Below are 72,089 nucleotides of genomic sequence, written 5' to 3'. Positions count from 1 at the left end.
TTCGTTTCCCTTATATTTTCTCCTCTCTCTCTCTCTCTCTCTCTCTCTCTCTCTCTCTCTCTCTCTCTCTCTCTCTCTCTCTCTCTCTCTCTCTTCCATGGATGCTTCGGCGCTTGCCTGCCCGTTTTTGTGTCGCTTTGCCTGGAAGGTTATTCAGGAGACGAGACGGGGGGACGGCGGCGGGGTGGGGCGGGGGACGGGAGACGAGGACACCCTGAAGTGATGCGATCTAATTGAACGTCGAGCTTTTCCAGATGGGACCTTCTCGTTTTCAAAAGAGTCGCTCTCTCCCTTTCAAATTCAAATCATCATCGGAATTATACGGATGCCTGTGTGTGTATGTGTGTGTGTGAGAGAGAGAGATAATTTCACTCGCATTTATTTTTTTTAATGTTGAAAGCATGCAAACGATCCTCTTAAAAAAAATACCCCAAAGTTATTCTTGTAAAGAGAAAAAAATGGCCATGATCCGAACAAAGTCTAAGCTCTTTAGTTACAGAGTAAATAATCCTTTACGTGTCTACTCGGAAGCAAGTCTTACTGAGTTCAGTGAGGTTTACTCCCAAGTATGAGGCTGTAGGATAGCAAATGCTGTTAAGCAATTGCCCTACCTCATCCACTGAAATCAATGGGCTTTTAAAAAAGTACTTTAGCATTGAACCGAGTGAGCATTAGCCCTTAAAAAAATGCTTTTCAGAGACCTATGTTTTGGACAGGCACCTAACTCAACAAACGAGCCTGTGTGCCAATCCACACGGCATTTGTGAACATCGTTGTTGTTCAGTCGTTCAGTCGCGTCCGACTCTTCGTGACCCCATGGACCAGAGCACGCCAGGCACGCCTATCCTTCACTGCCTCTCGCAGTTTGGCCAAACTCATGTTAGTAGCTTCGAGAACACTGTCCAACCATCTCATCCTCTGTCGTCCCCTTCTCCTTGTGCCCTCCATCTTTCCCAACATCAGGGTCTTTTCCAGGGAGTCTTCTCTTCTCATGAGGTGGCCAAAGTACTGGAGCCTCAACTTCAGGATCTGTCCTTCTAGTGAGCACTCAGGGCTGATTTCTTTGAGAATGGATAGGTTTGATCTTCTTGCAGTTCATGGGACTCTCAAGAGTCTCCTCCAGCACCATTTGTGAACATACTACATGTAAATGTTGACACATAAATCCCTCTTCTTTCATTTGTTTGGGTGGTACTTCCATTTTTTAAGGATGGAATAATCCCTTGAATTAAAATCGGTGGATCACAGTTACAATGGATGTGGGCTGCAGTAAACTGATCCTCAAAGACCTCTTCAGTTATGAATGTCATTTAGTTGTCTTTGGGCAAGTCCCCCCCCCTCTGAACCTAACCTACCCCACAAGGTTGTTGTGAGGTTGAAACACCTCTAAGACTTTTTTTGGGGGGGGTAAAAGGATAAGGAGTTGAGGCGATTTACAACCGATCTCCCACCAAAGCTAAGGGGGCAATGCTAGGCCCATGCACTTGAGAGTAATCCCTATTGACTCTACTTGGGGCTTGTTCCCAAATAATACAGATAGGACGGGGCTGCAAGCAGGAATATTTCAACTGGAGTTTAATCAGGTCATAGTTAATGCTCATTTGATTTGTATCAGGAGCCTGTTCATGTTTCTTCATAAGCACTGGAGTATCCTGTTGCAATTCTATGCCCTGAGAAGCAATCTCAACTTCTCTGGTCACAGATTTGTGCCAAATTGATAAGAGTCCACTTTCAACCAAATATCATAGGATCAGATGCCATATAACCACTGGAGTCATCTAGTCCAACTCTTAGTGCTCAGTGCAATGTCTGAGTTGCAGGATACAGCTACAGCAGAGGTCGCCAAGCTGGTGCCCACCAGATGTTCTTGGATTACAATTCCCATCATCCCATACCATTGGCCTTGCTGGCTGGGACTGACGGGAGCTGTGGTCCAACTGCATCTGTAGGGTGCTGTCTTGAGCTACAACATCCCAGACAGGAGGTCATCCAGCCTCCTTAACTACCTGCGGTGAAGGAGATCGCACCACCTCCCAAGGCAGACTGCCCAACAGCTCTAGCCATGGGGTTGGTTCTCCTCAAGCAGGCGTGGGGAACCTTCAGCCCTCTACATGCAGCTGGACCACAGCTCCCATCAGCCCTAGCAAGCTAGACCAAAGGCCAGGAATGATGGGACTTGTAGTTCAGCAACATCTGCAAGGCCAAAGATTCTCCACATTTGTCCTACTGCTTAGCTGAAATCTGCTTCTCTGCTGTTTCCATTGATTTGCCAGTGGTGGTTGTAGCAGATGGATTGAGTGTTCAATCTGTAGATTAAAATATAAAGGTGTTTTAACTTGAGAATTAGCTGTTTTAACTTGCATTTGTGTTTTTAGTTCACCTTTGTATATTTGTTCAGTTATAACAGAATGGCTGGGGCAGGTTCGACTAGGGGGGATGCATTGGGACACCAGATCTGAGTGATCATGGGTAGGAGGAGGAGGATCAGATCATGTCATTACTGAGGAGGTGGGTTTAGTCATTGTTTGAAGATCACCCCTGCCACCGAGTCTGGTCCTGACCAGAAGGATATTGGTATCAACAAGCATGACCCACATGACCTTAGGAGTGCTGCTGTGCAATGCCAGGTCAACGATTCACAAGACCACTGCCATCCATGACTTGATTGTGGATGGAGGAATTGACCTGTCATTTTGTACCTGATAGGTTTTCTTATCTTCATTATATTTGCTGCCTGCATTGAAGGCTGAATGTGAGAATCTGCCCCTTCCAAGGGAAAAAAAAACTGCTGTGTAGGACAAAAGGCAAGTGATTTAAATGTTCTGTGCAAAGAGCTTGATCAGAGACAGCTCATTCGCTCCTGTAAGGCCCTGCCTGCAGTCTCATGCCATGTTAAAAAGTCATGGTTTCTGCCAAAGTATCCTGGGAGCTGTAGTTTGCAGAGGGTGCTTAGAGTTGTTAGGAGACCCATATTCTTAGCTGTCAACCTTTCCCTTTTTTGTGGGAAATTCCCTTCTTGGGAAACAGCAGGGAGGGTTGACAGCTATGTATATAGCAGTGGGGAACAGCAGGGAGGGTTGACAGCTATGCCCATATTCCCTTCACAGAGCTACAGTTCTCATTGTGGTTATATATAAAAGAAATCCACTCTTCCCAGGGAACTCTGAGATTTGGAGCGCCAATGACCTTGGGCCAGGTACTGTTGTTCAGTCTAACCTACCTCACAGGGCTTTAGTGATGATAAAATGGGGGTAAGGGAGCCATGAATGTGAACTTGTGGTCCTTGGAGGGGGGAGGGGGGATATAAATGTAATAATAAATAAGAGGGCAAATGTGGGCATCGACTTTGTAGGCAGTATGTTTCAGGTCACACAGATTTCTTCATCCATCTTCTGTAATTTAGAACAAAAACATAAAACGAGGTGTTAGATGGAGGCTTCCTTGTAACATGGTTTAAAACTTGGTAGGGATGTCATTCTAGATGAATTACTGCAGTAAAACAAAGGGATTTTGTGCACACAGCAGAGATGACATTCTGTCAAGTTACTGCCAGCTCCCAAAAGGTTGCATTTCAGCATCAATAAGAGCTTTAGGGAAACCTTTGGTGGGATTAGAGGTGAGTTAAACTAGAGGGGGGGGGAGAGAGAGAATCCCATAGAAATAAGAAGATTTCTATAGAAAGATTTGGAAGTGGCTGTTTCTGATTATTTAAAATGCATCTTTCCATTTGGGGTGTTTTGGAGATCCTTGATTACGTGAGGCATATTGGTCTTCAAAACATAGCACCAGGTTGACATGAGAATATCTATCACTTGATCCCTCATCACAATTGCTTAATATTTGATGATTAGCCCTTAAATTAGCCCTGGTATGTCCCGTGTAGGACCTTAAGGTCCTCAAATAATAATCTTTTGGAGGTCCCAAGCAACAAAGATGCTAGGTTGGCCTCAACTAGGGCCAGGGCTTTCTCGGTATTGGCCCCAACTTGGTGGAACAGTGTATCACAAGAGACCAGGGCCCTGCGGGATTTGGCATCTTTCCGCAGGGCCTGCAAGACAGAGCTGTTCCACCTGGCCTTTGGGTTGGTTTCTGTTTGATACTTATGCTTCATTCTTTTATTGGTGGGCTATTTGAAAATGAGACTGCAGTTTTAATTTTGAATTTTGAATTTGTATTTTAATCTGTATTTTAAATTGATTGTTTTAATGTTTTTGCTGTGATTTTAATTAGTATTAGCCGCCCTGAGCCCGGTTTTTGGCTGGGAAGGGCGGGGTATAAATAAAAATTGTTGTTGTTGTTGTTGTTATTAAATTGGGGTTCGGAACTCATAGCCCTCCAGATGTTGTTGGATTCCAATTTCCACTTATTGGATGAATTTTTAAAAAGTAGAAGAGGATATAGTAAACATACTCTTTCTCCCCAGTCTCAACTGAGTGAGGTTTAGATCTTATTCTGAGTTAAAATATCCCTTTGCAGAATAAAAAGAAACTTGAGACTATGCTGCTTAGCCTTAAAGACACTTATCACAATTTCTCTCCTAGAAAAATAATCAGGCTGCAGATACATATGTATTACTACATATATTAGAAAATATGTTTACTTACATTTAAGTCTTGCCAGGATTCAGCATAGTACAGTGAAGAATATGAGGCAGGCAGTGATACCTATTAGTTACTTCCTACATATTAAAATGTGTTAAGATAGTGTTGGCTCTCCAACAGAGCAGACAACATATCCATCTCCATCAGCAGGCTAATGAAAAACAGGACGATCTGAGGCAAGGAGCAAGTGCTAAGGATTTAAATCCTTCATTTAAGTTTCCCGCTACAGAAGTTCAAGGGAAATGACATCACAGAGGTTTTCTGTCTAGGAATTTGGCTCAGTGTGAGTCTTGACCCCTTTAAACACTTGTGCAGTAAACACAAATTATCATTTTGGCTGCAGATTTTCCCCACACCATCAACCCCAGCCAGCCTGGCCAATGGCCAGGGATGAGGTGGACCATCGTCACACAGTATCTGCAGGGCCACAAATTACCATCCATACCTGTATGAAATTTATGAAATGTATGAATGGATTCATTGAAAAGGCCTTTTTGTTGTAGGTGACATGAAGCACTATGGAAGTTTCATCTGTGATGTTCAATCTGTGGTGTCCCATCCACGGAAGATGCATGAACTAGGCCTTCATGGCTGGTGACAGCTCAATGTGTGAATAAGCACTATTGAATAGCACTGGGTTTGAGACAATGTGAGGTGATATCCAAGCTCCATCTGCAGTGTCGTTCCTGCGATAACCCATTTATGTTTGCACAGCTTCAGCTGATGTTAAATGATTATCAAGTGGTTATCATATACATCCCAGGGACGCGGGTGGAGCTGTGGTCTAAACCACAGAGCCTAGGGCTTGCCAATCGGAAGGTCGGTGGTTCGAATCCCTGTGACGGGGTGAGCTCTCATTCCTCGGTCCCAGCTCCTGCCAACCTAGCAGTTTGAAAGCACACCAGTGAAAGTAGATAAATAGGCATTGCTCCGGTAGGAAGGCAAAGGGTGTTTTCGTGTGCTGCTCTGGTTCGCCAGAAGTGGCTTAGTCATGCTGGCCACATGACCCGGAAGCTGTCTGCGGACAAAGACCGGCTCCCTCGGCCAGTAAGATGAGCGCTGCAACCCCAGAGTCATCCGCAACCGGACCTAATATGTCATATGTTCTTTTTTATCATATACATCTCTGAACCAGCCATAGGGAACTTTTCATACACTTGGTCAAAGATTGTGTTCGTGTGGTTGGTGGAGGAGATAATACTTCACAGCCCCAGGACCAGCATGTGTGACTGCACTCAAGTCCATAAACAGAATATATCAATACTTTTTTGTCTGAACGTAGTACACACTCCTGCACAAAACAGAATGCTTATGTCCAATTTGTGCAACACACGCCCCTCTGTTTCTGAGAGCAGAAGAAATGTACAGATTTGGCCTAACCACATATATTCCCACGTGTGGAATAAGGTTTGCTGTCAACAAGGAGAAAACTATTCCAGCCATTACTGGTATTTTTTGTGTTCAGACCAGGAAAGCAAGGATGAGAATACCTCCCAAATCAGGGCTAGTTGAGGCCTTTGGATAATAATAATAATAATAATAATAATAATAATAATAATAATAATAATAATAATTTATTTATACCCCGCCTATCTGGCTGGGTTTCCCCAGCCACTCTGGGCGGGTCCCAACAGAATATTAAAAACACGATAAAACATCAAACATTTAAAAACTTCCCTAAACAGAGCTGCCTTCAGATGCCTTCTAAAAGTCAGATAGTTGCTTGAGGCAAAGGAGAATATGGGAGAAGTATTTCATTAGATGTCAGAATCCTATTGGATTGACCATTGAATCTTACATGAACACTGACAATGGAACATCTTCCACTGTATTTGAGGGCATCAGGCTAGCTATGGGGACTGGGGGTGGGGACTAGGAGCTGCTGCTACCCTTCGTATCTGCAGCCTGAGGCAGCCAACTCACTTTCCCCAAAAGTAAGGCCAGCCCTGTTAAAGAGATAGTGAGAGTCCTGAAACAATTTGATTGCATTCTGGACTTGCCAGAAATGTTTGGGTTCCACTTCTAATTCCACCCTAAGAACTGTTCAGGGCATTGTTCCAAAGCTTCCTGTTTTCTCACCATCTACTGTAGTTTTTCAGCTACATGTTTGCTTGAATGTGTCCTTGGTGTCCCCTTTCCAAATGTCTGAATTGCCTCTGTAGAAAAATATTGTGTTTTGAGTGACAGGAAAGTTCTACCCAGGTTAGTTCATACATGCAAGTTATCACTTGATGTTGCAGCGAACAAGTGGTGAACATGCATGTGCGAACCAAATCAGATGTGGGAAAATGAACCCCTTTCTCCATTATCTGTGGAAGAAACTCTCTTGGTGGTCCCTGTGTTAAATGAGGTATGTAGTGTGGGGATCCATAGCAGAGCCCTTTGGGTGATGGCTCCGTGTCTGTGGAATAAGCTTCCGATTGAAGTGCATCTTGTCCCAACCTCTTTTTGATGCCAGGCAAAAGCTCATATTTTTTGCCAGGTTTTTAGGGGCTGGTGGGTTGTGTCATTTTTATGATGCTGCTGCTGCTATGCAATATAGGAGAATGATTTTAATGTTTTCATTTATTGTGGATTTTGTTTTATATTTTCTTATTGTTAATAAAATCCCTAGTGACCATTTCAGTGAAGGGAGTCTTTAAAAACTATAAAATTAACTAGAAAGAACAAAGATTCTTCATAGATGGATGCCTTTTTCCTTTGGGTTTGTTACCCACCAGATATTGAAATGGAGGTTTGTGGCCAAAATGCAAGACTGGATCAGCCTCAGAACTTGGTAAAATGCATGGTGGGGTCTGCAATATGATCCATAGGTTAGTTGAACCCATACGTTAACAACTAAATTAGCTCTGGTCTTAAACATCTTCATGTGGGAATGTTCAGGGTGGCAGGAGAGGATATATTGTTTATGAATATCCTTCCTAACTTGCACTAGCAAGTTCCTTTACTTAGCAGAGTTTACATTCACCTTCTCATGCACAGTATGTTCTAATATTTTCCTGGTGAGACCCCTTGAATCCCTCCTAAAAGAATAAAGACACCACAGTCTTATTCATAAGTAACAAAAAGTAGTTTTAATCACGATCAGGCAGTGCACAGTATGATCCCTGAAGGCAGGATTTAGGCTTAAAGTTTCAAACAGGTAACGAGATGAAAGATATTATATTATATATACATATATACATATATATACTCTCTTAAGGGAGTTCTTTTTGGTATATATATATATATATATATATATATATATATATATATATATATTCCAAAAAGAACTCCCTTAAGAGAATCAAGTCTTTTTGTCTTAAGACAGCCTTTAAAAGAATATATATATATATATATATATATATATATATATATATATATATATATTTCCAGTTTGTGGGTTTTGCTGCCAAATCACAAATGCATGTTTTGCTAGACAAGCACAGGGTTAGAACACAGAGAGTTATTAAAGTTCCTAGAGAGGACCCTCTGGGTGTGGCCACTTCCTTTGTCAACTGAAATTTTATCCCAACCTTCTGTCTGGGCAACTCCTTCCTTCCTTCACCACCTCTCATCCTCACAACAACCCTGTGAGGTCGGTTAACCTAAAACAAGAGCCCCCAATCTTTTGGCACCTGGAGGCACATTGGGTATTATCTCCCCACCAGTCCCACTTGAATGAGGTTTAGATCTTTCCTAAGTTAAAATCCTTTCAAGTTTCCCATCACAGAATTCAAGAGAATGACATCACAGGGGTGTTCCCTTTAGGAATTCAGCTCTCTGTGAATCTTAACCCCCTTCTTGCTCTTCTACAGTGAACGTAAATTAGCATTTTGGCTGCAGATTTTCCCCACATTTGGGAAAGCTAAGAAACTGTTGTGGGCATCACAAAATATTCATGTCATGGTGGCAGGAGTAGGAGAGGCAATAATCAGGCAAACACACATACTCCTCCAAACTAATTAAACAGGCAAAATGGCAGGGAATACTGCCCCCATTAAAAAAAAAAATAGCAAGTATACCCATCCATACAAACCACCCTCCCAAACCCTCAAGTGCTCTTATTTTTTTTTAACAAAAATTAAAATTTGGTGGGATGCCAATGGAGTCTATAGTTTGGTGGTCAAGAGCATGAATCATGGAGAGAGGGATGTGGAATCTTTGGCCCACCAGATGTTGCTGAACTACAACTCCCATCATGCACAGCAAGCATGGTCAATGGCAAGGGATGATGGGAGTTGTAGTTCAGCACCACCTGGCGGGCCACAGGTGCCCCACGGCCGATCTAATACCGAAGAGAGAGGAGGGGATATTTGCAACTCTGCGTTCTAACTTCCTGCGTTTGTTTTTCTTGAATACTGCCAACCCACTCTTACACGTGTTTGCGCAGCATTAAATACCGTCGTTTTTCAAAGGTTTTGCTCCCGCGTACACAGGATTCCAGCCTGCTTTGATCCTGTCAGCGCCTGCTTGGCTAAGTAGCTGATTCCTTCCGTACACTGGAGCCCTGTGCGCTTTAATTAAAAGCCAATAGTTGAGATTGCCAGCCGCTTTAGCTTACGACCCTTCTGAGCTCTGTAGCAGACGAGGATTCTGAAAGCCGGGCAGGAGCCGCGTGGGAAGTAGCCTACTATTTGTGATTGGCTGAAAGCAGAATGGACCCTCTCCAACCCGAACCCCAGCCCATGCAGGTCACTGTTCATTCACACTGCAGAGGGGTGAGCAACTCAACGAACAACTTAGGCTGGGATCCTAAGTATAGCCGCTTACTTGCGAGAAATCCCCATTGAACTCAATCGGATCTTTCCTCCATCGCCATGTCTAGGGTTGCTGCAATCCTAACTGCTCTTAGCTGAGGAGCAAGTTCCTCTCGATACCGTGCGATTTGCTTCTGAGTAAACTGAATTGCGCAACGCGTTGAACTGAGCAGCGTGACCCTTCCCCGGAAGCAAGTACGTCCTACCCACTTCCATGGGATATTAAAAGGGCAAAAAGTTTAGCACGTTTACTCCTGAGTTCAGTAGGGTTTGTTCCTGAGCAAGTGTGCTTGGGGTTGCAGTTAGTACGTATGCGGCCCAAGGATAAAGACGTAAGAGTGAGAAGTAAAGCGATCCGAGCTTTTTGCAACGATGTTTATAGAGTCCTTGTTCAGGATACAGTCTTGCCTGTCTGCTCATGCAGCATAGCTCTGTAGATTCTCAATAACAGCAGGAAGGACTGCCACAACGATGGCCTCAAAGAAGAAATGTTTCTTGCCTCAGGCCTGCAAAGGATCTTACTTTGGGGAGGGAGCTCCCAGAAGACCTGCTTATTGCGCATTCTTCCTGATTTGTTTGCAGAGAGGTTAGACGCTGGTCATCTTATGGAGCACGCCTTCAGATTTGTTTGCAGGGAGGTTGAAGGAGGTGCTATCTTGCACTTTCCTCCACATTTCCCCATCACTTCCCTTACCGCTAGAAGTAAAAATAAAAAATAAAAAAATTGGGGGGAGCGGGTTTGTTGCGCAACAGCCCCGATCAACTATAATTGCAGGTTTGAGCCTTAACTGGTGCCACTAGAAAACAGCGACAGCCGGGATGGAACTATTCAGATAGGAGCAAGCTTAGTGTCCAAAGACCAGTATGCCCAGTTGAAGGAAGAAGGGCACTGGTGCTCCTTGAAAGACTCCCACTTCCATTATTATTATTATTATTATTATTATCATCATCATCATCATCATCATTATTATTTTATTTAAAGGTGATACCCATGGAAAGATCGGTTTATAGCGAGGGAGCAAATGCAGGTGAGACCTGCAGAGATACAAGGACCCACTACTGTACCTGCCTTGTTCACACGCACACCACTCCCAGAGCAGGGGCATTTCTTTTAAAATATACACGAAAGCATCAACCCCAGAGCCTTCCCTTGCATTCATTTCCATTTTTGTGTCGTGATAGGACTCAAGTAGCAAGGAATTGAAGGGGAGGACGTTCTTCCCTGCTAATAGATCATGTGAGGAGGGCGGGAGGCCCGCTGCTTTAACCGATAAGCCATTTAAATCAATTAGCTGGAGGAGGAGATCGGATGACGTGCGAGTAATTCGCGTCCGCCCGGCTAGAAGCATTGATAAAAATGCCATGGAGTCCGAGGCAAACCGGGGAGCCCTGCCTTCTCGCTCCCATGCAAATGGCAGGCTCCGTGACAGAAGGGGAAATGCGGGGTAAAGAGATGGGGCGGCCGGGAGGGGGCTGAGGCACTGTGGGGTTGGGAGAATCAAGAGGAAAATCCGTGCCTCTTGACAGGTGCGCGCTACTAGCTATGTATGAGGAGGGGAGTCACAAAAGGGTGACACCGGGTGATGCACACCTCATGTAAGCCAGATCTGAACAGGCACGGATGTCCTTCCCAGTTTTAATTGGCATTAGGCAGGCTTCGGGTGCAGCTTTTGCTAAGTTTACTCCAGAGTAAATGCTGCTGCTGTCCCCCTACGACATACCGCCTTATAAAAATTATATGTAGGAATTGTGTCGCACGGTTCCATCGGGCTGAATGGGTTGCCATCCTGTGCCCAGACTTTTTAAAAATAATAATAATGGTGGGACTTACTTCTGAGTAACGGTTGGGGAGTTGAGTCTGTCAGGCATCACATTCTGTCTTTATTATATTTATTTGAATGCAATTAAGGGATGAGTTTCTAGAGAACCATGCGTACGTTCTCCGGCTCACCAATAATTGGGGGGGGGGTGCGTATTAACAACTCCCTAGCTATTTTACCCTTCTTTCATAGTCTCGGTCCGGGTTATTTCAGAGAGGTGGAGGGAGGGGAGGGGTTATGCATTCTCAATGCTTGCCAATTGATGGTCCTAAATCCTAGGACGATGCTGTAACCATTGCACCAGCTGGCCCTTGACTTTGTGGCACATGTTAAGAATCGGATACACACGAGGTTTCCCCTTTAGCGAAGATGTTGGTGGGGGTTTAACGTTAGAAAGGTAAACGGGAGATGCCTTTAACTGCCGAGAATATGCACACACTCTTCCCCAGGAGCAAATCCCATTCATATCACTAGGACTCAATTTGAATGGTCGAGGCTGCAAGATTCCACTAATTTCTACTATGTATTCCTGTGTTGCTAGGCAGATCGTCACAGCATCATTCGGAATAAAAATAACACCTTGTGCCGAATTCGGATGGAAATAAACATTTATTTAGTTTTCGACTACAGTAGTTCAATACTTTAGCATTCTGGTTCACCCACCCTTCCCTCTTCCTCCTAGGTCTGCTTATGATGCCCGTTTTTATTCTAAGCCCTTGAAGGATGCAGTCTTACTCGGACGTAAACCCCACTGAGTTAAATGGGGCTTATTCCCAGGCAATGGATTATAGGATTGGAGAATAATTCGCAACAAGTTGCCCTGAATCTTCTGCTAGGTGCTTGATAAAACCAAAACCCTAATCAAGAACCCCCAAAAGATAGGAGCTTTGAAACAGAAAATAATTTTTGGGCTATAAACACTGCATGTCTATACTGTACATGTCTATTCTCAGAAGGAAGTCTTCTTGAGTTCAATGAGACTTATTCACAGGTAAACCTTATGCGTCCCGGATTGCAGTTTTTCTCAGGATTAACTTCTCTTACAACTGCATGGGACTTCCTTCAGAGTAAACCTGCATGCACTGGAATCAGCTACCATGGAAGACAGTGGACTCTCCACTGGAGGTTTTTAAACAGCTTGGATGGTCATCTGCCAGGGATTTTTTAGTTGTCCTCCTGCTTTGCATGGGTTGGGCTAGACCAGGGGTAGGCAACCTAAGGCCTGTGGGCCAAATGCGGCCCAATCGCCTTCTCAATCCGGCCTGCAGACGGCCCGGGAATCAGTGTGTTTTTACATGAGTAGAATGTGTCCTTTTATTTAAAATGCATCTCTGAGTTATTTGTGGGGGGGGGCATAGGAATTCATTCCTATATATTTTTTCAAAATATAGCCCGGCCCACCACGTGGTCTGAGGGACAATGGACCTGCCCATGGCTGAAAAAGGTTGCTGACCCCTGGGCTAGATGGCCACATTTGACCCTTTCAGATCTATGATTCTATGCCTTTTTAACACTGAGTTTGTTGGACTGAGGCCTGTCCTGCTGAAAAGTTGGGGAACTATATTATAGTTATGAGTCTAGAATGTTTGCCATTCTGCTTTTTAACAGAATATTTCCATTTAAGTGGACCTTCTTTTTCAAATACAGTATGGAGAGGTTGTCTGTCTCCATACCAAGCGTACAAGTTGATCTGCATCTGCTGCTGGGGCTCAGGGTTCCCTGAACATAAAACAGGCAGTTTCAGCTGAAGGACCTTTGAATCTAAGTCAATTGGCATTTTCTTCTTACCCGTTTACATGGAAGAAAAGGCTCCCTCCAGACAGAGGTACACATCCATCAAACATGTGTGCCATTTACTTACTTACTTATACAGTATACGGGCCTTGTCATAAACCCTAGGGTGGTTTACATCAAATAATATTTTTTTAATTAAAAAAAAATCCATAAAATAACACAAACTTTAAATTCACCAACAAGTCACTAAATAACATTTACTAACAACAGCATCTAATCCACTGATCCAATCAGGTCCGTTCTCTAACAATGGCCCAAGAGGAAAGGTGCTCTTAACCAGCCACCTAATACTATATAAATGGTTCCAGATACACCTCAGTAGGGAGGGAGCTCCACATGCAAGGGGCCAACACCAAAAAGGCGCATCCGCGACCTCCCATGCCATGTATCTGCATGGAGACCATGAGGAGACAGTCATGTCTCCTGATCCTAAAGCTCCTCTTGTGACAGGAGCTTAGCTGTGTTGGATGGATTTGTCAATGGGACACTTTTAATAGTTGTGGAGAAGATGGAATTCCACCAGGTGCAACGGAAATTAAAGGTGAGGCATAGCTCAGGGGTAGAGCACCTGTCCTGCATGCAGGAAATCAGCTGTTCAATCCCTGGCATCTCCAGGTAAAGCTGGGAGAGATAGATCCCTGCCTGAAACTCTGAAGTGCCCCTGCCAGTCAATGTAGAAAATGCACTGCTAGATGGGTCTGACTTAGAGTCACAGAATTGTAGAGTTGGAAGGGACCATGAGGGTCATCTAGTCCAACCCTCTGCAATATAAGGACCCCTCTAGACTAGTGTGCCATTGCCCGTATATTCTGCAATATGTTCTCGACACAAGGATGGTACATTAGGGGTGAATTTATTCTGCGATGGTTCCCCTGTGCTGTATGGGGGTGGGTGGGCTATAGGGTAACGAAAGCAGGACAAAAATAAAACTGAAGTTATGAGATTCCAACAGGAAGTTACTGAATATGCGCTTATTGGAAAGGAAGAAGTGTGACGTTTGCAGGTACGAAGTGTACTGAAAGTGGGGTGTGTGTAACCACCCCAGTACCACAAATCATCATGTCTGGATAGGCCTTTAAGGAATGCTTTAAAAAAAAAAATACACCTATGCATGTGTTTTTCAGAAGTCCCACTTATGTTCAGGATTGCAGCCATAAAGGTAAAGGGACCCCTGACCATCAGGTCCAGTCGTGTCCGACTCTGGGGTTGTGGCGCTCATCTCGCTCTATAGGCCGAGGGAACCGGCATTTGTCCGCAGACAGCTTCCGGGTCATGTGGCCAGCATGACAAAGCCGCTTCTGGCTAACCAGAGCAGTGCACATCTTCTGGGTCATGTGGCCAGCATGACAAAGCCGCTTCTGGCCAACTAGAGCAGTGCACAGAAACGCCGTTTACCTTCCCGCTGGAGCGGTCCCTATTTATCTACTTGCACTTTGACGTGCTTTCGAACTGCTAGGTGGGCAGGAGCTGGGACCGAGCAACAGGAGCTCACCCCGTGGCAGGGATTTGAACCGCTGACCTTCTGATCAGCAAGCCCTAGGCTCTGTGGTTTAACCCACAGCGCCACCTGGGTCCCTTACGCCTGTGCAATTACCATTTAATAGAGCTTACTTTGGAGTAAATAGGTGCCTAGGATATGTGATGGTGGTGGGCACCATGGAGAAAGCAAACTTTCTGAGTGTCACAGGCTGTGTGTGGTGTAAGCAAGCGAGATCCACAAGCTGGTTAAGCCTTTTGACATGCAGGTCATGTGCATGCAGAGAAGAGAACCTGGCCCATGATCAGATTGATTGATGTCAACTTGAGGCCTTCAGACGAAATAAAAGCTGTGTGGATTTCAATAGACTTTCACACATTGAAACTTAAGTGTTATCATTTAATAATCAGCAATATATTGGAAGCCAGGGCTCTGGATTTCAGTGGAATCTACTTGGAAGAAAGACAATTTCCACAATTGCTGGAAAGTTTTCCACCCTTTCCTGAGGACTGACTTCAGAATCAGCCTACATGAGGAGGATGGGACTTTTGTGACTCAGGATCCAACCCCGGTGATTTCAGGGATATAAAACCGTTGGCATCCTTGCGAGAAAAGATTACTCTCCAGAAAAAGCATCTGGGGTTGCAGTTTCAATTAAAAAATGTGTGTGTGTGTTCTGAGCAGGAATCACAAATGGATGCAGAACCTCTTTGAAGAGAGGATATGCCTAATTTTAATGGCAAAATTGTTTCCCCTCCCTCTTCCGAATTCCTTATCCCTTCCAAAGCCTGGTTTATTTTCACGTTGGAAAATATTATAATTATTCACACACCTCGGTGTTTTACAATTTGCCTGCAGATAAAGACCACCGCCCGGCTTTCATAAACAATGCATCTTGATCACTTTCTACTAGCTAGGCTTTTTCAAACGTTGGGCCCAATCCACTTGGAAATTCTCCTGCTGAGGAACGAGCTTGGCACCCACGGACTGCAAAGATGCCCGATCCATAAGAGTGGACGGTAGCACCTCACCTGCTGCTGCCGGCCCGATCCTCTCTGCGCGTGCTTACTCGGAAGCAAATCCGGCTGCGTTCAATGGAGCCGAGTCCCAAATCAACGCATGGGAATGAATGCCGCTTTAGACTGTTCAGTGATTGAGATTTAAGATTAGGAGGGGCGTGCGCGAGCAATACAGATTACCTTCATTTGGGGAGGGCCGAGGGCGGACGAGACCACCAATCCGAATAGGTGCCAATCCGAATCACGTTTACCCCTCCCTTACCCCCACCCAAAAAGAATAAGAATAAATCCTCTTTGGTTTTGCCACAGAGTTGGACTGGAATTTAAATACTTAAGGCTCCATTCCTAAAGCACACTTACTCGCAAGTAAGCCCCATTGGATTCAGTGTGGCTTTCGAGTAAGCATGGATGGGGTTGACGTTCCCTTGGTGCTGTTTCTCGAAGGAGGGGGCTGCCTTGATCCTGTGGCTGCCTCCTGTACAAAAGTAAGCACTTTGGAACGGTAGAATCATAGAAATGTAGAATTGGGAGAGACCCCGAGGGTCATCTAGTCCAGCCCTCTGCAATGCAATTATCTCAACAAGCGGTGCCTCATCCAATTTTAAACCATACCGGACCCTGCTTAGCTTTGCAAATGTGCTAGCAGTTTCAATGCTGGATGAGCGTCTGTAGAACTGCTATGTAATAATTCTTCATGCCAGTTTATCACTATGTCTTCCCACGTGGATTCGGAAGGAAGATCCGTGGGATTTAATTCGGAGTAAGAATCACACCATTCATAACTGCACCCTTGATTATTCTTCATGCTCGTTTACGGAGGAGGGAAGCTTATTTCTTATAGGGCCTAATATTTTCTTTGGTCATTTCCATTTCCTTCTTACAACTTACCCCATTAAATGATTAGGCCATGTGAATAAGGTCAAAATTTTTTTCATATCAAAATTGGGGGGGGGGTTATTTTTTGGGGGGGAGGGTGGGTCTTAGATGCTCTGCTTGAGAGCGTTTGCTAGCATGGTATTGTAAATAGATCCACGGTGCTAAATGTTTAGGTATGGTAAATATTAGAATATAATTAGAACTTGCATGTTATAACTGGGAGATGTTATAAGGCAGTCTCAATGTATCTTGGAAAGAGTGTATCTGTGTGCATGCACACGAAAGCTCATACCAAGAACAAACTTAGTTGGTCTCTAAGGTGCTACTGGAAAGAATTTTATTATGTCTTGGAAAGAGGTTAGCCAAGGGGTTTGAGGTGTTTAATTAGTGTTTATGTGTAAAGACTGTGTCAGACTTTGGGAATGTAATCAAGATCCACGTGTTTTGGAATGTGTGTACCTACTTCTGAGCACCGGCAATTAATTGGCATGCGAAGAGTTAATTAACCTATGTAAATGTCCTAAGTGAGTACCCGTCTTTAATCCTCGTCAATAAACAAGTGCTGATGAAGTCAGGGGAACTCCTTTGTCAGGTGGCACCGGAGGGGATTAACTCTTAGTACTTCAAAGCTTTTCAAAGTACTTTGATGCTTTTGAATTATGGTGCTGGAGGAGACTCTTGAGAGTCCCATGGACTGCAAGAAGATCAACCCTATCCATTCTTAAAGAAATCAGCCCTGAGTGCTCGCTAGAAGGACAGATCCTGAAGTTGAGGCTCCAGTACTTTGGCCACCTCATGAGAAGAAAAGACTCCCTAGAAAAGACCCTGATGTTGGGAAAGATGGAGGGCACAAGGAGAAGGGGACGACAGAGGATGAGATGTTCTCGAAGCTACTAACATGAGTTTGGCCAAACTGCGAGAGGCAGTGAAGGATAGGCGTGCCTGGCGTGCTCTGGTCCATGGGGTCACGAAGAGTCAGACACGACTGAACGACTGAACAACAACTTCAAAGCACCAAAAGAACTGACTCTTAGTATGAAACCGAATAATGGAGTTTCAGTTTTGAGGAACAACAGAATGAGGAGAGATTGAACCTTGGACTGCAGTGTTGCGCTGCTGTAGGGAGCAAACCCCTGTTGAGATGACCTTGCTGTAAGATCTGCACCCCCTCCATGCAGACTGAAGGTGTAAATAAGTGAATAAACCATATATCTTAAAGCTAGGACAACTTCCGCCATGTCTTCAATTCTCCAAATGAGCACCAACCCTGGGTCAGAGCTTGGAAACCCCATGGGCTCTCGCCACCGACTTTATAACAATATTAAAGACGACTACTGCTTCTCCTGTTAGGAATTCTTCATTATCCCTGCTTGAAAGGACCTCGAAACAAAATCTGAAGAAGTGTGCATGCACACGAAAGCTCATACCAAGAACAAACTCAGTTGGTCTCTAAGGTGCTACTGGAAAGAATTTTCTATTTTGTTTCGACTATGGCAGACCAACACGGCTACCCACCTGTAACTGAAAGGACCTCGTTACAGGTAGGTAGCCGTGTCGGCCTGCCCTAGTAGAAACAAAACAAAACAACAACAACAACAATTCTTCCAGTAGCACCTTAAAGACCAACTAAGTTTGTTCTTGGTATGAGCTTTCGTGTGCATGCATGTTGCATGCATGTTGCTCCTGTTATTATCGTTACTATTAATAATAACAATAATAATATTAGTACGCCTGCACCCTAACCCTATTAATATGTATTTAAGACCATAGAATTTTAGAGTTGGAAGGGACCTCCCGGGGGTCATTTGGTCCAACCCCCTGCAATGCAGGAATCTCAGTCAGACCATACATAGCAAATGACCATCAACCCTCTGCTTTAAAACTTCCAAGGAATGAGAGTTCATCATCTTAAACGACTCTTATGCACAGTTCCCCTGAGAATAATATCCCATGTCCTTCGTTTAGGGTAAAACGGGGAAGTTATTGGGCTTTATAAAGGAATGACCAGGCAACACAAGCCGCCTTCCTTGGGAAATGAACTCAGTGCAACTGTATTCCCAAAGTTCAGGAATATTATTATTATTATTATTATTATTATTATTATTATTATTATTATTATCAGAAATAATAATTTCGTACTAAACTGAATAATGGTTCGGGGATCATTTAACAATGGGGAGCGAGGGATGGGGCTGAAGTTCACCTCCACAGTCGTCCTAGCCTGACTCAGAAGAACAACAGCTGGAGCGCTGTCACGTGTATAATTTTCAATGGACCACTCTCCTTTAACTCCCAGCAATTTCCTTCATCCGTACATTTATTTTGCCCCATTAAAATGCAATACATTGATATATTGAGTGGGAGGCAGGGAATAAATTATACCATGCCCGCCTCACATAGGACAGTAACATAAACGGACACCCCTTCCAAACGTATTGGGTTGAACGCGAAGTCCCATTGATTTTCAGGGGAAATTACCTACGTCTTATTTTATTTTTTTTAAGCTCCACATCTTCAGTGGAGGAAGCTAGACGGGATGAGCTCGCTTGCCGGAACTGGAGAATCCGGAGCCAAAGGGGATACTCTGCTCAGGGTTGATGCGGAACCGACTCTTGGAACCGGCCGAGAGAGAGAGAGAGAGTGCGCTAAATGATCTCGGCTCGATCGCTTTGTGGACCGCACCGCTGAATTCCCCCCCCCATCCCAATCCTAACCCCCCCCCCCGGGCTGCCTTCTTCTCTGAGAGGTTTCCCTTCCTCCTGAGAGGAAGAGTGTGCGGGAGCCGGTGACGTCACCGTGCCCACTGGGCGTTCTCCTCTCGGTCCGCCTGAGAGTTCAGAGGCAGAGAGAGAGAAAGAGAAGCGTTCAGCAGAGCGCAGAGATTCAGCCTTTGCTTCTGGCAAAAAGCAGGCGGACTTAGGGGTTGGAAAGAATCTCGTTCCAGCGGCGGAGGCTAATAATTGACAATCGCTTCAGTCCCGTCTGGGTCCAGAACGTTGTTTGGCGTCTGAGCGAAGAGGCTGCCTTTTTAATTGAGCTAGAGAGAAGCCGCCCGGGAGAGAGCAAGGGAGCGAATTACTGCCCGCCTGGATGTAAAAATCGGATGGTTTCCTGATGCTCAATCTCTCTCCTTACCAGGAGAAGGACCCGCAAGATGTACGCGTGAGGAGCAGCAGCAGCAGCCTGATTTAGGAGGTAAAGCGGGTTAGGGTGGCCGGGGGGGGGCACTTGTGGGTCCAGCAGGGAGCTCAGAACGCGTGTTGTGAGCGCGGAGAGGTTGTAGCCCAGGCAATATTGTCTCTTGCGCGCGCACGAACGAACAAAAAGGACCCTAACCGAAAAGGGTAAGACAATTCTTCTCAATGGAGCTTCCATGTTCAGAGGCAGTTGAGTAGAAAATATTGGGGGGTGTGGAAATCAACCACAGGCAAAGAGGAAAGACCTTCATGCCTTGCTTTTGAACGCTGCATGAAGGTCTGAGCCAGGAGAGCTTAGATTCCTAGACTTTGGTTTGTCAGAAGGGTGATCTGGTTTTGGTTCTTTAATCTATCCGCGCGCCCCCTCAAAAATGGTCGTGTGAGTGTGTGTATCCGTGTTTATTTAAGGGCGCAAAGGAGGGAACATATAGTGGAGTGGCGCATAAGAACCGTCTCCAAAGGCCACGATCATACAGCATTTATCTCGTAGTCCTTGCCCCTGCCGATTTACTCTTGAGTAAGTCCCTCTCTGTTTATGAGGGCTTTCTTCCAAGTATGGGTTCATGAGATCGCCGGTTTAAAAAGATCCCTCCAGATTAACACAGATCGGTTGCCTTAGAGGTCAGGGTCGGAATAAAAAGCAGCCCAGGGGGATACCTAAGGAGCATTGTGGGGGGGGGGGGGCTGTGGCGAGGACGTTTCTCACGACGGTGGAGACGATTAAACAGCAAGAGGTGGAAGCCAGGAGAAGCCAAATTTAGCCCCTTCCTTGTGATGGAGAGAGAGGGCGGGTGTCCGCTCTTTCTGCGGGATCCCGGTTCTTCCTTTTCCAAAGTGTCCTAGCGCGGAGGGCTGTGTAAACCGGTTCCAGCACATCGGAGCAACTCGGCTCCCAAACTGCGTGCTGGATCGAGAGGGAAAGGTCTGCAAAGCGTCGTGTGTATTTCTTGAGAATTATTCCCACCGGCAGCCAGGATTGTTGATCCACTACCACCCCCCCATCACCCACTTCTTCCCCCATGGCTCCTTTCCTTCGCTTAGTTTCATTTCATTGGGAAGCGGAGGGAGCTGCGCGGTCATGCTGAAGTACTGTAGGATCGGAATCCTCTTTGAGGGTAATGCGAGGGTAATGCGTTAGGGGAGATGGATGTCTTTGTAGAGGCGGCGGAGTTGGGATCCCACAGGCGCTTTCCTAGGGCGCTGGAGAATTGCCTTTAGGGAGCTTAATCCGAAGCGACCTGCCCTTTGGAACCGATTTCAGGTAGTGTATGGCAGAAGAGCACGTTAACCACGCACCCGCACCTGAAGTCTAGTCCGATTCTTGGTAGGATGATGGCCGGCGGCGAGGCTACTCCGGGGTTAAGACAGAGCTCACTCCGTGACCCCGGGATAGTTGGCCTACCGCGTGGGGTGAATATGCCCCGACCAAACTTCCCACGCGTCCAGGCTGCGATCTTGGACTCGAGCGACACAATCCCGAAGGGAAAAAGGTGGATTTAAAAACCTGCCAAAAAACGCCAAAGCAGCGATCCACAAAACTGTTGCGCCGGAGATGTTTCTGGGCATTTGAAACTTAACACCCGAAGCAACCGGGGAAAGTTGGATATTGGAAGCCGGTTTCGGTCGAAATAGCTCGGCTGTTGGAGGCGGATCGGGTCCCCAAGATGCAACAGGAAGAGTCCCCTCGGCTCAGACCAAGCACATTTTAGGGTACAATGCTATATTCTCTTACTCGTGAGTAAGTGACACTGAATTCAACGGGACTTGAATAGATACGGGAGAGCATTGTGGCTTGGAAATAGCGCAATAGAAACATTGTGCACCCACATGCACAGTTCCTGGATGAAGCTATTTGATTTCCTCCTTTTTTCCTTTTAAAAAAAAACTGCTTGCCCCGGCCTCGTTTGCCAGGGCTTATTATTTCCAGACGTGAGCCCTTTTCGATGCCGTGTGTCCCATAATTTGGTAGAAAACTCACCTCATCTGAAAAGAAACGGTCAGCAAACCCCAAAGGAGGGTAATATCTAGTTGAAGGGACATTGCAGTAAGATTTAAAAATAAGTAATTATCAATAAACCCACGAAGAAATATTAGTGTATTGTCAATCTCTGACCTACGTTTTTAAATTCCTCAGAATTCAGAATCGAAAGTAAGTTCGGTACTGGACTCGTCTAACAACCCAGGTTACCGGAATGTATTCTTTACCGTTGCATTATCTTTGGTCCACTCTCCAGTGTAACAATAGCCGCAGGTTCTTTTAAAACAATAAAGAGATTGCTTCTCAACGTTCACAGTGCAGTTTGGCAGATTTTCCATTGGCAAAGGACTCTTCCTGAAGTTGTTGTTGTTGCTGCTGCTGCTGCTGCTGTTTGTTTGGTTTTAAAAGGCAATTGTAGCCCTGATGGTTTAAATAATAATAATAATAATAATAATAATAATAATAATAATAATAATAATAATAAATCCAAGGTTGTCAGAAGTATGAGTATGGATATTAGAAATCCACTTTACGCAGGTGTCTAATTTCAGTGTTCTTCCAGAGAAAGAATTGTGCTTTTCCTTAGCTCTCCAGAATCTTTGCAAAATGCCTTTTTTTGCATCTGTCTATATATTGTAGAGTGAGTCTGAAAAAAAAGTTCTGTGTAATTTAGGAACTTGCACACCCTTTGACTGATACATAGGTTTTAGTGCAGACATTATTCTACAGATTTTATTAATCATGTTCCACTGACGTTGCCTCTATGGACTCTCAACCGTATAAATTAGACTGACAGCCTTAAAGGGCCTTGCTTACGCGTGTCTATAAACATTTGAGTTCTATACGCACTTAGATTTGACCCGCTCAGGTATGTTTAACCCCTTGAACGTGTGAACGGCCGGCCACAGAACGTTCATGTTTCCCATCGCCTTAAATGCAATGCTTCGTCAATAGAGACAACCGAGTTTCCATTTTATAAATAGCTGAGGAGTTGCTGAAGTGTAGAGAAATCGTGACATGCGCGCACCTCCCCTGCACCTGAACGTGTGAACTTTGTCAGTTACGGGTGGCTGGCGTGGGGGGGGGGACTGAATTTGAACTCCTGTACTACGATATGGAAAATCCTAGCCCCCTGGACTTAGATCTCTGATCCCGTTGCACCAAGTCATCCGACAATGGTGCCGCGATCAACATGCACGTCTGAATCAATCCGCTCCACAGAGTCCAACGACGATGCTCGCCAAAATAGATTCAGAGGCTAAGCTCGCGTGAGATCTGACTCAAAGCCTGCTCTTTATTCTGAACCTGAGTCCACCGGGGAGTGGGGAGAATATTTCCTCTTGCAGTATCTAGCTTGAAATGGACCAGATACGAGGGAATCGCTTCCTTTTTACCGAATAAAGTGAGCGAACCAGCTTCGAAACAGCAGGAACCGTCCCTTAGGGATCGCGGGGGGGGGGAATATATTGCCCCCCAATGTGGCACCTTCAGGGGAAATGCCTTCCTAAGAACCCCCGCCTGAGACGGGTACATTTCCAGAGCAATTCTGCTCGTATCTACTCCGGAGTATCTGCACATTGAGTTCAATGCGACTTACTCCCCGATGTTTCCACTAGGACTGCAGCTTCAGTTGGGGAGCCCGACAGACGACTTCTTCTCAAACAGTGTATTTAAAAATCGAGGGTTTTAAAAATTATTATTATTAGCCTCACATTTGGATGATCTCACCCTCCCTTCTCCCTCCCCATCCCCAAAGACGCACACATTTCGTGCCCTACTTTGTCGAGGTAGCCACGTCAAACCGTTTACGCTACTTTTTCTGGCATCTCCGTCAGCCATCCCTTCCTCGGTGGAGATGCCAGAAAATGGGCAAACCCCGGCGAATTCAGTAGGCGTTGCAATATATAAGTGCAAGTAGATAAATAGGTACCACTCCGGCGGGAAGGTAAACGGCGTTTCCGTGCGCTGCTCTGGTTCGCCAGAAGCGGCTTAGTCGTGCTGGCCACATGACCCGGAAGCTGTACGCCGGCTCCCTCGGCCATTAACGTGAGATGAGCACCACAACCCCAGAGTCGGACACGACTGGACCTAATGGTCAGGGGTCCCTTTACCTTTTTACCTATTTTACAAGGTCAGGTAACCGATACCAATCATAGACTGCAGTATTTCAGAATGTAGGTGAAGGGGGCCATATATTTAAAATTATTCTCAAATTGTAATTTATAAAATGGAGAAAACCAGGGCATCTTCATGGAGAGGGTTGTGTGACAGTGCTGACTTTTATTAAATGCAGGAAGTTTTCCTTTTGCATGGGGGCAGCAGGGGAGCCTTCCTTATTACAACTCCTTGTCTGAAGTCTGGACTGGTACACCCTAGAATCCTACCTTCTTGAGAGTCCCATGGACTGCAAGATCAAACCTATCCATTCTCAAAGGAATCAGCCCTGAGTGCTCACTAGAAGGACAGATCCTGAAGTTGAGGCCCCAGTACTTTGGCCACCTCATGAGAAGAGAAGACTCCCTAGAAAAGACCCTGATGTTGGGAAAGATGGAGGGCACAAGGAGAAGGGGACGACAGAGGATGAGATGGTTGGACAGTGTTCTCGAAGCTACTAACATGAGTCTGACCAAACTGCGGGAGGCAGTGAAGGATAAGCATGCCTGGTGTGCTCTGGTCCATGGGGTCACGAAGAGTCGGACACGACTGAACGACTGAACAACAACAACAACAGAATCCTACCACCTTATTCTTGCAAAAAGCAAAAGTAGCCATGTTCTTTATTTGTTTATTGCATTTACATCCCACGCTTTTCTCCAAGGAACTCAAGGTGGCATACCTGGTGCTCTCCATACTCAATTAACCCCCGCAACAACCCTGTGAGGTAGGTTAGGCTGAGAGGCAGTGACTGGCTTAAGGTCACCCAGTGAGGAAGCAATACAGAATCCACGTTTGGGCGATAGCTTTATTAGGCCAGACAAAATAGCATGCTGCCATTCAAGTTCTCCAGAATATGAGATCAGCCTAGAGATGGTAAACAAAGCAAGGCTGTGGATGATTGGCTGATAGTGAAGATAATATGGGAGGTTGTTGTAGGTATTCAAAGGAGGCTCTTTGGGTGCTAGGCAGATTTTTATTCCCCTGTTTTTTGAAAATAGAAAATCCAGTTCTTACCCAGGAAGATGTCTTCTTCCAAGTCAAGCTACTGATTCATCTCAGTACTGTCAGCAGTGACTGACAGCGGGTTTTCTAGGGTTTTGTTGTTGTTGTTCAGTCATTCAGTCATGTCCGACTCTTCGTGACCCCATGGGCCAGAGCACGCCAGACACTCCTGTCTTCCACTGCCTCCCGCAGTTTGGCCAAACTCGTGCCAGTCGCTTTGAGAACACTGTCCAACCATCTCGTCCTCTGTCGTCCCCTTCTCCTTGTGCCCTCCATCTTTCCCAACATCAGGTTGTTTTTTTCTAGGGAGTCTTCTCTTCTCATGAGGTGGCCAAAGTACTGGAGCCTCAACTTCAGGATCTGCCCTTCCAGTGAGCACTCAGGGCTGATTTCTTTAAGGATGGATATGTTTGATCTTTTTGCAGTCCATGGGACTCTCAAGAGTCTCCTCCAGCACCATAATTTCTAGGGTTTTAGGAGAGGGATATTCCATCCCTACCCAGAGAGACCTGGAATTGAACCTGGGAGCCGTTCCACTGAGTTGCAGTCTGCCTCCATCCTTTGGCAAAACACACAGGTTCTTTGTTGTTTGAAGAACAGGAATAAAGACAAATCAGACTTAAAAAACAACAACAACCAAGCAACTAGATTGTGTGTTTTAAACTCTCAAGTTCAGTTCCCAGAATTTCTCATTGGAATTGATCATCTTTCCCCAGATTTTTTTTAATACTAGTATTCCCACCATCCTTAACTATTGGCCATACTGGCAGGGGCTGATGGGAATTGTAGTCCAGAAAAATCCAGAGAGTTTTTGATCGGAGAACACTAAGAGGATCTTCTGAGCAGCAAAAGGTGGCAATATGCGGAGGTTCTAGAATGGACTGCAGTTAGGGAAGCATGAAATATTGACATTGAAAGCTTGAAAGATCTCTGGAAAGAGAGAATTTGCACTGCAGAAAAAAGGGCCGAGTTCAAACTTTTCTCCCTGATATGCTAGCTTTCTATTGCAGGGAGTGTGTTATTTTTGAAAATGTGTGTGTGTGGGGGGGGTATTCTAATCGTTATGTTCCACCAGCATTGAGGAATGGAATTTTATCAAGCTTGGCATTTTATAAGCTTATTGCACTGCACATGGAGACCTAGAGTTCAGTAGCAGGGCTACGAAAGACTTCAGTCTAAGCCTGTAGCCCAACCTTCACAAACCTGATGCCCTGTTGGTCCTTTGGACCACCACCAATAGCAACCAACATTGGCTGGGGCTCATGGGAGTTGTAGTCCAAAATGTTGCCAGAGCATCATGTCAGCAAAGTTTGCTATAAGATTCTATAGGGTAGGTGGGAAAATGTTCTAGCACCATGTAAGGCAGGTGTGAGGAATCTTTGGCCCTCTGGACCTGCTCCTCAACATCTGCTGCCTGAAGAGGCCCCCTCAGCCTGCCTAATGGCAGGGCCGGTCCCACATGTTTCAGCTTGAAACAAAGCTCAATGGAGCCACCCCTGCTAGGGCCAACACTATTAAAAGAGTTGTTTGCAGCAATCAGACACCAGTTTCCTGCATACCTGAAGCAGCATCTCCACACACACCCCATCGTTCAACCCGGACACTGAGGTCCAGCTCCTAGGGCCTTCTGGCGGTTCCCTCGCTGTGAGAAGTGAGGTTACAGGGAACCAGGCAGAGGGCCTTCTCGGTAGTGGTGCCCGCCCTGTGGAGCGCCCTCCCATCAGATGCCAAGGAAATAAGCAGCTATCCTATTTTTAAAAGACATCCGAAGGCAGCCCTGTTTAGGGAAGTTTTTAATGTTTAATGCTGTATTGTTTTTTAACACTCGATTGGGAGTTGCCCAGAATGGCTGGGGAAACTCAGCCAGATGGGTGGGGTATAAATAAATTATTCCTATTATTCCTATTCCTATTATTATTTATTAATCTATTTCATACACACACTCCTTCATGGTAGATAGAAACTTGCTGAGAAAGGAAAACAGTTGGTAGGCATTCCTGAGATCATGAACTCAGGCAGCTGTAGTTGAGATTCCTACATTGAGGGGGTTGGACTAGATGACCACTGAGGGCCCTTCCAACTCTACGGTTCTATGATTCTAAATGCTGGGATGTGCACATGGTTGTTGCGGCTGAAATCGGGACATACTTCTGAATGAAAGCATGCTTAGGCCAGAACAGTCACCAGGTTATTGTAAAATAAGGACAATTGTTTCACAGTTGAGCTGCGAGAACACACACACACACACAATATGTGTGTATAATGAGAGAGGGAGGGAGGGACATCTGGGAAAATGATCACCGTTCTGTGATCATTTTTTACCAATCAGTTTTATTTGATATGCTATTAGTATTCTTATGGCTATTGTTGCCCTGTTGTGTTTTTATCTTTTAAACTCCTTTGTTGTGTTTTCTATGAAAGTGTGGTTTATAAATATTTAAATGAGTGGCAATAAATAAATAAACAAACAAACAAACAAACAAACAAACAAACAAACAAATAAATAAATAAATAAATAAATAAATGTAAATCCCAGTCCTTTTGAACAGGCAGCAGCGGCACAGGCAGAAATATGAACTGTTTCCTAGAAGGAAAGGCCTCTCACTTGAGATCTGGAGATAGGGGAGTTCCACAATTGCTCTCTGGGAAGTGGGACCCACAACTATATGTTGTGGTTTGGGGCAGCGCCGCCGGAGTTAGGGTGGTTGTGGGAGATTCCTCACAGGGCGATGGGCAAAGGGGGACAACAACAACAACAACAACAACAACAACAACAACAACAACATTCATGTGGGTATCATTTTAAAAGCAGCTGTACCAAAAGGAATTGTTGTTGTTCAGTCGTTCAGTCATGTCCGACTCTTCGTGACCCCATGGACCAGAGCATGCCAGGCACTCCTGTCTTCCACTGCCTCCCTCAGTGGCCAAACTCATGCTAGTCTCTTCGAGAACACTGTCCAACCATCTCATCCTCTGTCATCCCCTTCTCCTTGTGCCCTCCATCTTTCCCAACACCAGGGTCTTTTCTAGGGAGTCTTCTCTTCTCATGAGGTGGCCAAAGTACTGGAACCTCAGCTTCAGGATCTGTCCTTCCAGTGAGCACTCAGGGCTGATTTCCTTCAGAATGGATAGGTTTGATCTTCTTGCAGTCCATGGGATAATATTCCCTTTTGGGGAGCTGCCAATTTTTGCCCTTGCTCAGGGTGCCACTCCTGATGTGGGATCCTGTGCAGGGTCGTAGCCAAACAAAACCACCTTCTTTCAGGATACTCTATTGCATTCTCCCTCTGTCATATGTTCTTGTTATTTCCCACTTCTGCATTTAGCCAGCCTTCCATGGGCGCTGAGCATGCTCAGTCATCAACAGGCTGTTTGGGGTTGAGTTGCTCCATGTGGATTTTACCTACTAAAGCCTGCTAACCTCTCCTCTTTGTGTGCATGTGTGCATTGCAGAAGTGCCTGGCCTGGTGTGGTGAAGCCAGCAAGACAGCCGGGAGGTCGGGGCTGTGCAGGCATGCCAGAGGATGGTGCCTGCTTTGGCTGCATCTACATTGAGAGAACTGAGCGTGCTTACTATATATGTAGGATGGCTGGTTCACACCTGCAAGCCACTGCTTGATACTACAGCCAATGAGTTGTTAGCATGTAGGTATGAGCTGTGTTTCAATTTAACATTTGTGTGGGTTTAGCAGTCCCTGTGGTTGGGCAGAGCCACTCACCTGGCACTGGTGTTGCTACTGGTTACCTGGACGGAGCTAGGGCAGGGAGGTGGCGAGGTCAATACTGCACCAGTGCATCAGTGGAGCCAATCCAGGAATCCCAGCAAGGAGTCACAGCCATGCCAGACCCTTTCTTCACCCCATCCCCATCCAGATCAGCTGCTGTGGATATATGGATGGTTATCTGTGGAGATTGATAATGAAACATTCTCTCTCTCTCACTCTCTCTCTCTCACACACAAGTCATTGGTACTTGACATTCAAGCAATGTGTGTAAAGGCCTTAGTGAACTGGTTGACATCAAAACCTATTCTTGGGAATATGTACTCTGTGTGAGAGCCAGTTTGGCAGAGCTGGCGCCATTTTGCTGCATGGTGCAAGGGAAAAGGTGGAAGGGTTGTTGTGGCTCCGGGACAGAGAAGCTGCTTTGCATGCAGAAGGTCCTAGGTTCAGCCCCCAGCATCTCTAGGAATGTCCCTTTCTCTGAAACCCTGGAGAGCTACTGCCAGTCAGTGTAGATGGCACTGAGCTTGATGGAGCAATGATCTGACTTGTATAAGGCAGCTGTCCTTGTTCCACTCAAAACACAGAGGCAGAAAGTGTTGCTTGTAAGAAAGAGATCTTTATTCAGGCAAGTCATGATACAGCAGAGGGGGCACAGGGCTTAGGAGTCACAATTTAGGAGTTTAGGAGCAGAACAATAAGTTCAGAACTGGACAGAAGCAATGAAGATGTCCCAACAAGTTCACGCACCCCTCCTGCCTAGCTTTGAAAGATGAAGTATGGCATGCTCATTGTGGGAATGTCAAGCTTACCAAGCACACACTTTATTGGGGCAGGTGGTTCTGCTCGCATCTGTGAAAGCTGTGGGAATGTTCAGGGATGCAGGAAAGGATATATTGTTTAATTATATCCTATTCCAACTTGTGTTAACAAATTCCACAATTTTAGCATAGTAACATTCCCCTTTTAAACTTACACAGCGGATGCATTGCTCAGGCTCGCTAAAGCCTCTATAATAACTGTCCTGGTATTTCCCCCTTTGTTCCCAAATAAAAGATAAGACACGACACAGTCTTATATAAAAGTATAAAAAGAGTTTACTTACACACATCCTGTTCACAATAGGATCCCAGAAGGCAGACTTAGCTTAGAAAATAACATAGATGAGGAGATTATCTCATATAGAGACATTCCCTTTGTCCTCTCTTAGCATCTTTGGCTAAGCAGGTGATGCTTCCTCGTCGAAATGTAGTCAAAAGAAGAGAGAGATGGCGGCCAGTCCTATGCTTTTGTTACCTGCACAGGTAAGGCCACACCCACTTCTAGTCACATGTAGAGGAGGTCTGACCCAGCCCAGGAGAAACAGGAAGTTCCGACTGGCTGGTCCAGACATCCCCTTCTATGTCCACTCTAGGGATGTTGTACTTGACTGCTCTTGTGTTTCACATCCCACAAAAGCAGCATTTGGTTCTTGTCAACAAGACTGAATCCTTCCGTTCAGATTCCGGTTCAGTCATTGCTGCTTCCTGTTCAGCTGATCAAAGCCCTCCCCAGCCAGCACTGAGGCTCTCCACTCCACAGGAGGGTTGGAGGGGAGAGCCAGCATCCCTGCTCCCCGCTCCAAAGCAACTGAAGCTGGGATAGAAAAGGGATACCTTGGAGAGCAAGTGTCAGTCAAATTAGACAATGCTAGGTAAGAGGGACTGATAGCCTGACTCACGATAATGCAACTTTGTGTGTGCCTATCAGGAAAATCTATTGGTGGTCCAGATCTGCTCCCTCCAAAATAACATTAATCTGGTCTCCAGCAGTAGTAGCCAATTTTATGCACAGTCATTGAAAATTTGGCTCACAAGTCCATTTTCTAAGCAGGGGAAGTGGTGAGTTTCCTTTTGTATTTCATTCACTTTTTTATCATATCACCATCTCATGAGCTATCCGGAAAGGCAACAGCCAATTGACTCTTAAGGGGAACTTTCAGGGAAAGTACATTTCTTTGACTCTTAAGGGGAACTTTCAGGGAAAGTACATTTCTTTGAGAACTTACTGAAAGGCAAATTCATACATGTGGAAATGAAATAAATCACACTGACAGTCACCGGCCCCAGTCACAGCCACCTCTTAGCACATTACCTCAAAGCATCTAAAATCATGTGTCCTGGTTAGGCCACCCATCAGCTATTTTATATAGCCTGGGCATCAATGGAAGGACTGGATTCTCTTTGCCCCTGGACCAGGGTTCTGCAACTCTGCAAATTAAAGGGAAAATCTATTAATTTAGGGATCACCAACATGGTGCTGGTGGTCACAGAGGTACCCTTGAGGCCTTTCCCTGGCACCAGCAAAGCCTCTGAGACCCCCCCACTTACTGCCTTCATCTGGTCAGGGGGTGGTGAAAGTGGTTACCATTTTCTCTCTTGAAAAGTACATACTGCTGAAAGAGGAAGTTGGACGTCTGAAACCCTTTCCCACTTCCTCTTTTGGTTTCTACATGGTTGTCGAGGCTCAGATTAGCTCTGCTAGATTTGACGTTTACTCAGATCCCTTGGGGAAATGAAAATGTGTGCATGCCCAATTTTCTCTCCGTGTCTGATCTGGAGAGGGAGAGGGAAAATGGACGGCGAGTCCAGAATCAAAGAGTGAAAGTCATTCCACATGCAGCAATCTGAATGAAAAGAGCAGTATCTCCAAGAATGTGCATCCATTTCTAAAACTGCCTGGTTAAATTTAAAGAAAGGTGTGTGTGTGTGTGTGTGTGTGTGTGTCCCGTCCCCCCGACTGAACATGTATTTCCACAAGAGGGATGTGTTGTGTAGTTTCCTGACATTGGGTTTGTGCTTTGGTGTGGCTGCACAGCAGACAGAAATTCATCAGATGCCCTTTTTTCCATGCCAGGAAGAGCTGCAGCAGCTGAATTTCTGCCAAGAAAAATAGTATCTAAGGGGAAACACAGGCATGGAATGGTAGAGTGATAAATGCTGTATCAATATGATCCAGGAAGCCATGAGATATGTATGTCCCCCATCAGTGCCTTGACTTCATTTGATGGCAGTACAGTGGTACCTTGGTTCTCAAACGCCTTGGTACTCAAACAACTTGGAACCCAAACACTGTGAACCCGGAAGTAAGTGTTCCGGTCTGCGAACTTTTTTCGGAAGCCAAACGTGCTCCATTTTGAGTGCCACACTTCCGTTTTGAGTGTTACACTGTGGTCTGTCTGTTTTTGCTATTTATTTTGCGTTTTTGTTTTTGCGGTTCTTTTTTGTTTGTTTTTGTGGCTGTATGGAACGCAATTCAGCTATTGATTGATCGATTGATTGATTGTGTGACTGCAGTACGATGTTTATTGATTTCATTTTATGGATCAATGGTCTCGTTAGATAGTGAAATTCGTGTTGAATTGCTCTTTTAGGGGTTGTTTTTAAAAGTCTGGAACGGATTAATCCATTTTTCATTACTATCTATGGGAAAGCGCGCCTTGGTTCTGGAATGCTTTGGTTTTGGAATGGACTTTTGGAATGGATTAAGTTTGAGAACCAAGGTATCACTGTAATAGTATTTAAGAGCAGCCTTTCCTAGTGCTCAAGGGGTCCCACCAAACAATTTGAGGTGTTGGGAGGGGAAAATATTACAAGAAAAACCAACAATTTCATTTACAAATAAGTATAAATGACAGAGAGACTTCCATATGGGCACATACACTTCCTTCCCCTTTAAGATCATCAAATAGATCCCAGATTACTGGATGGAACTGGCTGTAGAAGAGAGAGTCCCCATAATTCAGTGTTTTTCAACCACTGTTCCGCGGCACACTAGTGTGCCGCGAGATGTTGCCTGGTGTGCCGTGGGAAAAATTGTGTTTATTTGATTCCTATTCAAGAGAATTACTTTATATATAGTCAATATAGGCACAGAGTTACATTTTTAAACATTTTCTAATGGTGGTGTGCCTCGTGATTTTTTTCATAAAACAAGTGTGCCCTTGCCCAAAAAAGGTTGAAAAACACTGCCATAATTTGCCTAATGGTAGGGTTGCCCGTTATTGCTCAGTAATCTCCCATTGCTTTGTACCTCCGGGAGGGGTAGGCAAAAGGAGTTGAGATAAGTGAAAGTTAATGGAACCCAGAGAAAGAGCCTTCAAAGCATCTTCTGGTACTGACTCACTGCACTCAGAAGAGCATGTCCTGAGGTCACGGTTTCCACCCACAATCCCTCTTGTGATGTAAGACCTTTGGTAGTTAATGCATAGCTAGGTTATTGAATTGTTGCTGATGTCGGTATTTTGTATTGCTGGTGTTATCTAGCATTTTATGCAGACCAAACCTACGTATATGTGTATACTCAGATGTGAGCTGTACTGTGTTCTATACTGGGCTTTTTTCTGCTGGGTAAAAGTGGCTAGGATTTCAGCCTTGGGCTGCAACTCAGCTTCGTGGGAGTAAGCCCTGAAGAATTGGCAGGACTTATTTCTGAGTAAAAATGTGTAGAATTGTGCTCTTGACACATTTACAGTGTTATAGGGTGGTGTTTCTTTTCTTTTTTTAAAATCACACTTTTTAAACACTGTGTGTGTGTGTTTATTTTTGTAGTGTAACTTGCTTAGAACACAAGGATGTGAAGAAAGAGAGTTAGAAATCAGCAGCGCAACCAGACAATTTCAGCACCCAAAAGCCTGTAAAAGCACATCATTATTTTTATTGCTATTTATTACTTGTATTCTACTTTTCTCATCCAGAATACCCAAAGGGCCTTGCAGAAGGATTTAAAAATGGACAGTAAAAATGCACAATTTTTGATTGCGCTACAGCAATTTGGAGAAGGCTATAGCTTTGTGGCAGAGTGGGGTCAAAAGCTCCCTGGTTCAATCCCTGGCATATCCAGGGAAGGTTGCAAACTTGTAGCGTTCTGCATGTTGTTGCACTCCAACTCCCACAATCCCCAGCCAGCATGGCCCAATGGTCAAAGAGGCTGGGAGATGAAGGCCAACAGCACCCACAGGTTCCCCATCGCTGCCCAAAAGCTGTTGTTAAGTCAGTGTACAATGCTGAGCTAAATGGATGAATGACACGACTCAAGTACAAAGTAGCTTCCTATATTTTTAAGCAAGGCAGCAAATTAAAAATATAAAATAGCAGCACTCAAATATCACATCAATTAAAACGGACCACTTTTTAAAATAAGCTATTCAATGGTTAGATATATAGAGCCTCTTGAATTAAAGAGTTTTTTTTTCAAATGCATGGGGGGAAAGAGGTCAGAAGATCTTCAACAGAAAGTTCACCCTAGAGACAGAACTTAAATTTTGCTTCTAAAGCTCTACTTTGGGGAGCTGATTCCAAAATCTTAGAACTACTGCAGAAATGTCTCTGCTCCACCCAGTATGGCAGGTGGTAGACTTTGCTATCAGTATAGAAAGTGCTTGAGAATTCTTGTTTTCTTTTCAGCAAAAAATAAATTTGTCCCTTCCTCTCATTTACCGGTATTTATTTATTTTGCAAGAAAAGATAGGTAGCAAAAGAGTTGTGCAAACATCGACATTCTACCCACTTTATCAATGCATGTTTATGTGTGCTGATTATGGTACTACAGCCAGCATTTTATTTACGATACTGTATCTGTGATATTTTTATCCTTGGATGTATATTTCTGGGGCAGTGTGGACAGCCAAAAATCTAATCAACCAAGTCAATGTATAAAATATCTATGAAACTTAGGCAATATGACATAAACATAGACTGAATGAATAAACTATAAGAGAAGAAAAGAGCTTAAGCTTCAACTTTTGAAAGCATAGCAAAGAAAAAGGGGAGCCTCCTGATGTCGCTTTTGTTGTGCATTTGTGATTATTTGCGCTCATGATGGTTATATGCAATCCCATTTTCAGCACTGCAAAAGACACCCTCAGCTTGCGTATAGTATAGATAAAGGGGTAAAGGGACCCCTGACCATTAGGACCAGTCGCGGATGACTCTGGGGTTGCGGCGCTCACCTCGCTCTATAGGCCGGGGGAGCCAGTGTTTGTTTGCAGACAGCTTCCAGGTCATGTGGCCAGCATGACTAAGCCGCTTCTGGTGAACCAGAGCAGCGCATGGAAACGCCACTTACCTTCCCGCCAGAGCGGTACCTACTTATCTACTTGCACTTGACGTGCTTTCGAACTGCTAGGTTGGCAGGAGCAGGGACCGAGCAACGGAAGCTCACCCCGCCGGGGGGATTCGAACCGCCGACCTTCTGATTGGCAAGCCCTAGGCTCTGTGGTTTAGACCACAGTGCCACCCGCGTCCCCATGGATGTAAATGTTACTCTTGGTACAGTACACTGGTTTCTAGACACACCTCACCCAAGGGGCATTAGCAGAGTTCAAGGATATGTTTCAAGCTGGCAAAGATGCTCAAGGATGGTTCAAAGCAGGGTGGGTGAGATGTGCAGTCTGGGGAGAGGCCTGAGGAGCAGCTAGAGAGTCTGAGGTGTGTGTTGTGCGCACATTTGGCCTATGGGCCTGAGGCACCCCATCCCTGGCATAGAGGAAAAAACTGGGCCTGTTCTGACCATAACATACAAACGTCTTCCCTTCTCTGGGACTGTGGGGAAGGCATCAGTGATAGATGGCAGGCTTGGAACGCTGTGTTGGTATTTTTAAAGGGCCTTCTGAGGGCACAAAGCACATCCTATAATTTTGCTCCATGCTCCTTACAACACCCCTGTGATGCACGCTTGTGTTATCTGTCCCATATTGCAGATTGAGTCTGGGAGTTTATGCTTTCCTAAGGCTACAAAGTGCATTTGTGGCAGATGTGAGATTTGAGCTGATTCATAACTCCGTTGTTTAGCCACAACCCTACCCTAACTCTGCTGCAGCCTCGATAGCATTTATTTTATTTTTACTTGTAAAGAGAATGAGGAATTGGTTTCCAGACTTCTTTCTTTGTTCTAGAGCAGGCTTCTTCAACCTTCGGCCCTCCAGATGTTTTGAGACTACAATTCCCATCATCCCTGACCACTGGTCCTGCTAGCTAGGGATCATGGGAGTTGTAGGCCAAAAACATCTGGAGGACCGAGGTTGAGGAAGTCTGTTCTAGAGCTCAGGCTCATCAGAAAGCAGATCTAATGGTAGATCTCTCTGTGATTTGCAGTAGATCAGTATGAGCTTCTGAATCCCAATTGTTTAACTGTAGCAAAAATATGAAAACCCTTTTTCTAAATTAGATTTGCTAAAAGGAAGAAAGCTTGGGGAGTGGGTTGTTTCTGGTAAAACGACCGTGTGCTCAGTTTAGCTACTAAAAACACGTTCCCAGACCGAGCAGTTTCCCAACAGGTACTTTGTCCCTTAATTCTGTAGCTATTAATCCACTTTCTGGAAAGCGACATGGTATGTGGGGTGTCAACGGAAAAGTCTCAAACTGACTGTGGCATCGTGAGACGGTAGGAAGCATCTGTCCGTTTGTCCGATAGATAACATTCTGCTAGTTCTGGTAGCTGACATCAGGAACAAGGAGGGAAGTCGCAAGGAATGGGATTTATGCGCTCATCCCTAAAGACATGGTGCGCTAAGCCTGGAGTCAAACATTGGCCTAGTTCTCACTGCAGTGGTAAATCTGGGTTGTACCACTTCCCACTGCAGGTGCCAGAATACACCTCTGCACAAAGCAATTCTCTGAGTATCGACAAAGCTTAGCTAGAATTCTTCTCCCGGTTTTATTTTTGGGTGGAGACTGGGGAGGTATAGTAGAACATTCAAGCTGTGATTTTTGACTTGTAGTACTGAAATGGTACAGCCCTGATACCGGGTCATCACCTTGGAGCGGGCAATTGTTGCCTCTGCCAGTACAAACTGCCAAGCATTGGTGGTCATTATGATCAACTACCTACCCCATGAAAATTACTTATTATAACTTATTAATTGCAGCAATTCTACAATTTTGTGTGAGGTTAGATTGGGTACAGGGTAGTGTGTGTGTGTTTTCCTTTTTCAAAGTTATTTTCTAGTCCTTATGATTTTGCGGGAAAGCTGGAAAGGTTATGGGTAATGGCAAAATGTAAGAAGTCAGAGGGGTAGCTGGGTAGATTTTCCAGTGCTAGGGGCAAGGGGCAGGCTTCCATGCCCTGCATAATTATTTGCCTGCAACTGGGATTAACAGAAGGAGGGTGGGATTCTCGCAGTTTAGAGATTGGGTGGGACGTGCACCTTTGGAAACATGCAATGCATCCACCCAAGGTGGCCACAATACGTTTGTTGGTCTTCAATGTGCCTTAAGGCTCTGTGTTGTTTTGTTTCAGCAAGCTAGCAAGACCTCTCTTCTCAAATGTGTTACGAGCCTGAAGTTATAGTTTTAGACACACTTGCCTATGAATCAGGCTCGCTGAATAAAGCAATCAGGCTCATTCCTCCTGAGCAAGTGGGCAAAGGGTTGGCTGCACATCCATTTCACCAGCAGATTCATCAAGGTGCAAAGTCGGCTTCTGCACATTGACTTGCACATAAACCCTGCTGAGTTGCCTACTTTTGAGTAAACCTATAGAGTTGCTGATACATGGCTGCATTTATATGCCCATGTGCATACACAAATATGGGAGTAAATCCCACTGAATCTTTTGCGTCTTCCTCCTGAGTAAAAGTGCCACAGGGTCCAGTTGCACACCCTAACTGAAAATGGTGGAAAGGCCAACTTTAATGCCATAAGCCATTTTTTATTCAATAGGGCAGCAAACAAGGGACTCCCCTCTTTCTCCCCTCTTATTTTCTGAGGTTCTTCTGAAGGTGGTACATTCCTGTAATAATATGGTGCAAGAATACAAAATCTTGAAGATGGCCTCTTAGCAACTGCTTTTGCCTGTTAAATGTTCTTTCAGTGTCAAAAAGGCACCTATATTGAGGTTCTGATCATTTGCACATTAATTAAAGCACAAGCAATTAAGCGATCGATTTAGAGGGCAGACGGTGCATCCGCTCAGCCGCTTGATGGCGCTAGTCCTCATGGCCTGCTCTCTTTTCCCTCTCTCCTACAGCTTGCTGGGGAGCCTGCCGGGGGGCACAGGACCATGGCCAGCAGCCCTTTGCCAGGCGCCACCGACCTCCTCCTGTCCGCCCCGTCGAACGCCTTCCCGTCGGACTCGCTGAGCCAGGGGCCGCCCCCTCCGCCTCCACGCGGCGGCCCTCCTCACCCGGGCGCCATGAAGCCCAACCAAGTGGGCCAGGTGATCCTGTACGGCATCCCCATCGTGTCTCTGGTGATCGACGGGCAGGAGCGGCTCTGCCTGGCGCAGATCTCCAACACGCTGCTGAAGAACTTCAGCTACAACGAGATCCACAACCGTCGCGTGGCGCTGGGCATCACGTGCGTGCAGTGCACCCCGGTGCAGCTGGAGATCCTGCGCAGGGCGGGCGCCATGCCCATCTCGTCGAGGCGCTGCGGCATGATCACCAAGAGGGAAGCCGAGCGGCTCTGCAAGTCCTTCCTGGGGGAGAACCGGCCGCCCAAGCTGCCGGACAACTTCGCCTTCGACGTGTCGCACGAGTGCGCCTGGGGCTGCCGGGGCAGCTTCATCCCGGCCCGCTACAACAGCTCCCGGGCCAAGTGTATCAAATGCAGCTACTGCAGCATGTACTTCTCGCCCAACAAGTTCATCTTCCACTCGCACCGCACCCCCGACGCAAAGTACACGCAGCCGGACGCCGCCAACTTCAACTCCTGGCGGCGCCACCTCAAACTGACCGACAAGACCCCGCAGGACGAGCTGGTCTTCGCCTGGGAGGACGTCAAGGCCATGTTCAATGGCGGCAGCCGAAAGAGGGCCCTCCCGCAGGCCTCGCACGCCCACCACCCTGGAGGGGGCGGTGGAGGAGGAGGAGGCTCCGGCCCTCACTGCCACCCTTTGGGCGCCGTCAAGGCGGCGGTGGTGGGCGTCGGAGGAGGCCTGCTCAGCCCGCACCTGCTGGGCGCGCCGCCCCCGCCGCCCCCTGACCTACACCAGAAGCGCGGCCGCTTCGACGACGACGAGGAGCTACAGGAAGCAGTGGCGGCAGCCGCGGCGGCTGCAGCGGCCGTTGCGCACGGCGGCGCCGGGAAAGCGCAAAGGAACTACCCGGTCATCCCGGTGCCCAGCAAGGGCTCCTCCTTCGGGGGGGTCCTGCAGAAGTTCCCCGGCTGCGGGGGCCTCTTCCCGCACCCGTACGGCTTCCCGGCGGCCGCCTTCAGCCTCTGCCACAAGAAAGAGGACTCAGAGGGGCTGGGAGTTGGGGCGCAAGGCGGACCCGCGGGACACAAAGCAGCAGGTGCCGCCCCGACAACAGGAGCGGGCCTCTCGGGGCTGTTCTGGCCCGGTACTAGGAAGGACGCGGCGGCCGCGGCCGCAGCTTTCTATCCGCCTTTCTGCATGTTTTGGCCGCCGCGCACCCCGGGGGCGCTCCCGGGGCTGCCCACGTACTTGCAGCCCGCTCCGCAGCCGCCCACTTGCACTGCCCTGGGCGGAGAGAACCCCAGCTTGCTGCGCCAAGCCTTCCTGGACCTCGCCGACCCCGGCAGCGAAGGGGGAGCCGCCGGGCTGGGCACGCCGCCCGCCGCAGCCGCCCCACAAGCGAGCGGCGGAGGCAGCAGCAGCAGCGGCAGGGACCCACGGGCTTTCGACGGCAGCGAGGCGGCCTGTTCTCCCGCGGCGGAGGGAGGCGGCAGCGGCGGCGGAGGGTCGCGGGGCTCGGCGCCTCACCAGCCCCACCTGCTGGACGGGCAGCCGCGGGGCAAATCCGGCGCGTCCTACCACCACTCCAGCGCCTTCCGTCCAGTGGGAGGCAAAGAGGACTCGGAAAGCCTAGCTAAGCTGCACCACCATCACCCGGCGCCGCGTTCCTCGTCCTCGCCGCCGCCCCTCTTATTGCTGCCGCCCCCCGAGCGGGAGCCAGGGGGCTGCGAACGCCCCCTCCAGCCCTCCGGCCACCGCCTGCTCTCCCCGGGAGGCACCAGTTGCAGCTACCCCAGCGAGGAGAGCAGCGAGGAGGAAGAGGAGGAGGAGGAGGAGGAAGAAGAAGAGCCGGAGGTGGACGTTGAGAGCCACAAACTGCCGGAGGAGGAGGAGGAACCGGAGGAGGAACCGGAGGAGGAAGAGGAAGACGAGCAGGAGGTGGTGGACCCCGTCGGGGGAGCCGGCCGCTACCTGCAGAGCCGGGGGCTGACGGACAAGGGCGCCTCCCGGGACAGGCCGAGCGGAGCAGCCTCTGCAGTGGCCGCCGCCCCGACGGGGCCTTACCCCGCGGCCTCCTGCCGGCCGGCTCCAGAGGAGGAGAAGTCGGGGGCGCCCCATGCCGAGCAGCTGCTGCTGCCGCCTCCCCCTCCTCCTCCCCCGGCTCTTCCTCTGCCCACCTGCCCCCCGAAAGGAGGAGGAAGCAGCGGCGGGAGCAGCCCAGCGCCCCATCCATCAGCGGAGGAGCAGGCGCCGCAGCCCCCTTACAAAGATGTAAATACCCCCCTCTAGGCTCCTTCGAGCCAATTATTTTTATTGAAATGCACCTCTAGGCTGAGTCGCTTCCAGATGCCGGGAGAGGAAGATGGATCGAGGAGGGTCTTTTCGCGGGGCCCCCGCCCCGCCCCTTTAGAGCCAGGGAAATGGAATTGGCAAGAAATAGGGCGAGCCTCTCCCGCTTCTCCAAAGGCAGAGCCTGCCTGCCCGCCCGTGACACTTTCAAGCGGTTGTGGGTGGCGCGCGGCTCTTGTCTTGCGCTCCACCACCGCCCCACGCCCCAGCACAGCTTTTCTGGTGGGAGGGGGCATGGGGAAGGGGGCTCAAGAAACGGGGGCCACCATCCGGCCCTTTCCCAGCCTCATTGATTTCAATGACACATTTAAACACCTCCTCAGTCTCGGCTTCTGGCCCAATATTTGCTCCTAATGATCTGCTTCCAAAGAATAAGGTCTCCCTTAGAAGAAGTGTGCATGCACACGAAGAAGTGTGTATCTGGTATCTGAAGAAGTGTGCATGCACACGAAAGCTCATACCAAGAACAAACTCAGTTGGTCTCTAAGGTGCTACTGGAAAGAATTTTCTATTTTGTTTCCCTTAGAAGAAACACCAGTTCTTTCGACGGATGCGGGTGCGCGTTGCCATTTTTGAGGGTCGCAACACAAAAACCAACGGGGCGGGGGCGGGGGCGGTGAGGGGCGGTTTATCACAGGTTTGAGGACCCTCAAGAGCTGCAGGCGGACCCGATGCCTCTCCGAGCGCGACACACAACCCCCTCCCCTCAAAATCACTTCTCTGTGCCTCACTTCCGTTGACTGGATTCTCACCGTCGGCAGATGAGATGGCAGCTCGGTTTCTGGGCTGGGCTGTTTCAGGTTGAAGGCGTAAGGGAGTACTTGACCGAATGCTCCCGCGTATAAAATAATTAAACCAATGGCCTTCACGCAGAAAGCTAGCATGGCGGGGAGGGAGCTTCTCGAAACGCTAGCTTTCTATGTGCAGGAGCATTACTATCATCATCCTTTAGTCATTTTTTTAGTAGTAGTATGAAGAACCACCTGAAATGTAGCAGAGCCCAGAAACTGCTTAACTACCTCATGTAATGTCTGTGAGAATTAAGTGCTCTAGTAACATTAGAATACAGAACACGCAAGTTGGTTGAGTTCCAGTGCACGCCTTGTAATAGGAGCCACTGCAGACTCACTGACGTTAACGGGCCTGAGTTGGTCCTGCGCATTAATTTCAAGGGAGTAGGACTAACATGGGCTACCGCTCCATGTCCTTTTACTTACAGCTCAGGACCCGCCCTCATAATAGGTTTGCAGGGTTCTGATAGCCACACCTCTATTATTATTATTATTATTATTATTATTATTATTATTATTATTATTATTATTTATTTCTAGAGTTGGGAAAGGAGCAGAAAAGTACAACCAATATGACTAGGGATCTGGAGCGAGTCCCTTAGGCGGAAAGGGAGCTTTTTGGTTTAGAAAATAAGACCCAAGGGTGCGGAGGAAGCACCGAGAGAGAAGCTTTTCTCTCTCTCATAATGCTAGAGTTCTGGAGAAAGGACGTGGCTCAGCGGCAGGGCATCTGTTTTGCAGGCAAGAGGTCCCTGATTCGATCCCCGGCATCTCCTGGCAGAGCTAGGAGAGACCTCGGTCCGAAAACCTGGAAGAGCGTCTCCCAGTCAGTACTTGAGCGAGATCATACGGCCTGACTCAGTATGTCAGCGATCAAACTGACTAATTAATCTCTGGAACTCGCTGCCACAAGATGTCGCGATGGCCATTGACTTAAGATGGGAATTTCTGCGGAATCAGGAAAAGACAAGTCTATATAAATGAGTCCTAGTCTTAATGGGTGCTGTATACAACTTCCAAGTTGGTGGGGGGGGCCGAGAAACGTCTCTACCTATCAATAGCTAAGGAAAGTCCCAACGTGTACACGGCCCTCAATAGTGACCAGTGGAAATTAAGGCCACGATCCTCTACTACACACATATCTGGCAGGAAATCCCATTGAACTCAGCGGGGCTTACCTCTGAGTAGATATTATATAGGATTGCGCTATATATTGGTTTAGAGGGGACCTCGCCACTTTTTAGTGGGTCCCAATAGATGCATGCGGGGCCCGAGGGTTTGTCAGGTCTTCATAAGCACTTGCTCTTTTTCGGTCGGCATACACACTGTACCTTTGAAGCAAATTAGCTGCACATTCTTTCCCTCAAAGAATTCTGGGCACTGTAGTTCGTGAAGCGTTGCTGGGCGTTGTCACTCTGTGAGGCGTAAACTACAGCGCCCAGAATCCTTTGAGGGAAAGAAGTTGTAGCGAATGTGCTTCAAAAGGTTGATACACAGTTAAAGGCAATCCTTAGCTTGCTCTCCTGTTAAAGAGGACGGATCACCGCTCTGGGATCAGTCTGGTTCCGTACACCGATTTCCCTGAGATTCCACTGATTCCAACGGCACTTCTTCCAAGGAAGCGCCTTGAGAAACATAGATTTGGGTACACACCCACATGGAAAAGCTCCTGGATCAGTTCCATTGGAGGCCACGAAGCCCAGCTTTCTGTCGCCAACAGAAATAAATCCTGGGGTAGCCCAGGTGGCAGAACATAAAACTCTTGATCTCAGACTGAAAGTCATGGGTTTGAGCCCCACATTGGGCAAAAGATTCCTGCATTGCAGAGGGTTGGACTAAATTACCTTTGCGGTCCATTCCAACTCTACAATTCTATGATTCTATAGACTAGCCTTTCTCAACCTTGGGTCCCCATATTTTTGGCCTACAACTCCCATCATCCCTAGGTAGCAGGACCAGTAGTCAGGGGTGATGGGAGTTGTAGGCCAAAAGCATCTGGGGACCCAAGGTTGAGAAAGGCGCTTTCCCGGAAGCCCATCACTGACTGAGCCAACGTCTCACTTGGTTCGCTCCCGCCCGCTCAGGTATACTGCCGCTCCATAGGGAGGTTCCGCATTGAGTGACAGTGGCCCGGCTTGGATTCCTTAAACTGGACATAAACTGGTGGTCGTCACCTTCAACGGGCGGGGTGGCGATTGAGGTCCGTGTGCGGGATTTACTTCTGAGTAAACAGGGCTCACGTTCCAGCTGTGGACATGAGCCACCCCTCCCCCACACCCAGCCCTGACCTGCTTCAACCACAACACAGGGGGGGGGGGGTTCCCTGCGTTGAAATTGACAAGGCTTTACATTGCTAGAGCGCGCTGGGGTCGCGCCCCCGCCTAGGATCCGCGCAACCAGAACTTATGCACGCTGCTTACTCGAAAGTAAGCCTCAATTGAGTCCAAGGGTTCCTCACTGAAATCCATGGGGTCTTTTATTGCCCTCCCCCCCCCCAGCAATCATACTTAAATGTGACCCTCCCCCTTTATATAGACTTGTTTTTGTGGATGTTATTCATTTGTTGCCCCCCACCTCAAATAACAAAAAATTATCTCGGGGATCCGACAAGCATCGCCGGTCGTCACGTTTGCCCCCTCCCCCATGCCCCGCGTTTGTTTCTCCTGTTCTATTTTTCTTGCTCGCTGCAAACCGTTTGCTTTCCCTTTCCTGTTAATTGCTCATCGATTGCATTAGGTTTGGCTTTTAATTCCTGTTTGTCTGTCTGTTTGTTTGTTTGTTTCTCGTCGTGCTAGATCCAGAAAGGCAAGGAAGGGAACCAGGTTGCCGCGTCGGCGAAGGAAGACAACAGCTTCTCAGGCAAGACACGGAGCCGTTGGCTAATTTCTCACGTTGGGGCAGACCCGGGAGCGCCGTGGAAACGGACAAATGCGCAATTGCGGGCCCAGATCCGGATCTGTCCATAGGAATGTGGCTGCTGAACCGCAGATCCTTTCTCAGACACTACACGTGTGTGCGCGCGCGCGTCAGATTACACCAAACTAGATAGCGATCTTCTCGAACATTTAATCAGCCAAGTTAACACGACAGTTACCAGCAACTACTAAGAAACACTGGTCGTTAGTATTCCTAACAAATGCTAGCAGGTTCTCAATGCCATACAACACGTTTTCCTTTCTATATCTCCTTGCATGCTGGCTTATATCTACTCCCCTCCCAGGTTTGTGGGGTGGCGGTGTTGCTTCCAATGAGCTTTGCAATATTGCAAATAATAATAATTAATTCGGGTTTTTTATTATTTTTATTTTTAGAGAAGAGCAAGGAACACAGTTTTTTCATCACAGACGCCGAACATCCAGGAGGGGATTTCTGGAGAAATATTGCAGGTAGGACCAGAGTGCAGAGGAATCAATGCACAGGTCTGCAACCGGACCAGTCCCGCGTTTACTCGGAAGTAAGCCCCTCTGTCGGGCTTCCTCCCAAGCCTGCTTGCGTAAGACTGTGTAGCCTTCAAATTCCTAATCAAATGACTGAATATTTTTTAGAAGGGTAAAAATGAACAACGGTCCCAGATAGATATAATAACTAAGGGAAAAATGCAAAGAGGTGTTAATAGCAATAAGGTTATTAATTGCTGGGCATATTTTAGCAGGAAATTTCGGGAATGGAGCAGGTTACACAATGGAGCAGTCTGGTAGGGAAGAGAAAACATAAAATGACAATAATTGAAATGTTCTCTTTGAAACCTTCCATTAAAAAGGATCACAGCTTATTGCTTTTAATATCTGTCAGAGAGACATTAAAGGTGTTTTATGAGATCCATGGCAACATTTATATTATCTCCGTGATAATGATCTCTACACAAAATGTATAATACATTGACAAAAATTACATTATACAAATTAAATGGAACCACCTTTTACTGATTGCTAAATGTCTCCAAGGGGTTTGGGGGGGCGGAGGGGGGGAGGGAAAGACGTGATTAGAAGTTTTGATACTAAGTTGTCTATTGCGAGGGAGGGTTATAAGGAAAGGGGGTTTTTGTTTCTTGGGAGAGGGAGAGAGAGAGAGAGAAAAGGGAATCTAATTTTCCATTTATGTAATGCAAACTGTCTTGGCTTTGACTATTCACGGTTAATTGACTGTCAAACGAGGTTGTTATCCCGAGGCTATGTCTGCAAATTTGCCTGTCAAATGAGACAGAGAGAGCAAGCCTTGGAGAGAGAGAGAGAGAGAGAGAGAGAGAGAGAGAGAGAGAGAGAGAGAGAGAGAGAGATGCAAGTGCAGTGGGAACTGATGGAGAAAATGGGATCCTCCAGAAACCTTATATAACAGCAGCCAGCACAGTTCTGACTCTCTCTCTCTCTCTCTCTCTATATATATATATATATACCGGTATATATATTTATATATATGATCCCAAAGTAATCCAACATGGTTATATGCTTGTTCCACTGCGGGGGGAGGGGGGGAAGCAAACCCTACTTCCTTCAATGGATTTCACATGATTTAAAAGAGCACTTTGGAATGGGGTGCTGCAATGAGGGGGGGGGGAATAGCCTTTTAAATAAGAGATGATAAAAAGGGAAATTGATATTAAGAGTGGGGCAAGGGATAATCTAGCTTGATTATTTCCAGGGTATCATGAAATGGCCCACCAGGGAGTCCAATACCAGCAGGAATACATTCCGGAGTAACTTATTAAGAAAGCTTTGAACGATTCTTGGCTTCCTGAGCTGGAGAAAATTTAGATAAACTGAGATGTGTAGATGCAGAAAAGTAGTCCCACATCCCTGCATTGTGCACATGTGTGTGTGAGAGAGAGAGAGAGAGAGAGAGAGAGAGAGAGAGAGTGAAAGAGAGAGAACTCCTGCATGTATACATGCAAATGAATACCTCTCTCCCATTTATCTGCTTTCTGGCTCCAAAGCAGGGGCGGAGCAAGGGGGCGTAGGGGGCGGCTACCCCGGATACCGCCCCAGGGGGTGACACTTTGGGTGGGGCCCCACCCCCGCAATCGGCGCCTCCAAAGCCGAGCCGAAAACATCGCTTGGCACATGGCGGCAGTTGGCTCTCTTGCTCGCTCGGCCGGTGCCTGCTTTCCTTTTCCTTTTCCTTTTTTTTTAAAGGGCTTTTTTTAGCGCTTGGCTGGGCCCTGGGCAGAGACGCGGCACGGAGGCGAGGGGCGGGCCAGAAAGGCATCACACTTGTGGCTGGCGTGACGCCTTGCTGCGCTGGCCTGCCCCTCGCCTCTGCCCAGGCTAGTGCTGAAAAAAGCCCTTTAAAAGGGGGGGGGGAAGGGAAGCAGCTGCTGGCCGTGCGTCGTGCATCATGACGCATGCGCGCTATGGAGTAACACCTCCGCCACTAAAGTACTACTACGAGTGTTTTCTAGAGAAGCATCTGTGTTAAGTCTGTTGCAGCGAAAACAACAAAGAATCTCGTACTACCTTGAAACACTAATAAAACGTAAGCCTTCAAGAGCCATAGTTCAACTCCATCAACTATTCTTAGCCCACAACAGCTGGGTGAATCCTCCAGAATCAATGGCAGTATATCTTACAATACCAGATATTGGGGACATGCAGTGGGAGGAGGTGGTGATTCCTTCGTCCCCTGATCATGGGCCTCCCAGAAGCAGCTTGCTGGCCACTGAGCCAAGCAGACCCCATATCTGATCAGCAGGACTTAGGTTTTGGGTCAGGGTAGCCAACATGGTGCTATCCAACTGCTGTTGGACTTCAGCTCCCATTAGCCCCAACCAGCATGGCCAATAGTCAATGGTATGGGAGTTGGACCAACAACATCCACAGGGCAACACATTGGCTGCCACCATGGACTTGGTGATTTCAGTGAAATAGTCAATTTTATTCATTATTTGTCATGTGGCCCACTTCCCCTCTGACTGTTGCATGGATCTAAATGAGTAGGAGAGGATATTTTATATATTAATGATCCTTCCTCTTTTTCCCACTTGTGTGAGAATGCAAATAATTATTTCAGCAGAGTAATGTCACCATCCGTGCGCAGCTTATCTCTAGAAGCTATTTGGGACAAGATTACATAACCACCTAGAACAATTATGATATCCAAGGATGCTTAGGCAGACCTGGATTATTTTCTCCCTTTTAATGTTTCCCTCTTAACAAATAAATCACTCTCGGGCCTCTTAGGTAAACAAGAATATACAAGGTTTACTCACATTGAAAGTCTTGCCAGGATTCAACAGTTAACAGTGATGAAAACCAGGCAGGCAATAATCCTTAAATGTTACAAAAGTCCATATTCCATTTCAAAACGGAGTGTGCTCCCTGGAGGAGAGCTCACAGACAACCTACCCCATTGCAGGTAAGAAGAAGAAGAGTGTGCAGTGACAGGAAGAAGAAGATTAAGTTTCTATTGTTCCCCTTCCCACCACACAGGTTTGGAGGATATGACATCACAGAACCCAATGCCTGTGACTATCTAGCAATCATGCACCTAGCAACTCATGACGGAAAATACTTATTTACACAGGGCATAGCTAAACTATGGGATCTGCTCCCACAGGAGGCCGGAATGTCCACCAACTTCTTGTTGTTGTTCAGTCGTTCAGTCGTGTCCGACTCTTCGTGACCCCATGGACCAGAGTACGCCAGGCACGCCTATCCTTCACTGCCTCTCGCAGTTTGGCCAAACTCATGTTAGTAGCTTCGAGAACACTGTCCAACCATCTCATCCTCTGTCATCCCCTTCTCCTTGTGCCCTCCATCTTTCCCAACATCAGGGTCTTTTCCAGGGAGTCTTCTCTTCTCATGAGGTGGCCAAAGTACTGGAGCCTCAACTTCAGGATCTGTCCTTCCAGTGAGCACTCAGGGCTGATTTCCTTGAGAATGGATAGGTTTGATCTTCTTGCAGTCCATGGGACTCTCAAGTCTCCTCCAGCACCATAATCCGAAAGCATCAATTCTTTGGCGATCAGTCCACCAACTTGGGTGCCTGTAAAAGAGGATTGGGCAAACTCATGGAGGTATTAGCTATGAAAGATAATGTTGTGCCTCCACCGTTGGGTGTTGGGTGCTTCTGACCTGTTCCAGGAAACTACAGGAGGGGAGACTGCTGTTGTCTTTCCAAGAAGGGAAGTGGCATGAGTAAAAATTGAGACTTTTCAATTAAAGTAATAATAATAAGGCAGAATCACCTCCCACATTAGCCTCTGGGACTATTTGTCCCTTCCCTCATGTGCCTAGTTGTCAAATTGATTGCCAATAGGAGAGGAGATGTGTTTTCTGTTTTTCCACCCAAAATGGTAAAGCCTGCCACTATGATAGATAGATAGATAGATAGATAGATAGATAGATAGATAGATAGACAGACAGACAGGCACATTCCAAAAGGGGCAACAATGCCTTCAGTTTGCACCCAATTCTGGGGGGGAAATAAAACAGGTTTCGTTTGTTTGCTTGTTTTTGAAACAGTGATCTTTAAAGGTTCCCTGCAAAAACCACCAAGGTGGATCTGCCTCAAATCTGGCAGGCTTAATTCACTGTGGACCTGGTGGGCCTCTTTTGCCTGCAGGCTTCCTTGAGTTATGTGCTAGCATGGATTATGCCATTCTACTAATGGGATGCATTAGGGAAGCATTCTACTAATGCATCCCATCAGCGCAAGGTTTTCTGCTTGTGCAATAGGGCTTTGCCCCTCTCCCCCCTCCTGTATGTGTTCCAGAACATGAGGGGAACCCCCAGAGTAGACCTAGGGGCTGTGCGAGGAAAGAGAGGGAGAACGTTCTTGCTGTGCAATCGGAAATCCTCACACAGATGTAAGGGTTGCCTTAGCACTATGATGGATTCCACCAATTCTGCAGGCGTATGTACTGAGAATGAGCAGGTGTCCTTGGTTAATTGTGGGTGGGGAGGAAAGAGCAGGCACCCCCAAACTCGGCCCTCCAGATGTTTTGGGACTACAACTCCCATCATCCCTAGCTAACAAGACCAGTGGTTAGGGATGGTGGGAATTGTAGTCCCAACACATATGGAGGGCCGAGTGTGGGGGTGCCTGACCTAGAGCATCAGATAAAGACCACTGCTGATCCTGCTACTCTGAGTTTCATTCCTAACACCAGAAAGCAAAAAGGTCACCAAGTGACCAGCAGGAAAAAAAAATGCCTGCTCTTATGACCTTAACAGGAGTTTTGGCTGCATAAACCAGCAAGCTGTTGCTTTTTACAGATGGTTATCCTTTCTTGCTGCGTGTCAAGCTGCTGTTGGGATACGTAGCAGGAGACGTAAAGTGAAGCTGCCAAATCGAAGGTAGACGGAGAAGGTTTTTCCCGGTTGTGGCAGGCCTTGTCATGCACAGGAGCAACCGAAGCTTCGTATGTTATTCCTTAGCCAGTTATTAGAGACCGCATGTAATTTCACAGGAACAGCATAGGGCAGTCAGGTTAAAAGTGATGCCAGATATTTCTGCATCTTTGGTAGCTGCACCCTGAGGAACTATAAAAGGTGCAATAGTGCCTGGTTGGAATAGCAGGCAAAGACCATCGCAATTTATATTCCTGACTTATTAATATTACAATTCTAGACATGCTTACTCTTTGAGTGTGGTTTAGTCCCAGTCCCGGGTAAGCAGAAAGAAGACTGCAGCAAGAGGCCTAGCTTTCAATGCAATGGGAAATCTTCCTGAAAGCTCCTAATGAGAAGAATAAGGAACTTCCCTGCACACAAACAACTAGTGCACCAGGGAGAAATGCGTCAACTCAGGTATCCCCAAACTCGTCCCTCCAGATATTTTGGGACTACAATTCCCATCATCCCTGACCACTGGTCCTGTTAGCTAGGGATGATGGGAGTTGTAGTCCCAAAACATCTGGAGGGCCGAACTTGGGGATGCCTGCTTTAACTGACCCTTCTCCTTGACATCCTAGGGTTGTTTTCTTTACATGCGGGGATTTATATGCTGTCCAGCACCAGCCTGCAAGAAATAAGCAATGTATATTCTGGGTCAAGGACACGTAGAGAGTAGTGACATTTTGCAGGACCAAGGACAGCTCCCTATAAGAGCTTCCAGGGGCAAACACTGAGCTCAGATGGTTGACCAAGGCAACTGCACTGTAGATTCTGGTTCCCTGCCAGAGAAGTTTGAGTCCACAACCTCTTGGCAAAGTCAGATGTCCTCTTTGTCAGGGTGATCTTGGCCTTGGCCTGGGTTCGATTAAGACTGCTGGCAATCCTGTGGCAGATACCTGCTAATCCGTATTTAGAACCGTTGAATTGTAGAGTCACAGGGGTCATCTAATGCAACCCCCTGCAACATAGGAATCTTTTGTCCAACATGGGACCCTGCGATTAAGAGTCTCTTACTCTACCAGCTGAGCTATTTGAATACCGTATTTTTCCATGTATAACACCCCCCATGTATAAGATGCCCCCCCTTTTTAAGGGGGAATTACCACCTGACCTACAATGCCACTCGCACACATTGCTAAATCCTCCAATTGATGGTCCCCTCTCTGGCAGGAGACGCCATGCACCTGCCCAATTGCCCCAGCAACAATCAATCCACAACACAGCTTGCCACAGCACAACCAATAGCCACTGACAATCTCCGGCTCACTCCAGCAACCAAACCCAAGTCCGTCCATCCGTCCCCCAATGCACTACTCATGTATAAGACGACCCACAATTTTTTCACATTATATTTTAAGAAAAAATGCTTGTCTTATACATGTAAATGTATGGTCTGTTTGTTTTTTGTAAATAGATAAATATTTGTTGGCATGGAGAGGGGTGGTTAGGGGAGGTGAACGACGGGATGAAATAGTAAGTTATGTTTTCTCTGAGTTTATGATCTCCCCAAAGAGAGAAAAGTTTTTATTTTGCAATCTATACTTGTAATCCAGACATTGAGCATGAATGGGGGTGGCGAAGAACTTTCTTGTACTTGGGGACCCCTCCCCCCAGTGCTGCTTATGTCTATAGTGGCCCCGCATCAGCTCAAAATTACTATTCTGCATATCTGGGGTCTGCCAGTGTGGTGTAGTGGTTAAGAGCAGTAGGCTCGTAATCTGGGGAACCGGGTTCACGTCTCCGCTCCTCCACATGCAGCTGCTGGGTGACTTTGGGCTAGTCACACTTCTTTGAAGTCTCTCAGCCCCACTCACCTCACAGAGTGTTTGTTGTGGGGGAGGAAGGGAAAGGAGAATGTTAGCCGCTTTAAGACTCCTTCAGGTAGTGATAAAGCGGGATATCAAATCCAAACTCCTCCTCCTCCTCCTCTTCTTCTTCTTCTTCTTCTTCTTCTTCTTCTCCTTCTCCTTCTCCTTCTCCTTCTCCTTCTTCTTCTTCTTCTTCTTCTTCTTCTTTTGCTGTGGGCAAGATGGTCTCTATTTGCAAGCAACATGACAACCTGTAAAAAGGCCCCCCTCTTGCGAGGTTTATTAAATCACTCCCCCTCCCCGCGGAAAGAAACCCCGCACTGTACATCAACGTGATAACTTCCATTGCAAGGCTAGAAACTTGTGGAGGGCAGCAGAAGCACCAGACCACGGATCACTTCTCCAGAATGATATGAGCAGAGGTCCAGTTCTTAAGTTCAATCTCCTGGAAGGAGTCTCCAGCCAAAGTCAACAGCGCCAGGCCCAATAGACTGATGTTCTGGTTCTTGTTGAAGGCGCCTTCATACACTTCCATGGTCTTCCGGCTGTCTGAAACAAGCCCTGACCCAAAGTACAACCCAATAAAGCAATCCTAAGCATGGCCACTCAGCAGCTCCATAGAGGTCCATGGATAGAGAGGCATGCTTTAGAACAGGTATCTCCAAGCTCGGCCCTCCAGATGTTTGGGGACTACAACTGCCACCATCCCTAGTTAACAGGACCAGTGGTCAGGGATGATGGGAATTGTAGTCTCAAAACATCTGGAGGGCCGAGTTTGGGGGTGTCGGCTTTAGAACCTGGAGTTCCAGGCCCCCTGTAAATGAAGTTGTTTGATCATGAACATAAGTCAAGGGATGGGGTGGGGTTGGGGGTTGCTAGTAATTTCCTTCACCTCTCAGCCAAAAAATAATATACAAGGGCCAGCTAAATTCTGCCACTTTTTATAAGCACCCCCTTTTCTCCTGCAGCATTCAGCTTTTATTTGTATTCGTATTTTGAATTAAAAAAAAAAATTGCACCGGGCAGTGACCTTGTGTTCCTCACACAACATCCTGGAATGAAGTTTAGCAACCATGTTTCTGAGCATAATGGAAATGCTGGCACCACGTTGGATACATCTGGTTTTACAATTGCATTACTACAATAAATATCGAGAAGAGATCACAAATGTCACTATTGAATATGCATCATACGCAATAATAGGATTTCTGCAAAGGGCAGATTTAAGTGTACATTGATCAGTGGAAACTAGGAATAAACCATTCCCTGTAAATATACAGAAAAATCAACAAATCTAAAGTTCATGTTTTAATAATATCTCATCATCTAATATTCTCAGATGACATTGGCTTATTTATATATTGTCCTTTGTCCAAAGAGCTCAGAAAGGTGTGTATAGAATCTTCCTATTTTATCCACCCAGCAGCCTAATAATAATAATAATTTTATCATTTATACGCCATCTATAGACTGGTTAGGTTGAGAGTTGTTTCATGGCTAAGCAAGGATTTGAACCCAGGAATTCTCAGCCTACATAGCGCACTCTGATTTCTTCCTACTGCCTTTAATCTCATACAGAGTTACTTAATACACAGCTAATTTAAGTCTCCATGTTTCAATGAGTCTACTTCATGGTTAACTGTGGCCTGCAGCTCTTCCTGCTTTTGATGAAATGTTTTATATTTTCCATTTAATCGAGTGAATATCTTGTCAGCAAGCAGGATCTAGCTGCCCCCAAAACCCCTCCAGGGCATTTTGATGGTTGGGTGGGGTCACATACCTGGCAATCACCTGACCTCATTGTGACATCAGGTGAATGATTCTCCTTTGCCTGCGTGGATTGAAATCAAACCACGCAGGTAAGGGCTCAGGGCTTTGCCCAGGGGTAAGCAAACTTTTTCAGCAGGGGGCCAGTCCACTGTCCCTCAGACCTTGTGGGGGGGCCAGACTATATTTCGGGAAAAAATATGAACGAATTTCATATGAACTTGGCAGGGGGTTGGACTGGATGGCCCTTGTGGTCTCTTCCAACTCTATGATTCTATGCCCCACAAATAACCCAGAGATGCATTTTAAATAAAAGCACACATTCTACTCATGTAAAAACATGCTGATTCCCAGACCATCCGGGGGCCGGATTGAGAAGGTGATTGGGCCGCATCCGGCCCCCATGCCTTAGTTTGGGGACCCCTGGCTTTGCCAGTACCATTCACTGGTTGATTGGTGGTGTCTGCAAACCCCTCTTCCACTGTCAACACAAGTTTGAATTGGTGCCCACGTGGACCAAGGAAGGCACTGGTGTCTGCAGGCATAAACCCCACTTTTAGAAGGGATGTGCATCTTTATCTGCTCAAAACCTCGTGGTATATATGAAATCAAGTGCACAACAGGTGGACCTGTCTTTGGGGAAATGGCATTGTGCAGTTTTAGACACCTACTGGACTGAATTCAGCCTGAATGAAGCTGGTGGTTGCTCATCACTGATCTATACTGTAGGTCGTTTGTTGTGATTTTATTTATTTATTTAGACAATTTATCTATTATGATTGTCTCTATATGGTGTACAAGTGACTCAGCAATATAAGAAAGATAACAATTTGTTAATGCTGTAACATTGGAACACCTGCTGAAGTTAGCACCTTTGCTAGTAATAGTAATAATAATAATAATAATTTATTATTTGTACCCCGCCCATCTGGCTGGGTCTCCCCAGCCACTCTGGGCGGCTTCCACCAAACATTGGAATACATTTAAAATATCACAGTTTAAAAACTTCCCTAAAGTATATGGGGCATGTACTAAACATATTAGCTATAGAGTCATACTTCGGGTTACGGCAGCTTCAGGTTGCGCGTTTTCGGGTTGCACACCGCACCGAACCCAGAAGTACCAGAACGGGTTACTTCCGGGTTCAGCGCTCGTGCATGCGCAGAAGCACTAAATCGCAACCCACGCGTGCGCAGACGTGGCGCTGCGGGTTACAGATGCTGCGGGTTGCGAACACGCCTCCCGCACGGATCGCGTTCGCGCCCCGAGCGTCCACTGTACTACTGTGTACTAAATATACTAGATCTACCGCTCTCTGTATATACACCATCCTGTAAGGTGGGGTTTATACATTTGTTTGACAATTATTGTACACCAACAATTTTGAGCATGAATAGTGTATACGGTTTATAGAGCTGCCTTGTATTGACAGATGTAGTCAATGTGCTGCTTTCCCAGATGTTGTTGGACTACAATTCCCAGCATCCCCGACCACCGGCTGGGATGGTAGCTGGGGCTGATGGGTGTTGGAGTCCAACAGTATTCAACAGGCATCACATTGGCTATCCCTGGTTCAGACAGCACTCAGCCTGTCACCTGCCTCTTATAAGGCAGCTTCCTGGGTCCCTGATGTAGTCCCTACTCTCTCTTGGTTGGTTCCCCTGTGCCTCTGAGTTGGCCTTTACCAGGGATGAAGTCTTTAGTGCAACAGACCCTGTCCTGTGGAACTCCTTGCCAATCATACACGTGAAACTCAAAAAATTAGAATATCTTGGAAAGGTTCATTTCTTTCAGTAATTCAACTTAAAAGGTGAAACTAATATATGAGATAGACTCATGACATGCAAAGCGAGATATGTCAAGCCTTTATTTGTTATAATTGTGATGATTATGGTGTACAGCTGATAAGAACCCCAAATTAACAATTTCAACTTTGGGGTTTTCATCAGCTGCACGCCATAATCATCACAATTATAACAAGCAAAGGCTAGACATATCTCGCTTTGCATGTCATGAGTTTATCTCATATATTAAACTCCAGTAGCTAATGAAAACAATTGCTTACATAAATAGACTTTTCCACGATATTCTAATTTTTTGAGTTTCACCTGTAGTTGGGTGGGAGTTATCCCTGTTTCTTTTAGATCTCTTTAAAAAAAAACAGTAGCAGTCAGACAGACAGGCCTTTGGATTTTGAAATGTTTGTACCAACCAGGGTTATTGGCATGACGCAGAGAGTTTTTAACCACTGTTATTACTCTGGTTTTTCCCCCCATTGTATGCTGCCTTGCTGCATTTCCTATGAAAGCGTGGCTTGTAAAAGTTAAATATAAAACTGCATTTAAAATTGGGAGGCGAGGTTTCATCAGCTTCATGCCACTTCAAGCTCTTATATTCTTTTCTGCACACCTTCAGAAAAAGGAGGGTGAACAGATACTTTTTTAAAAAGAAAAAAGTGGCATTTCTTCACTTTGAGATTTAATATACGTACGTCTTTCTCAAGCTGGAGGGTCTAGGCATTTGCTGGTGCCATAAAACCCTTTTTGTAATATCTCTCCCCACCCAGCCCCCACAGCCATTTGACGAGGATTCAAAATGAACCTCTGCATCTGATAAGAGGCAGCATACGTGTAAATCAATAACTTTATATTCCTCTCTTCATTAAGGCGAACCCATACAGGAAACCAATTCACCTCATTCTCTGAAAAAGGATGTCGAAAACATGGGAAAAGGTAAGAGAGAGAGAGAAATTATATACAGATAAATAGCTCTCGATCTGTCGTAGACCATGTGGCCCTTTGTTTTAGCAGCAATACAAAGACAATTGAGGGGATTTTTCTTTTCTTGTCTTTTTTTTATTCTCCACCATATTTTAAGCTTGACAAGTAACATATGAATAATATATGGACCTTTTGTGTGGCTATAATTGAGATTAATGCATATGTATCAATCAATACATGACACTGTACTATAATACTTTAAAATAATATATTACATTGATTTATATTCATGGATTTCTGCACAAAATCTATCCCGGGCCTAAGCAGGACTTTCCACCGTGGACACCCTTAAATTGCCGCCACCAACACAGACAAGTCTTTGTAATAATGGATTGCATGGATAAGCAGACTCTCAAGATTTATTTCAGCTGGTTAGTTGAAAAATATCTCCTTTCCTCTTCGTCTAGAAGAACTTCAGAAGGTCTTGTTTGAGCAGATAGACCTGCGGCGGAGACTAGAACAGGAATTCCAGGTCCTGAAAGGAACCGCCTCTTTCCCTGTATTCAGTAAGACAAACATTTCTGTTATTAATTTTTCTTACTTTATCTCTGTGTATTTAAGTGCATGTGAATAATGCTTAAGGGGCAAATAGGACACTGCCCCACCAAACTCATTGTGCCCTCGCCCAGCCTCCTACCTGCCTGGTGTCTTGCCAAATGCAAGGTGGTCCTTTTAAAAAATGATTCAGAGGCAGTACAAAACCCACGTGCGTGAGAAGATTTAAGATGTTATTGTAGACAGCAAGCAATATATACATTACCAAGCAAGCACTTCAAGCTGCCGCTTGGAGACCCTCAAGAAGTGGCACAGTGACTTCCCCAGGTAGTCTCAGGTTGCATGACCCCACGGCCATCAGTCCATGCACGGGCTTCTCAGAACTTGGCCCAAAGTCATCTGATTTATAGGTAGCTAACCTGTTAGCCTGTGTGGCTTGCCTGACTGGCTACATGTTACTAGCTACACGCAGATTATTCATTAGCCACCTCTCCCAATGCCTCACTTTCTTCAAACGATGTCCAACATCAAAAGAAGCTACCCAGCAATATCACTTCCTTCCCTTCCAACAGATTAGGCAGGCTTCCTCAAACTGGGCCCTCCAGATGTTTTGAGACTACAATTCCCATCATCCCTGACCACTGGTCCTGCTAGCTAGGGATCATGGGAGTTGTAGGCCATAAACATCTGGAGGGCCGAGGTTGAGGAAGCCTGGATTAGAGCATCAAAGGCTGTTCTTCAGCCATCAAAGAGCTTATAGAGAGGGGAAAGCAAACAGGAGCGGGGATGATAACCACGTTAGAGCACTATATCCTCGAAATACAATTATCTTCCAGATAGATTGCCCATATACCTGGCTTCTTATCTACAGCCAGTCCAGGAGTGGCGTTGGTGGTCACCTTCCTCCTCCTTAGTCTCAGTGTTGCCTCAGTATCGTGGACTGGTTGGACGCAGAGGAATGGTGGGGAGGAACCAGGTGGGGAACAACCAAAGCAAGAAAGCTTAGAGCCCAGGAATTGGTGGTGGGACAACAATGAGTGGTCAGAGAAAGAGAGAGAAGACTAGGAAGAAGATGTGTCAGAAGCTGAAGAGCTAGCAGGGCTTAGTGAGCAGGGAGAGTCTGTGGCAGAGAGAAGTTCAGAATCAGAGGCAGAAGCTGAAGCCTCCTCCTCTTGCTGTGACAAGCTCCCCACCCCTCTGGTCTCCCAGAACCAGAAGAGGCATGAAAAAAAAAGCAGAGGAGAGGTTGGCTTCATGCAGGCACAGTCTCCGATTGCTTTGAAAAAAGTCTTGGAGAGGATGGACTTAAGTGGCTGTGGGGAGGTGGGGACCTTCAGGCTCAGCAACTGATCCATGGGGGCAAGACCTGCTGGGGTTGAGCTGCTACGCTCATGCCACCAAGTCTGTGCAGATCATGTTCTTGCTAATAAAGAGTTAACTCTAGCTGGAACAGTGTGATTTACTGCCGGCTGTTACTCCTGACACCCTTGTAGTACTCACCTGGGAAGAGGATGGGGACAAAACTGGAATTAGCCAGCTCCACCTGTGATTAACTCTGGCACCACCTACTGTCTGCCTCCCAGCCTTCTCCCCTACCTGTCCCCAGTGGGGCACCAGTCACCACCGCAGCGGGTACAAAAAAATGTTACAGGTTGGGGACTTTACTGAACCAGGAACCTGCTGGCTGAGCTGAAGGTTCACTGCATCCTAAGCTGCTCACCCCAGTGAATCTTATCATAGGATCGCCACCTTAATTTATACCATACCTTTCTAGTAAAAAAAGTACCTAAAAACCAAATTGACGTAGTTCAAAAGAGAATGTGCAATTTAGAAAAGCGGCAATGCCAAGTGAGCAAAACTGAGAACAGTTTAAGAAATGACAACAACAAACAGCTGCAGTTCAAAGAGCTTGGGAACAAGGCTGGTTTCCAAAGTGCTGTCGTACATTATCTTACCTGCCACTGCCAGGTAACGTTATTGTGGCAGTTTGGCATTCGGCCATCTGCATTCCCCCATGTTTCCTTTTGGTACCACAGTAAAATTTAAGACTTGCCTCCCCTTCATGTAACTAAAGCCTGCAATGAAACCACACAAAACACAATCTGAATGAAAATAGATAGTCATGCGCTGCTGACCAAGGAAGTGGTGGCAGCGGCATTCGCCAGCTTGAAGAATGTGTGGTCTTGACGCACCACAGAGCAGTGGTCAATTTTGCTCCAGATTAAAATAGAACGTAAATACCAGGCTATAAACAACTATGGAGAACTAAGGAGTGGGGACATTTCATGCTTGCTGTATAGTTTTGCAGCCTGGTCCTAAGACTATTGACTCAGGTGCAAATCCCCTGATTGGTTGGGAGCTTCTCCCAGATTAGGATTAAGTGTGGATAAATTTGCATGTATTTACAGCCAGATGCTATATGCATTTACTCAGACAGAGATCCTGCTGCATGTGCTGCAATTATACTGAAATTCTGTTCACATTTACTTGGAAGTAAACCCTATAGAACTTCATGAGGCTTTGTTCCGGACAGATTGTGTTCCCAGGTCATCTTACTCAGGTTAGTGTGCAGAGAATTGTGGGTGAAGACGAGCAGAACATTTTAAGTGCAGCTGAAGTTATTTAATAAAGGCGGTGTTGTCGCCCTGATATCACAGTGATATTTTCATGCCCTGGAGTGATGAGCTCTGAATTTTCTGTGAGCTTCCAGCATATCAGGGAAAAGCCATGTATGGTGGTAGGTCTATTGGCTAGCACCTGTAACGTCACTTACAGCCCACTCTGCCTGCTAATCCCCAAAGCAGTTTGGCAAATTCTGGATGTTTGGGAATTCGAGGGACAAGATAAAGCACTGGTCTTCAACTGATGGCCTTGACCCAGGCCACATCCTGATCCAAACTGGGTTGCAACCGGAGCACTTGTTGTTGTTTAGTCATTTAGTTGTGTCCAACTAAACAGGAGCACTACCACCAAACAAATATATAGTAAAAGATTATGAAATGGTTCCCCAAATGCATGTTTTGGTAAAAGGTGGGTCTGAAAAGGTTGAAGACTACTGGGATAAAGGATTAATTTATATGCTTATAAATGCACACACGGGACCGCAAAATGTTTTTTTAAAGGCACAAAATGAGCCCAGGACACAAGGCAGAGATGAGATGGATAGCTTGATTCAGCTTTGATTTTAATATATAAAGATAGAGAGAGACTTAAGAAACACTTGAATCACGGAGCGGGTGTGGTCTCCTTACCTTTGTGGAAATCCCCTTAAACTACTGTTTTTAAAAGAAATCTATGTCAGGCATGCTTTGGCTAGATCATGGGGTTTCCTTTTTAATCCGAATCTGAATCAGTATTGGATTTACAATTGCCTTTATATATGCAATTGTTGTGTTTTTTACTGTTACTGTACGTCACTTTGAGATGTTTCATTGGAAATGATTTGCAAATGAAATAAATAACAAAAGGGGTAAGATTTTTTTTTTGGGGGGGGAGGATTTGTGTGTTTCATTAAGGTTCCCCTTGCCTTTTCACACTTCATGAAAGGCAAGTTTTGAATTCAGGTCCACACTGTGCCTGAGAAGTCTGCTCAGACCATTGCTAAGGATGTCTTCGGCCTTTGCAAGCTATAGCTGCTAACCATGCTCAGAGCCATTGCTTGGATTCAGACATCATTTCCAAGCCTGGACAGGATGTCACATCTAGATCCCTCACTCTGCTTTCTGCATGTGGAAATCCACACAGAATTCCATGGGTTGGTAATGAGGGAATCCCATCTCATCTTGCAGCTGCAGATCCAGGGGTGTACCCAGGATCAAACCTAGGGGGGGGGAGCCATGGTCGTTCAGGTTCAAAAACAGCTTCAAAAAACAGAAAAACTCCCCCCCCCCCGCAAACAGAAAGCCCCAAATGGCTGGAAAACTCACTTTCCCAGGATCCTCTGTCCTCGCAAAGGAACTACTCACCATGCAAGGGAACTCAGTTTGCCAAGCTCCCTTGCAACGATGAATCCCGGCAACGACGAATTCGCCCCCTGACACTGCCCAAGTCTCAGCCTGCATCCCCATTTGACCAAGCAGGGTGCAGGTTAGGATCCGGTCTCTGATAGGCACGCCAGCTCTTTGTGGGCATGAGGGAGGGGGAAACAGCCGGCGCAACACACACACACACACAGAGAGAGAGAGAGAGAGAGAGAGAGAGAGAGAGAGAGAGAGTGGCCAACTGCCTCGGAAGAGTTCAATTGTTATTGAGATTTTGGGAGGGGGAGAAAGACCAGTCTTGAGCTTGTTTTTCCTTTTAGGCTGCCAATAACCATTTAATATATATTTTTTTGCTTCTAGGGGGGGCAGCTACCCCCTGCCCCCCCCGGGTACGCCCATGTGCAGATCGTTCCCATCAGAACAACAAACTTTTAATGTTGTGTTTCTATTCTACTGGTTTGGTTTTATTTTTTTATTTAAAATCCTTTTGCCCTGTAATGATTCTTAATGGACCTGCCTTCTTTCCCCCCCGCATAGATAATTTTCAAGACCAGATGAAGCGGGAATTGGCCTACAGAGAAGAAATGGTTCAACAGTTACAAATTGTAAGAGAGTGTTCCCTGCTAAAAAAAATAATGTTAAGCTCTATGTGCTATTGTGGTTTCTTTTCTTTTCTTTTCAAACTCACTTCAGTTTTTAAAATCATCATCATCATCATTTTATTTGTATGCCACCTTTCCATAGCTGAAGCTGTGCTCAAGGCGGCTTACAGACATAACAGGAGTCATAAACAATATAAAACACATCAAAAAGTACACAACCAAATAGAAACAATTTCCAGGTAAACCATAAGATCTAAAACTAAAGATACAACAATTATAATCAATAACAGCAACAAGCTCTCTCAACCCCCCCATAAACAATACTCCGGCCCAAGAATCTGTTCAACAGCCTCAGCTTTTGTAGCTGGAGTCAGTCCGCACTCCACTCTCCCAGGCCAGATGGGAAAGGACCAGCAAGGCAGGGTGCAGGTCTTCCAGGGCTCACAGAGCCAAGACAGATAAAAATTAAAAACAATTTAAAAGCTGGCTGCAGTCCTTGTGAAGCCTGTCAGGCCCCACCCCAAGACAGGTGGAAAGAGGCGAGGCCAGGGTCCTTCAGGCCCTCAGCAGGCAGTCCTCCTGTTAAGTAATCTCTTAAATAAGTTGGAAAGATGGTTAAGAAGGTGGGCGGGCAGGTCATTCGTATAAGAATTTGAGGTGGGCTGAACATAGGAACCCGAGACCCCTTCTGTGTGCAAAACATTCTGATACATGAATAGTGAGCTCCAGTCTCCAAGCATGGAGTTCCTTATGTAGCCAAAAGAGCACAAAGCAAAAGAGGATGGTTCAAACGAGCTCTGGTTGAACCCAAAGCTTTGCAGAAGTTCCAGATAAATAAATATTGTGTGTGTGTGTGTGTGTGTGTGTGTGAGAGAGAGAGAGAGAGAGAGAGAGAGAGAGAGAGAGAGACTGGGGGGTGGACTTAAAACCCAAGGAGAACTGAGTGAGGCCAGTTTAGAGTGGGGAAACTGGAAAGAAACAAACATCAGAAGGATCGTAGCTCAGTGGTAGAGCATCTGCCTTGAATTCAGAGGACCCCAGCATTTCCAGAGTAGGGCAGGGAATGTCCCCTGACTGAAACCAGGGAGAGTGGCTTCCAGTCATTGTAGACAGTGTTGAATCAGATGGACCACTTGTTTGATCTGCTGCTGAGCTGTGGTGCTTCTCAAGTTAAATCAGTAGGTGCAATACTGATTTGCGCTAGGTTGGGGTCATCACCAAGAAGTCTTCTGCAACCCTTACCTTGTAATTCCAAACAGTCTGCAGATGTTAATGGGATCTGTTAAGAGCTAGAATTTTCTCTCGACAACATATCGATCTCCCAGCGCCCCCTTCTGCCTCCACCTTGTTACTACTCCCTCCAGCAGAGGAGGGAGTTTAAAGCTTGCAATTAAAAAAAACAACAACCCTGGATCAATAAGGTTTCGTTTTCAGCTTTTGTCCACCGTGGACTTGTAAAGATTCTTTTTTACAATTTCCTGAGCAACTGACTGACTTCCTTGGCTTCCCCAATAATTGGGAAATTGGCAAGACAGTCTCTCTTCTCCCCTGTACATCCTTTGCCGCAGGAAATGATATGCTCTCAAACTAAAGCAGGCAATGAACATGAGGGGAGGCTGCATAAGAGGACGACTTCTTGCAAGGAACAATCTCTTCCTGTATGGTGTAGTGGTTAGAGTGTTGGGCTGAGAGCTGGGAGACCAGGGTTCAAATCCCTTCACAGCCATGAAGTTTCAAGTGTGGCCCTAATCCTAGACACTGTCTCTCAGCCTTACCTGACGGGGTTGTTGGGCCATTCCATTGTCACGGGTGCGACACTTGGACCATGTTTTTTGGTATTCACACATGTGTAACAATGTAAATATACATAAAAATTAACAACCAAAATTTAAACTATGTTCTTAATAAGATACTGAACATTTTACTGATTTTTTATTATTTTTATATATATTTTTGACAATTTTATTAAATGTTAAAGTATTGTCACGGGTGGGACAAAAAAAGGACATGGAGCTTGAGATAAGTTTGATTTATGGGAAAACACTGAGTTGGGAGGTGAATCAATGATAAACTCAGCATATCTGTTTAAATCGATGTTTATTGGTTACAGCTATGCAATCAGAAATTAAGTTTAAGAAATTTAACGATACAAAATTAAGGAAAAAATGCTGTCACGGTTGGGAAAATCATCAGAAAACTTTTAACTTGAACACTTCTGTGAAGACTACGTGGGTGGACTTTTGAAAAGAAGGTCCATAAACTAAACTTCTTTTGTCTTTAGCTTTAAAAAAATGGTTAGACTGCACGCCTGGAATCTTCCTCACCAAAGTCCAGCGCTCATCTAGCATTCTTATCAGGCTCATTTTTCATGGAATGGCCCTGTTGTGAAGACAACATTGGGAAGCGGAGAACCATGGAACCGCTTGAGCTCATTGGAGACAATGCTGGGCTATAAATTTAATAAATAACCAGTCATTTGACTGTGTATGTTTTGGGGAGTGTGGATTCCTTGAGGGTGCAGTGCAGAACATAGTTACGAGGGAGTAAATCCCAGAGGGAGTGGAATAATGACTGACAACTGGGAAGCGGAGCCGAATACTGGGCGGAGTTAGTGCGAGTGACAGGTAGAAAGTGCAAGATGGATAAACAGCAGTTGAATGGGGGGGAAGTGGTTGAGAGAGACAGAGAGGGGGGAAATGAGAACATTGAGAAAAAGAGAATGAAAGTATATGTAAAAGTTAGTTATGATAGGTCAGAATTCCATATAAAATGACTACTTATTGTGGATGTTAAATATATATCTGTTTTAACCGCCCAGGCCCAAAGTTGCTATTTCCATTGGAAAGAAAGCTCCCAGTGATGCCAATGGGAGCTTTTTCTATATATAAAAGGTAAATGTAAAGGCACCCCTGACCATTAGGTCCAGTCGCGGACGACTTTGGGGTTGCGGCGCTCATCTCGCTTTATTGGCCAAGGGAGCCGGCGTACAGCTTCTGGGTCATTTGGCCAGCATGACTAAGCCACTTCTGGCGAACCAGAGCAGCGCACGGAAATGCCGTTTACCTCCCTGCCGGAGGGGTACCTATCTATCTACTTGCACTTCATGCTTTCGAACTGCTAGGTTGGCAGGAGCAGGGACCGAACAATGGGAGCTCACCCATTGTGGGGATTCGAACCGCCGACCTTCTGATCAGCAAGCCCTAGGCTCAGTGATTAGGCCACAGAGCCACCCGCATCCCTTTTTCTATATATAGATATAGATATAGATATAGATATAGATATAGATATAGATATAGATATAGATATAGATATAGATATAATCCAAAAACAGCTGTGAGGAGAATTTTTCTTCGGAACTGTGGCAGTGGGTGCGGAAGGGCTGAACTCTCCCTTTCCACTCACCACAGTCCCCACCAGGTCCTTCTACACCTGCCAGCTTGGGTCTTAAAAGAAATTAAATACACTAGTGCATATGATGCAACTTGCAGACTGATTCAACATCTGGTCACAGGGGAAATAGATACGTTGTGGATGAAAGTGAAGCAGAGCCCTTGTTTTGGCAACGTGGAATAGATGCGGGAGAGAGGGGCTTGATCAGGGGGCATTGGTTTACGATTTGAGATGGAAACATTGGGAGATGCAATAGTTGCAACAGATTCTGTCAACAACAACAACAACAACAATAATAATATTTAATATTTTATTTATACCCCGCCATCTGGCTGGGTTTCCTCAGACACTCTGGGTAGCTCCCAACAGAATTAAAAGCACAATAAAACATCAAACATTAAAAACTTCCCTAAACATGGCTGCCTTCAGGTGTCTTCTAAAAGTCAGGTAGTTGTTTATTTCTCTCCCCTGACGTCTCCACAGGCGAAGTGGAATTTCCCATGGGGATTTTAAGTGTCAACACAGGGAGACACACTTTCACAAGAACACACAATAGGGTCTGAGATGCTCCACAGACTACCCGGTGTCCATGCAGACTGTTCTAGAGACATGGGGTGGTATCCAGCTAACACTTACTGAGAGTAGACCCACTGAAATTAACGGGCCTAAGTTAGCCATGCCCATTAATCTCAATGAGCCCACTCTGGGTAAAAGGGCACATTCTCAGCACACATTGAAAGCACTACGGTACCACAGCCGTGGCTTGCCCCAAGGAATTGTGGGGGCTGAAGTTTGTTAAAGCTGCTGTGAGTTGTTAGGAGACCCCTGTTCCCACAGCTATCATTCCCCAGAGTGGTTTATCAATCAATCCCTCTTCCCAGGGAACTCTTAATTTGGAAAGCTGGCTTTTTCCACCTCAGAGAACCTTTTGTTTCTCCCCCTGAGGTAGAAGCGACAATTTGGTCTGCTAATGTTCCCACTCAATATTGTTAGTTAGTTTTGGTTTTTTTTTAGCAATTACTTCCTTGTAAATTGCTTAGTTCGCTTTCGCTGTGGCAGGCGTCCCACAGCAAGGAAGAACGTGATGTGTGAAGCTGATGCCTCTGTGTGGAGTTCAGCCGACCCACCAATTCCCTGGGTCTTCATTAAGCTGGGAGCAAGCCCCATTGATTCAGTGGGGCTTGCTTCTGAGAAAAGACCCATAGAATTGTGCTGTTAGAAAGCCACTCTTTTTTCCCTTAACATACAGTACTCTGTATTATGCTGACAAAAATACTTGCCTGCCTTACAGGGCTCCTGTAAGAATCACCTGGGAAGCATCTGGCTTAGCCTTGATTTAAAGTCCTGTCTCTGATTGGTATCTCTTCCTCGACATCTCACGCTCACATAGAGGCATTTTCTGTATCTTTGCAGATCCCCTATGCAGCAAGCTTGATCAGGAAAGAAAAACTCAGCACGCATCTCAGCAAAAGCTAAAAGGCAAGGTGAGTGGGAGTCTAGAGTGGGCTGAGGCTGTGTGCCCAACACACATTTAAATCACATGGCTTCCTGCAAAGAATCCTGGGAACTGTAGTTTGTTAAGGATGCTGGGGATTGTAGCTCTGTAGGGGGTGAACTACAGTTCCCAGGAGCCTTCCCAGGGGAGGAGCAATATACTTTAAGCCTTTGTCGCTGCTAACTGCCGCTGTGGTGGTGGTTCTAGTGGAAGAGGAATCATGACCCTTTATTCAATGGCAGAGATGATGACTCCATCCCCTATGGCGCTATCTGGCAATCCTCTGCTTGTTGAATAAAGAAGCTTTTCCCAGAGAGAAACCTACCAGATAAGCTAAGCAGAGGAAGGGGTTGGTTACGCTAGCATGCATTGCTAAAGGGTAAATCTGCCATGCTGATTCTGAAAAATTCAGAAAAACTACAATTGATCCAAATGTCACAAACTAGTGTGAAACCTTCTGAGTCCACCAAAACTCTTTTATCAAACCTGACATTCAACAAACTGGGAAGGGAGGATGAGAAAAAGGCCGGCTTGATAGGGAAGCTCGTAATGTGGTAAAAAAATGCCTTTTTGTCATAAAACTGTGGGAATGATTAGGAGTGTGGATGATGATATATTACTTTATATATCTCATCCCAGCTTGTGTTAACAAGCTCCAAACTTAGCAGAGTTTCATTCCCTTTTAAAACACACAGCAGACGCACTTGCACAGGCTTGCTAAAGCCTAAAATAATATATATATTCCTGGTATAATTCCCCTATATCTCTCTTAAAAGACTGCACACGACACAATATATCTTAAATGAATAAAAAGAGTTTACTCACATTACTTCCTGAGTTACACAGTGTTTCTCAGAAGGCAGGCATGCTTAGTAAAAGTATTTACATGTGGTTGCTACTTCCATAGGGAAAAAGTAGTTTCCTTTGTTCTCTTGGCTGAGAGCCAGGAGAACATGGTTGTTGCTCATTCAAGAGACGAGGAGAAAATGGTGACTGGTCTTGGGATCTTGTTCCCAGGCAAGACCACACCTACTTCTGGTCAGGAAGTTAACTCAGTCCAGGTAGCAGGAAGTTATGTCTGGAGGACTGAGTTACCTTCATGTTGTGTTGTGTTTTGACTGCTCTATGTTTACATCCCACAAAAACCTTAGGAGGGGCATATCTTGGGGATTGTCACAAAGAGCATCTTCATGTCAGAATTGACCACTGCACTGTGGATGTTAAATTCATGGCATGAACTTCATGACCTCTATTCTTGCTAGTTCTTAAAAAAAAGGGAAGCAGATTATCTAGGAACGCTTAGGTGGACAAGTTGAAATAACTTACAGTAGCTCCCCAAGAACACAACCAAATTGGCGTGTAATTCAGAATTAGCTGGACATGTGCCAAAGTAGGCTCGTGAGTGATGATTCATCTACATGACATTCCCATTCCATGAAGCCAACTTCATTAGTATAATCCTGAATACCCAAGGAAACATTTAGATCAGGGGTGGAGAATTTGTGACCTTCCAGGTGCTAATGTCCTCCAGATGTTGACGGTTCCCACCAACCCTGGCCATGCTGGCTGGGACTGATTGGAGGTCGGAACCCAACAATATCTGAAGAGCCACAGGTTCCCAACCCTTGTTCGTGGTCTTGTCCCAATCGCTTCTCAGTCTTTCAGCTGAGATCAAGCATTGATTTTGTTTTATGTATCAGTTTATAAATGGATACATGGGAATGTGAGTTATATGACTTCCAACCAGTTGTCCACCTAGCGTGATAGGTCTACTCTGATTGACAGCAGCTCTCCAAGGTTTCTAGGAGAGGTTCTTCCCATCACCCGATCCTTAAACAGTAACTGGAGATACCAGTTTGAACTTGGTATCTCCTCCAGGTAATGCATAGAATCATAGCATTGTAGAGTTGGAAGAAACCACAAGGAAGAAGAAGAAGAAGAAGAGTTTGGATTTGATATCCCGCTTTTCACTACCCGAAGGAGTCTCAAAGTGGCTAACATTCTCCTTTCCCTTCCTCCCCCACAACAAACACTCTGTGAGGTGAGTGGGGCTGAGAGACTTCAGAGAAGTGTGACTGGCCCAAGGTCACCCAGCAGCTGCATGTGGAGATGTGGAGACACGAACGGGGTTCCCCAGATAACGAGTCTACCGCTCTTAACCACTACACCACACTGGCTCTCAGTGTGGCTCATATGGTCCAACACCCTGCAAAGCAGGAATCTTTGGCCCAATGAGGGGCTTGAACCCACGACCCTGAGATTAAGAGTCTCATGCTCTACCGACTGAGCATGTGCTCCTCTGCTTCATTAAGACACCTACAACCAATGTACGTGGTCATTTGCATTCTTTTTGTTTCAAGAGCCAACAAACGAAAACAGACACCCTGCTCTAAATAGATCTATCTATTCTTGGTAATAATCCCAGCGGTTTCTCTGCTTGGATGGTTTAGTTAGCATTTAAGCGAACACTAATCTTTGAAAAGCACTGCTGTCTACTTTTTTATTAAAAAAAAAAATCAGATTGTCTGCAGGGGAGGCATGTCAGTGACAACAGACCCAGCATGAGAAATTTATCTACTGTGCTGTTCACTCTCTGCATACCTAAGCATGCTCCATCTCTTACTTGCTCAAGCAATTCTGCGCTACAGGTAAACCTCCCAGCCAAATGCAGCCTGCCAGCCTTGCGTTGTATAGCCTGACAGAAGCTGACAGTCCCCTTATTTTTTGCAGTGCTGGGCCTAGCAGGATTTGACCTGCAAGGGCCAGAGACCAGGTTGGGCACAAGTCAAGGTCTAGATCAGTGAACATAGAAAAAGCAGGCAGAGACTGGGATACAGGCGAGGTCAAGTAGCTGGCCACATTCTGCAAAGCAGCATCTACAGCAGCTGCTCTGATAAGCTTCTCAGATTAAGCACTGAACTCATTTTAACTCATGCCTCTTTTGGCTCCCCTAATTGCCTGGTCCAGTTGGGCCGTCTTAAGCCTATCTGGCGCCGTGGTGCAAGGATCCCTCCAGCGCCTCCCATGCCCACCTTTCCCTCTAGGCAGGCAGCAGCTGAAGGGCGACTTCTCCGGCAGGGAGGTCTCCATCCACCCCCACAGGATCCCATTCCAGGTGTAAGGCTGGGCATGCTCTGGGCACGTAGAATAGGTGCCAGGATTGATCTCGTCTCACGTGCCGCATGGATCCCTTCCACGGGGACCCCTCGGGCTCCTTCCCGGCTGCCCCGCACCCTCCTCCAGTCCTACGCAGTGGCAGGCTGGAGGAGCGCTCCGGCGACCAATTGCAGCGCCGAGAGGAGGAGCGGCTGCCAGGGATCGTGCCTGGCTCCCAGGCGGGGCACACACACCAGCCGGAGAGGGACGGAGGGAGGGAGGGAGGGATGGAGAGCTGATTGTTGCGCAACCGGCTCGCTGCTGCTGATTGCCTCCTCCTGCCTTCCCCCTGGCAGTGGGCAGGCTGCCGCCCCTACCAAGCCACCGACGTGGCCCCCAGACTTCTTCCCTGGTGCCCTCCAGAATGTGGTGCCGTGGTTCCCCACGCCACTAGCCTCTATGGCTAAGACGCCCCTGCTCATGAGTGCAGTACAATCCTTTCTGACTGTTCTTTGGGTGGCATTGCAGAGCAGGGAAGATCAGTCTCATCCCTACTTCTGCCCGATTGCTTGAATGGAGCAACAATCAACTGCACAGAGGTGAGAAAGAGAGGGGGGCTTTCACACAAATTCCTTTGCCTTGAATTTGCTTGGAGGGAAACATTGGTTCATATGGTGTCAGATTTACCCATTTAAAATAAGCTGAAATGTTAAATCCTGCCCAATTTTGAATTTGTGTGCGTGGTTTTTATTTCGGCATGCCGCTCGAGGACCACGTCCAGCTTCAACCCACTCTGGGTACCATTGGGCTGTGCAGCAAATCAGCATTGACCTGGAAAACGGGACCCACTTCTGTGGAGGTTGAATGTGGCACAGATTCTGGGTTTCCACTTCTGTGAATGGTGGCAGTTTAGACCCAATGAGAACAGGGTCCTGTTCTCCTGCTCTGGAGGGCAGGCTTCTAATTACAAGAAAGGAGATTCCGACTAAACATCAGGAAGAACATTCTGTTTGACCGGGGTACAGTCTCCCTTGGAAGATTGTGGGCTCTCCTTCTTTGGAGGCTTTTAAGCAGAGGTTGGATGACCATCTGTCATGGATGCTTTAGCTGAGATTCTTGCATTGCAGGGGGTTGGACTAGATGATCCTTGGGGTCCCTCCCCACTCTACAATTCTATGATTCTATAACTGTCAGAAAAAAATTATTGGTGGATCTGTCTACACTTCCTAAGCCTTGCCAACTTGCTGTAGCCAAGGGAGATAAGGCATTCTTCTTCTTTTTTATTGCTGTCAGTGGGAGAGAATTATTAAATTATGGACGGTCATAGCTAAGATTTATGTAATTAAATCAAATCATGTTATTGATTTATAGCCTGTTCTAATATTTTCTTTTCTGTCGCCTTATAGCAGGAGCGCAGGATCCTCTGATAAGAAACTACCCACCCATCGCTTTGATTTCAGACTTACTTGAAGACTGAAAATAGAAGGGCTTTGGGTGTTTTATTAAAAAAAATAAGGAAGAAACAAAAATAAATCAGGTTCCATTGAACCCAAGGACAAGTGACCTCAAAGTTTCATGGACAACCATGTAAATTAGAATGTAGCAGACATTTATTAATTTCAAAAGAAGAAGAAGAGGAGGAGGAGTTTAAAAAAAGGTGGAACAATTCAAGAATGCCTGTCTCGGATCTTTTTGGTGGTACCAGAGTTTGGTTTGGTGTTTTTAGAAGGACTCCTCAACTTGATAGAAACTGTGAAAAGGCTTTCTGACCCAGTCACGTGGCTTAAACTCACACAAAAGACCCTTCCAATGCTTCCCAGTCCAGTGTCACAAAAGCACGTGGAGAGTTCGGCTTGTTTTGCTTTTGAAGAGTGGTTCTTTTGTGGAAAGGAACGTGATTCAGAGAAAAAAAATGAACAAACTTGGGTTAGCGTGACATTGAGATGTATTGATGGAAGAGCATTAGCCATACCCAGTGCTTTCTGAAAGCAGACTGGGAAATTCAAGGATCTTCATCTGCTCAGCCGCCTTTTCCCAGACTCTCTCCGTTCTCTCCCAGTATTTTGCCTGCTGTATGAATGAAGATTGTACTCTTCTGGAAATATTTTACAATTTATTATTGAGTGTAATTAAAAAAATATAACCCCTGAGATTAAAAGGAAAAAAAAGGTATTTAACTCTGTTGTAGTTTCTTTAACATTCATGTGGATAAAAAAAAGTCTATAATAAAAACAGAAAACTATATGACGTAATAGTCGGTGCTTTCCTGCAAGTCAGCTGTTTCATTCATTTGCTTAATCTTCCTCCTTGCCCTGTTGTTTGTCATGGCAGGTAATAACTGTGTTGGTTTGATAAGCTTCAATATATGTGCAGATATGAAGCTGCTGCAGGCCATTGATATATCTGGCTCAGTGTTGTCTACAAGGAGTAGGGTCTCTAGGGTGTCGGATAGGGTTTTTCACCAACCCTACCAGGAAATGTGGGGGGTTGTATTTGGGACCTTTAGCATTCTGATGCATTTGCTCTGTCGGGCAGCTACAGACTTTCTAACATCGCCACTGTGCAATTCTTTTATTCCTACTCTCTCCTAAAGGAAAAAGAAAAAACCAGCCTGTTCTGGACCCAGCATCTCTCCACAAATGTTCTGAAACTGGTATAATGTTTAAATAGCATTGTCCCATCTGTTTGTGTCTGCCTTCTCCTCTCAAACTGTTTCTGACAATGGAGGGAGGAGGAAAGTAACAGGTGGTGGTTGGAGAGCCTACAACAGGCATAGGCAAACTCGGGCCCTCCAGATGTTTGGGACCACAATTCCCATCACCCCTGACCACTGGTCCTGTTAGCTAGGGATGATGGGAATTGTAGTCCCAAACATCTGGAGGGCCCGAGTTTGCCTATGCCTGGCCTACAACATTTCACCTGGGAGAAACTCCCTCCCCAAATGCCCCTTCTCTCAATACAGGGATGAGGAACCTGTGGGCCTCCAGATGTTGATGCCTTCTCACTCCTTTCAGCCCCAGCCAGCATGGCAAATGGTCCGGCATGATGGGGGTTTTAGTCCAACAAGATCTAGAAAACCACAGGCTCCCCACCCATTGTTTAAGGAACTTGCAGGCTTTGAGTCAGGGGACACATCCACTGCAAAACATTTCCCCCCTGCAAAGGAGAAAAGGCTTGCTTTGGCTCAGTAGTCCTTGCACCCAGTTGTGATGACCATGACATCAAACTGACAACTTGCACATGCGACTGAACCATCATAGACTCAACACCTCGGGGAGGGCTTTACTATCACCTGATCTCACAACAAGCACAACATTTTCCATCCCAGCCGTCTTGTTAGTCTGTTTCACCAAACCAAGAGAGTCATTTAAAGTGCTCTAAGAGTCATTTAAGGTGGCGCTGTGAGTTAAACCACAGAGCCTAGGGCTTGCCAATTGTAGAAGGTCGGCGGTTCGAATCCCCGTGACAGGGTGAGCTCCCGTTGCTCAGTCCTTGCTCCAGCCAACCTAGCAGTTCGAAAGCACATCAAAGTGCAAATAGATGAAAAGGTACCGCTCTAGCGGGAAGGTAAACGGCGTTTCCGTGCGCTGTTCTGGTTTACCAGAAGTGGCTTAGTCATGCTGACCACATGTCAGGGTCGAGTCAGA

General features: G+C 46.2%; 1 protein-coding gene across 1 annotated transcript; it reads left to right on the top strand.

Annotated features, from left to right (window-relative positions):
* Window positions 1-37,421: 37,421 nt before the first annotated feature.
* SKOR2 (SKI family transcriptional corepressor 2) lies at window positions 37,422-70,082 on the top strand. The gene is made up of 8 exons (XM_033164725.1): window positions 37,422-39,668; window positions 43,495-43,558; window positions 44,011-44,085; window positions 55,271-55,336; window positions 55,792-55,890; window positions 60,397-60,464; window positions 65,265-65,335; window positions 69,849-70,082. Exons 1-7 carry the CDS (start codon window positions 37,422-37,424, stop codon window positions 65,325-65,327), a joined length of 2,682 nt encoding a protein of 893 aa, XP_033020616.1. The 3' UTR covers window positions 65,328-65,335; window positions 69,849-70,082.
* The last annotated feature ends 2,007 nt before the right edge of the window (window positions 70,083-72,089 follow it).

This window comes from Lacerta agilis, chromosome 11, assembly GCF_009819535.1.
Source record: "Lacerta agilis isolate rLacAgi1 chromosome 11, rLacAgi1.pri, whole genome shotgun sequence".
Taxonomy (NCBI): Eukaryota; Metazoa; Chordata; class Lepidosauria; order Squamata; family Lacertidae; genus Lacerta; species Lacerta agilis.
This window is presented reverse-complemented; position numbering and strand designations above follow the sequence as displayed.

Bases quoted from the DNA above. Each gene is read 5' to 3' on its own strand.
- SKOR2 (XM_033164725.1), top strand. From the start codon at position 37,422: ATGGCCAGCAGCCCTTTGCCAGGCGCCACCGACCTCCTCCTGTCCGCC. The intron at 55,891-60,396 runs GTAAGACAAACA...CCCCCCGCATAG, and splicing joins CGCCTCTTTCCCTGTATTCA to ATAATTTTCAAGACCAGATG. The intron at 60,465-65,264 runs GTAAGAGAGTGT...GTATCTTTGCAG, and splicing joins TGGTTCAACAGTTACAAATT to ATCCCCTATGCAGCAAGCTT.